Source organism: Tachypleus tridentatus, chromosome 1 (genome assembly GCF_004210375.1).
Source record: "Tachypleus tridentatus isolate NWPU-2018 chromosome 1, ASM421037v1, whole genome shotgun sequence".
NCBI lineage: Eukaryota > Metazoa > Arthropoda > Merostomata > Xiphosura > Limulidae > Tachypleus > Tachypleus tridentatus.
In genome coordinates this window covers 32,173,280-32,245,368 of record NC_134825.1, presented here as the reverse complement: position 1 = coordinate 32,245,368, position 72,089 = coordinate 32,173,280, and the positions used below count along the sequence as shown (strand labels likewise).

At 32.7% G+C, this 72,089-nt stretch overlaps 1 protein-coding gene across 3 annotated transcripts; it reads right to left on the bottom strand.

Moving 5' to 3' along the window:
* Positions 1–25,376: 25,376 nt before the first annotated feature.
* LOC143245301 (techylectin-5A-like) lies at positions 25,377–45,823 on the bottom strand. Of its 3 annotated transcripts, none has more exons than XM_076491494.1 (6): positions 30,988–31,121; positions 30,010–30,198; positions 29,579–29,751; positions 27,372–27,477; positions 27,045–27,209; positions 25,377–25,832 (listed from the first exon to the last, which is right to left on the bottom strand). In XM_076491494.1, the coding sequence occupies exons 2-6, from the start codon at positions 30,173–30,175 to the stop codon at positions 25,555–25,557; spliced, it is 888 nt and encodes a 295-aa protein (XP_076347609.1). In that variant the 5' UTR covers positions 30,176–30,198; positions 30,988–31,121; the 3' UTR covers positions 25,377–25,554. The 3 variants fall into 3 exon arrangements, with proteins under 3 accessions (XP_076347609.1, XP_076347616.1, XP_076347623.1); XM_076491501.1 differs by having other exon boundaries at positions 30,010–30,215; positions 30,988–31,071; XM_076491508.1 differs by lacking the exons at positions 30,010–30,198; positions 30,988–31,121 and adding an exon at positions 45,643–45,823.
* Positions 45,824–72,089: the final 26,266 nt, after the last annotated feature.

Genomic DNA, 72,089 nt, shown 5'->3' with positions numbered 1-72,089 from the left:
AAATCTAGTATCATGAATGAGTATGAAACAGCTACAAGTACATTAAAAGATAAACATCCAACATCCATCGTCAATAAACATCTTAATTTATTTATAAGAGAAAATATTACAAAACGTGTCCTGTCTGGTTTGAGTTTGTAATAGAACTAAATAGTTAATAACATAACTTATGTTACTGGAGTATGAAGCCTAGTTAGATTTTGTGCTCTCCAGAATTACCACATTAAAACACAGCAACTGTCTCATAAGTTTGTATAACTAATATAAAAATGTATACAAATTATGAAACAAAAAAAAAACGTGCCAAAGATTTGTGCTATGTATATTCTAGTTTAACACGAGAAGGCTGAAATTAGAAACTTACCTTCTTTTATCAGATAAGAAGGCCCGGCATGGCCAGGTGAGTTAAGGCGTTCGACTAGTAATCTGAGGGTCACTGTTTCGATTCCCGGTAGCGCCAAACGTGCTCGCTCTATCAGCCGTGAGGGCGTTATAATGTGACGAACAATCCCACTATTCGTTGGTAAAAGAGTAGCCCAAGATTTTTCTGTGACTGGTGATGACTAGGTGCCTTCCTTTTAGTCTTATACTGCTAAATTAGGGACGGCTAGCGCAAATAGCCCTTGTGTAGCTTCGCGCGAAATTTAAAAACAAACAATCAGAATAGAAATAAGTAGTAATATAAGTTACATGTTGAAATAAGTTCAGATATTCTTCTAGTAATGAAGATGTTAATGAAATAATTTACTGGAGAGAAACTTCCAATTAACTAAAAACCTAGACAACTATATAACTGATATATTCAGTTAATCGTTGCAGGTAATTTAGATTCTTAAAAAGTAAACTTCGAAAAACATTATCTGTATTTGTCATAAACATAATGTCAAAACAATTTTCTGAACATCTAAGAACTTAGATGATCAAATAGAAGTTAAAGAGTTTCTCTCAGTGCAACTACGATATTATAAACACTTCGAATATCTTGAAAAACAATGTAACTATTTATAGTTATATAATTATCAATTTGTCTAAACATTTGTTTGCCTTGGAATTTCCGCTACACAATTTAATCCCGAGCTGCTTTCCCTATCTTTTGCTGAACTATGAATAAATAGAATAGACGGACAGCAGCCATTAAATAGTACCTGCCGTCAAATTATGGTCTACCCTTGTCTGATTAATCAGTGGGACTTGAGAGCTACTCTTCCGGCTGACTAAGAGCTACTGCATGAGGTGCGTACTGCATTTTGGGGACTCCGAGTCACGATCCACGAATCCTCAGATTCGTAGTCCAGGCATATCAGCCACCAGTCACACCGGATCCCATGTCTATACTGTCAGTGATGTTTCAATTAGCTACACAATCAGGTTCTTCAAAATCTGAATAAAAGTTTGCCGTAAAATCGACAACCTGTCTGAATTATTTTTAAACGTTTGTTCATTTTATTTTTCAAAACGATATAATTATTAAAATTTTAAAAATTAAAAGCTGTATAGGATTTTTTTCTGATATTTGAAACTTATTTTTTTAAATAATTTTTCTTCACACGTGTTTAAATTAGTCTGGCTCCAGAATAAGTTAAATAATAATAATATGTATAGTAAGTGAATTAAAATAATGCAGTAAAAAGTGTGTATTGTAGTAACAAATTGAGCCTGTTAAATAGTAATAATCTATATTATATAGTGAGTGAATTAAAATAATACAGTAAAAAGTGTGTATAGTAGTAACAAACTGAATCTGTTAAATAGTAATAATGTATATTATATAGTAAGTGAATTAAAATAATACAGTAAAAAGTGTGTATAGTAGTAACAAACTGAATCTGTTAAATAGTAATAATGTATATTATATAGTAAGTGAATTAAAATAATAAGTAAAAAGTGTGTATAGTAGCAACAAACTGAAGCCTTTAAATAGTAATAATGTATATTATATAGTAAGTGAATTAAAATAATACAGTAAAAAGTGTGTATAGTAGCAACAAACTGAAGCTGTTAAATAATAACAAGACGTATGACATACGCGTAAAGTTTACTCTTAAAGGTGATAAAAATGTAAATTTATTTGGTAATTTGAGAAGAATTCCACCACAAAACAAACGTTTCTACTATTATAGTACAAATACTTGTTATTCTACAAATCGATAAACTATATTAAATTAAAACCTACCTTATATGTGCAATTGTTTAAGGAACGGGTGATCTTAGAAAGCAGAACATTTGCTTGTAACGAATGTCTGTAAGACTTTTATAAACAGACAATGCGAGCGTGATATGTTCACACTACCTTTGTAACGTAGATTCTGCGCCCTCTAGTAAACGAGAACCGCGAGAGCTTGGATACTAGATTACAACTTTTTCCTTTGTGTTTCTAGAAGGGTTAGGTTCTCAGGGAGGTTCTTGGTAAAGTAGTAGCAATCAGACTTTGAATAAGCGCTACTGAGGATCAGACTTGTTTGATGCTTGACGAACATTTAAAGCCTTGTTCTATCTAATCTGTAAAATAATGTTGATCTTATGATTCAGCAATCATAACTTCTTGTTAAAAAGCTAAATGTTTTCTTTCAACAAATTTACTAAGACATAATAAAGAATTCTTTTATTTAAATGCCGGCCGGCATGACCATGTAGTTTGGGTGCGTGATTCGCAATCTTAGGTTCGTGGGTTTGAATCCCAGTTCCACCAAATATGCTCGCTCTATCAGCCGTAGGGACATTATTACATGACGGTCGATCTCACTATTCGTTCGTAGAAAAAGTAGCCCAAAAGTTGACGATGGGTAATGATGACTAGCTCCCTTCCCACTAGACTTTCACTGTTAAATTAGGATCGGACAGCGCAGATAGCTCTCGTGTAGCTTTGCGCAAAATTCAAACCAGACCATCTAAATACTAGAATTGAGTCGTACTTTATGATGCACAACACTTACATTCGCTGTTGGTTGACTTATGTGCTGTTCTGTGATTCTACATGTTTAATATATACACAAAATATATCCATTGATTTGTAAATACCTCAGAAGAATGTACTTGCTTCTTAACATTAAAGTTTCTTATCACAGACTTTTTGCTTTTCTCTTCAGATTAAAGAGTCAAAAATGTTAAAAATAGTTTTGTTTATTTATTTCTCCAAGTATAGTAACCGCTTTTCACGACCAGTGGTAATACGTAATAACGAAAACATCTGTCAAAAGTATCAAAAACGTCCTCGTTTTTCTCACTTTTAAACTAAAAGTTTTTAAACATGTATTGATGTCGTCATTTGGTGTCACAAAACAGGTTACTTTCTAAGAACATAACCACCTGGCCATGCTGGGCCTGTTCAGACATGAGAAAACCAAGAAGAAACTAAATAAAGAAACCAACTCTTTCTAAGCCTATATGTTATGATTACCATTACTGAACAGAAATTGGTATGGCTACATGGATGCGAGTTATTTTCTAATAGGAAAAGTTACAATCATAAATAAAGTCGATGTACAGAAGATAAACGAAACACAAAGTGTGAATACAGTTCATGGAAAAAACGAAACACAAAGTGTGAATACAGTTCAAGTTGTGTCTTCTGAGTAATTCGTTAATTCACTAAGGAATCAAAACCAAGTAAAGAAAGGAAGTAAGAAACTCTAATCAGAAACAGAAGTGAAGAAAAGTCAACATTAAGAAGCAAAACAGACAGGTTTTACTCTTATCTTGATTGTTGTCGTTTTAGTTAATTCTTTCAAGTTACACGTTGTGTGATTCATTGTTTAAGAGAAGAGAATTAAAGTTAACACGACTGAAAATTGGAAGTCACTGAACAAAGTAAGTTGTTATATATATGTGACTAAATAACTATAACATATAGTAACGAATCTAGAAAAAGAATAACGTGTGTGAAGATCTAATTGAGGCGGACGTCACAACACGTGACTTTCTCAACCAGAACTTATTGATATGCAAGTTGCGTTTCACAAGATTATTATGGTAATAGTTTAGAACTTACTAAAACACTGTTAGCAATAAATCAATAGGAAGTAGAATCTGAGTAAAAACGTTCAAAACCAGGATAAAAAGAAAAACATAAGCAGAGAGAATTCGAGCTAGTAATGAGTGAAAGGCAGGACAATTCTGAAAATAGGGTTAGCGTGCATCAAATACGCACATGTTCAGTTACCTAAATTTTGTGAAAACGATAAAGATGTATTTTAAGATAAAATAACGAGGTCAGGTAAATGAAGGCCACCATGTAGTGAGGAAAGTACTTCCTGCATTATGTAGAAAGACGTTAGTACCATTTAATGACACTGGGAACGCAGACGAAATACGGAATGATGTGGTGAGACCAGCTAACTTAAGACGCAAGTGTTAACTCAAGAGACTTATCGCAAAAAGGTTATAGATAAAATAACATAAAATGAGACGTTTAAAGGGTATGGAATAAGGCTGCGTGAGTTGTTAGTTAAATGGATTGAAAAATCTAACAGTACTGGAGATGCAGGCAACATTGTAGACTTAATTTTACAAAAGAAAATATTAATAAAATTGTTTTTATTACGGTGTAATTGCAGGAAGTCAGCAGCGACGTTTGTTGACGAATGTGTAGTGACGACAACACAGCGGGTTGAAAGTAGTAGAAAAATGAGGAAGGTAGAACTACTTACAGCGAATAAATATAAAAAAAAATTAGTGATTTTCGAGAATTTTAAAGAAAATATTTCCGCAAAGTGATCGTGCAAAGACTTTCTGTCAAAATTTGCTGACGTATTTAATCAGTTTGAGACAAAGGTTCGTGAATGGGCACAAGGTAGCAGCTAGCCCGGTATGGCCAGGTGGTTAAGGCGCTCGACTCGTAATCCGAGGGTCAAGAGTTCGAATCCCGGTCAAACCAAACATACTCGCCATTTCTGCAGTGAGGGCGCTACATGTTAGTTCAACTTCGCTCTTCGTTGGTAAAAGAGTAGCCCAAGAGTTAGCTGTGGGTTGTGATGGCTAGCTGCTTTCCTTTTCGTCTTACACTGTTAAATTACGGACTGCTAGCTCAGATATCCTTCGTGTAACTTTACGCGAAATTTAAAACCAAACCATGATAGCGGCTAAAACTATTCAGAAGGGAAGTACAAGTTAAAATGCTAGAGAAGGAAAAGTATTTATTTTTGGTACTGAAATTTGTAACCGAAACATAGTTAAGCGACAAGGTGAAAATAAACGTGTCGCTAACTTTACGTATGATATATGTGTAGGATATCTAGAAACAGTGGGACAAATGTATCGTGTACATCCTGGTATGCTACAACCGTGCATAAGACCCGTGTAATGATATGTTTAGAAACTAGTAGTAGCAGTTATAGCATAAATTAAGAGTGAAAATTAAACTTTTATGAAAGATAAAACCACAAGAAACAGGTGAAAGTGTATGAAGTTGCGAGATATTATGAGAATTTGTTTGATGGAAAGCTATGGTAAATCTTACTAGTCAAGTATGCGATAAACGTAAGTTATTTTTTTATAGGGAAACCCTAAATGATCTTACGACTGAAAGGATAAGCATGTATGTTTGATAGGACAGAAAAGTGAATGAAAATTATAAACGTACAACTGATGAAAATGTAAGAATGAAGCGTTAAAGATGAATAAAACCAAAACCAGAAATGTCTCAATAGAAGTAACACTGAACTAAGTGATTTGTTGCATTTTACTTTTAGGAAAATAAATAAACATATCATATACTGTTAGGAAAAGATGTAAAGGCGAATATCATTTATACAAGAATCAATATTAATATCATATGAATTGGTTGCATTCAAGAGAATAGCCTGATAGATTTTATAAAATCTCTATATACACAGATTTGAACCATAGGCTATGTAAATATTAAACCCAGTTTCAAAGCCTAAGAAGACCATGTTTATGACAGGACATCCAGTTTGGTCAAAATGCTAGGCAACTAGAAGTTATTGTTTATGTGAATAGAAGATTGACTGAAAGATACGTCAATATATTTAATATATTAATAGTAACATCTGTACGAGTAAATAAACTCATGTGTTTAGTAAGTAAATTGATTATTTTTGTGTTGTTATTAGTAGTGTTTATCATATAGATTAGACAATATTTCTAGTTCTCATGAACTCACAAGTGTTGTGGCTTACATAATTACAAGAATGTCTACGTGTGGTGGGCAGAACAAAGATAGCCCATTATGTAGTTTTGTGCTTAACTTCAGACAAACAAATACAAGGATGTCAATCAATGTGTAATGGAATTCATTAATATCAGCATGAACAAGAGTATTGTTACTGTTCAGTACTAAATAAATAATCAAACTAGCTTTTTCCACCTAGGAATTATCATCCTAAAGTTATCTTGGCAATTCTAAAAAATAAAACACAAAAAGTATTGTATCCTAATTCATCGATTATTTAATTTTCACTTCTAATTTATGCGTTTTCGAAAGTATTGAAATCATAGCTTTAAGGAATGGAAACATTTAAATATTATTTTAATCATATCATTTTGAAGAAGAATAGTGAACTATTCGAAAGCCCTCGAGGTTTGGGTCTCTTTGAAAACCAGTACAACTTTTGTACATTATCTTGTGTGCTAACCTTTTAATCAGAATCTAGTAGTTCAATAGCCAATTAAATAAGCTGACCAAAGGAACTTAACATAAGCACATAGTTAACATCAATAGTAGAACCAATAATCTATTTTTAAGGTGTTAAACCTTCTGGACAAATATGGAACACGATTAAAATAATCATTTGGATTTAAATAAATGCTTATTAGCTTCAGTTTATTTTATTTTTCTTATTTTGTCATATGTTAAATTTAATGTTAAATGAAATGCGAGTCGGTAGAATTTTAAAAATAAATTTCCAAGTTTGGGTTTCTTCATTTTGTTGTTAATTAATATCATGTTCATGTTTGCGTTTCTTTTTCTCTATTGTTCAGTTGTGTTTTATAAAGATTTGTGTTCATGTCATTATACATCAATTATTATATTTACTATATAATTTTAATAAGAAATTTTAAATAACGTACACTGTGCACTTTACTTACAATATCACCTTTAATATGCAAGTAAAGTCTTGTGAAGTGTCACACAAAACTTGGAGAAAGGCCCAATGGATTACACTACATTTTATAATAATAAACTAATTAATATTCACTTTACACAATTCATCAAAATTTTCGTTCTTTTAAAAATTATACAAAATATTTCAAACTTCTCGAACTCGCATATTTAACATTAAAATATGGCACACTAGGTAACATACATAGTCTTAACTTCTTGAAAGTGTAATAATTTAAAATACATAAAGAAATATCGGTATCTTACAACTTGCTGTTTTTATCTGACAGCGTAATATCCTTAAATATGTTTGTATTAAACGAACTGAATACAAGTTACCGTGTTTCTCCGATAATAAGACCTACCCATAAAATAAGACCTAATGTGATTTTTGGGGATGGTTTTAATATAAGCCCTACCCTTAAAATAAGCCCTAGTTATCATTTATGCCAACAAATTATCTACACCAAATTAGCAATTTACCATCTATAAGAGATAGAATAACAGAACTTTCTCTCAAATATTATCTAAAAGCAGAAAATAGAAACAAACTAACGGTATCACTACACAAATTATCAAGTGCACCAACAAAATACATATCACCTTACAACATATTTCAAGAATCACAATCCACTCAACAAAGAATCTAAATAAATAAAATCAATGTCATTAACATGAATTCCTTTTTTTTCAGACACAGGGCACACGACAGGCAAAACTTTCGGCGCCTGTCCTGTGAAAGTGGGTTTTCTCGGGGCACTCCCGTTTCCCCTCACATCAAAATCTTTAGGCATTGGATTTCTAGATCCCAGCCCAGGCAACTCTTTTGCCAGACCCTGAATCATGCCGTTTGATATGATCTGGATTTGAATTATATTCATGTTCACATCTGCTCAACTTCTTCCTTTCGGGACAGGTCCCGGCCTTTCTTTCCGCTGCTGCCTTTGCCTCCACCCAAGACAACATTTAGAGAGACATCCTACACCAAAAAGTCAAGAATAATAATAATAATTAATTTATTAAAAAAAACACCACTTAATCTTAATAACAATCCACGAAAGGGGACGAAGAGGAACTACAACGTTCCTGAACACCCCAGTTGGGGAGAGAACTCTTCTGATTTCTCTCTCTCTAAACTGAACCCCTGCCACGTTAGTTTAGTTTAGTTAAGCCCTAGTTAAGAGTGGCAGGAAGAGGAAAGAAATAAAAAAAATAATTTATTAATTAGTTTGTTTAAGTATTAATCAGTTAGTTTAATAGTTTAATAATAGTTTATTTTAAATGGTTAGTTTAATAGTTTTACTTTTTTGTCGTTTAGTTGTTGTTTAAAATTAAGCACAAAGCTACACAATGGGCTATCTGTGCGCTGCCCACCACGGGTATCGAAACCAGGATTTTAGCGTGCAAGTCCGCAGACATACCGCTGAGCCACTGGAGGGCTAGTTTTACTTTGTAGCTTCATTTTTTTAATATATCAAAATAAGACATCCCCCAAAAATAAGCCCTAGTGTCATATTTTGGAGTGAAAATTAATATAAGCCCTGTCTTATTTTCGGAGAAACACGGTAGTATTCCATCCTTGTTATACTTCTGTTGTTATTCAGTAAAGTCGGTCTGCTTAGAATAAAAGTTGTATCCTATTTCAACATGTAATATTTAAAATATATTTATGGAGAACAATTATCCATTATAATACTGTGGCATTCGACTTCAATATGTTAGATTTTATTATTATTTTACTTATCTCATGCTTAGAAACATTATTGTTATACTTATTAGAAGGAGATATCAAATCATCGGCAATTGCCCGATTTATCTAAAACAGCAATAATTTTATTTTACAACACTTTTTAAACCAAAGTCTTGACGAATGTTTTGTTTATATAAACAGTTTTCATCAAGCGTTATTAAAATTACACACTGAACATACTGTCTAAAATAACTTGCGGAAGACCAATCACCATGTTAATTTTATAAAAACAATTTATATATGTTACCAAACTTTGCAATTGTTTTTTTTTAATTAAAAATACAGGAATAATACGACCAAATTTAATTGTATTACATCTTTATCATTTATTTTGCTACAACTAAATATTAAATGAATAACTTACTGTTTCTAGTAAAAGTTCACAAGACATGGAAACTAACTCATAAACGTGATCTCGAAAATGTGTCAAAGATAATCACATGGTCACTTATGCTGTGACTTTTGTATACAAATCATTATTTGTAATAATAATAATATGTAATAACCATTATTATAAATTGTATTATTGTTTGTATACTAAGACATTTGTATTAAGAAAGAAAATTATGAATTTCAGTCTTGTTAGCACATGTCATACGTTTGAAACATATCAACATCTATTTAACTTCTTAATAATCTGCATATAATACAGACTTTAAATAATTAAATGTGTTTTAACCCTAGAACATAATTAAAGGTTTGTCATCATTATAATCATTCTAGACTTTTACAAGAAACAAACCGTGTTAATTGAACCAAACTTCCCCAGTTAATAAGCATAAGTTAATGAAAAAAATGTTATGTCTAATTATTCGATCTCAACTTATACTGTCTCAAATCCATTATTCTTATATTTTAGTACAGTATCGAAGTGTCGCTAATAATTATATTTGTGCGCTTTTCTTGCAGTAAAAGCGCATCAGGCTGTCTGCTGTGTCCACCGAAGGGAATTAAACCCCTAATTTTAGCGTTGGAAGTCCGTAGACTTACCACTGTACCAGCATGGGAACGAATTATATTCATGATTAACAAAATGATTTTACTGAACCATGTTATCACCGTCATATGAAGATACTGACACGAGTAGCGTATATAATATATTTCCACTTTCTATATTCTTCACTCCGTTTTATTACTGCCGATACTTTATATTCTCATAGATAAAACACTTCTTTATCTGATATAATTATAGCCTGTAATCATTAATTACAACATAAGTGTATAACTTGGATTGTTTGTTTTTCACTTGGGAAGACAAAAACAAATCAAAAGTGTTATAAAATACAAATTTGTTAATAACCGAATATTTAAAATCAGATTTCCAGAAATCTGCTAATGATTCAAACTATTTAGCTTAGGGGAAAATAAAGGGAGTAATGAAATAAGCCTTTCTCAATATTTTTATCAGAAATATTTAAACAAATCTTTAATAGGTTTTTCAGATATTGATACGTAATTAATAAATATATCGCCCCCCGCTAGTACAGCGGCAAGTCTCCGGATTTACAACGCTAAAATTAGGGGTTCGATTCCCCTCGGTGGGCTGAGCAGATAGCCCTATGTGGCTTTGCTATAAGAAAAACACACAATAAATATATTAAATTTTTCGAGCTATTTTCAATGTATCAAATCTTGTGGTAATCGTAGCACATTTTTAAAGACTGAATATAAGCGTTAATTAAATACAAAGGGAACTTCATTTTCTAAGACACCAGAATTTCTACCTTTGGTACAATGCTCCAATACTTTATAACTGATACCTGACCCAACTTCATGTGGAGATACGTTATATATATACACATTATTCACTAAATATCTTTAACGCATTCGCTGTTGTATAATAAATTAAACATTAAAGAGGTGCCAACGAGCAGTCACAGTGTATCAAACTCGTATGCCATAAAGAGAAATTTGGCTTTCAAACAATTGTCTGACCCTAGGGTGGGCCACATGGCAGCGAACGTATTAATTTACTTTCACTTTCATAAAATCATATTATTCTGGTTTTCAACCTTTATGAAATTTAAATGATCCACAAAAACAAATTATAATGTTGTAAAACCTATTATGTCATTGTTGAGACAAGTGTTATTTATGTTTGGGAATCATATAATTAATGAAACAAATTGTTGTTCTGGGATATTTCAGCATTAAGTGGACGAGGGATTGCCAGATGGTTAGGGCGCTTGACTCGTAATCTGAGTTGCGGTTTCGGATCTCTGTCACAGCAAACATGCTTGTCTTTTCACGATGGGGCGTTAAATGTTATAGTTAGTCCCACTATTCGTTGTCAAAAGAATAACCTAAGAGTTGGTGGTAGGTGGTGATGACTAGTTGCTTTCTCTCTAGTCTTACAATGCTAAATTATGGACGACCAGCGCAGATAGCTCTCGTGTAATTTTGCACGATATTAAAAAAAAAAAAACAGTATTAACTGTAAAATCTGACTGTTAGCCAATGCGACATAATTTACAGTTTTAGATAACAAACGCAGCAGTTCCTCAGTAATACAGCAAGAGTATATTTTAAAGTTTAAGATTTATAACTGTTAAGATTTTTTCAGAGAGTTAGTTACACAAGAGGTATTCCACTTAACGTAAGAAAAAAATTAAAATCTTTTAGCGCAAAGCTATATAATAGGTTTTCTGCACTCTGTCCGCCAGGAGAAATCAAACCTCGGATCTTTTCATTGCAAATCCGTTAACGTGCTGCTTACTCGCTCGAAAAGCGAGTATATATTTGAATCTATGACAAAAAATGTTCGATTTCAACATATTTTTCCATTAATAAAATTAAAGTAAGCCTTCCATCCGTAACTTCAACATCGTCAATGTAAATCTGGTAAATTGATGTCGTGCAAAATAAACAGAAATTTTATAAATTTGTAAATATTACCACTGTTTCAGATTAAACTAGTTCTTACTAGAGAATTATTATTTTTTCACCAAACAATACATTTATGCAATTTGCTCAGCGTATGTTCCAACAAGTAGAATAAATACTTATATAGCTTTACCTCAGTCCACAAGTTATAGATTTATATTTATTTCCAATGGAATTTTCATGGATCAAAAATCAGGCAAGAAAGATTATAGTAATGCGTTACGTATTAATAAGATAATATATATTTATATATATATTTTATTAATACATATATATATGTATTAATGATACCATTACTACCAAGTTTCAAAGTTTTCTAGTCATAGCTTAAAATATTTATCCACCAGAACTCGCTCTGGAGAAAACTCTTTCACTGAAAGCAATGGAGTATCTAAATTTAGATATCAGCGTCACTAAGCAAATATCGAAGTTCAATGTTTTCAGTCAAACAGTTTCAGTTCTGAGGTATATTATTATAAAACAATAGTAAAAGAAACGTCAGAGACCTTTCAGGTTATGAAAAAGTTTTCATACAAAACGTTTCATGTTAGAAAAAAATATTAAAATCACATTCATCAACATTTGAATACACAGAAAAACACCACAAGAAATAGTTCGCATATCAAGTGAAGATCTTGTGGTAAACTATGGTTCCTTTGTTTGTTAGTTTGCCATATTTTCAATGTCAGACTCATATTTAACGCTAAATACGTAACTAACAGTAGCGTGTGGCCAGTACAACAGTTACAAGTGAAATGCCGAAGTTAAAGCTACTATAAGCAGGAATATGTATAACAGTACACAGACACGTTTACTAAATAAAATAAACAAAAAAACACAAAAATGTTATGTAAACTATATTGCTTAACACGCATAATTTATTAAAGGAATTTCATTAAAAACATATGAATAGAACCTGGATGATTGTCTCGGTTACGTCATTCTCGTGCTTGTTACTGCCAAAAGCTATGTATTCGGCTAAAATTCTTCGAAATAGTTAGACACGTGCACAAGGGTTTCTTTATCCAGCTATGTATCGAATAACGCGCCCAGAGAGATAAATGTGGACGGAGTTCGGTGACACCGCGGCACGAACCATCAATCTACTTAAGAGCTAGACTGAAATCCACGAATACACAGGAATTAATGACGTCATCTATTACAGCATTACTTGTTTTTATTAACTATTAAAATGTTCACTGTGAATGTATTATGTTCTTACATATTTTCACTTAGAGAATAAGGTTTCTAATCCTTATATAGTATAATACGATGAATGTTTTACAAGTGAGGTATATATATTTACTTACAGAATGTAAATAGGAATTATTAGAAAATTTCTTTTAGTTTTACACAACTTGTGGGAAAAACAGGGAAGCTTCTACACGAAATGTAATTCAGACTCCTTACTTCACACGATCATATTAATAGTTTATTTAGTACGCTATATGAAAGACCATCGTGTATATAAAAAATACATATTTTGTGTGTGTACGTATTTATATCTTGTACATCATTGTGATGAATAACTCACTATACCTTTATTATTCTTCATACACAGTTAGTGAGCACTTTATTAGAGTTCTTACCTATTATCATTTCCAGCACTTTGTGTCATCATACTGAGTCAAATTTGGTGTAATAACAAATGAACAGAGTGTCTAATTATAGTTCGTTTCTGACGTATATTGTTTGCAGTTGGTTTACACATGTCAGAAGATATTTATGGTAGTTAACACGGATTTTAAGGTTATATCAAGATATACTCAGTCGTACTGAGATATAATGTAGTAAAAATGAAAATGAACTCAATAGACAAATTTTGTAACTGTCTTTTGTTTAACAGAAAGTTGTATCTCTCCATCTGATGGGAGAATATCCGTATTTAGCCATTAATGTCCTGTTGTAAGAATAAAAAAACTAACTTTCAACGTTTCAAAACGAGTAACATTTACAGGTAAGATTCAGTTTTAACTTCTATAAATATTTAAAGAAGATAAACAAGAAAATTCAGAGAATTAAGAAGTTGCTCATTTTGACTCAAAGGAAAAAAGTTCGCATAATAATTATTATTATTAATTATTTTGTGAACTGAAAGTTCACATTTGAATTAAATCTTACCTGTATCTTTACAGTTGTTATTCACATGCTGTCTGTATACATGGGTTTTTTTGTCTACCTAAAAAAATGTGACACATGGAAGAAAGGGTATTCTTTTTCCCTTTGTCCTTTATATATCAGTGATATAAACTGATATCACTTTATATCAGTCCAGTGAATCTTGCTTTCTAGTTTATTTGTTCGTGTTGATTTAAAAGTCGTAAGATGTATTCGGGTTGTGTGATGATAAGGCTGAACACAGCGCGTTTTTACATTTTACTCGGGAAAGATGACTAGACATTTCCCACTACAAATAAAATATACTGTCTTCAGCCTTATCATCACACAACCCGAATACATCTTACGACTTTGAAATCAACACGAACAAATAAACTAGAAAGCTAGATTCACTGGACTGGAAAGTTGAGATATTAGTGGCCATATATTGTCATTTATTTATATAGAATTGCACTTTATGATAACACTTCGTTGTAAAGAAACAAGTAGCGAAAAATTTTCAAGACTACTATTTAAAATTTTAATGAAAGTACAACAGAATATGAAGGAATCACAGGTACGATAGTACTTGTAGCTGGAACTGGCCAAGTGTGCAGTACAAATTAAAATCTTAAACACAATGCAAACGACATGTTAACAAAACTGTATAAGCATTTTACACACACTGTTGACTGGTAAACAAATCAAATGCAAAGTAACAAGTCACCAAAGTACTTAAGAAAGTTTGTATGGTAAAAATAAAATTTCACAAAACCACAAATTTGTCAAGTTGACTGACTGTTGGTAGCTCTCTCCTGCCTTCACCATATACAAATCTAAATGCACATGATTGAATCACGCTACATTGGCTGAAATCATTCTTAATTTTAATTGTAGCGTTTATAATAACAAAACCATTTTCAACACTATTATGAGCCAACAATACACCACTGTCCCTGTTCTACGATTATGAGCACAGTCTGCGACTTCCCAAGTAATAGCCCACTATTATAACGTGAGGAACATCATTATTTATACGTACACGCTACGTGATCACCTTTCAGCTGTATCATTTAGATAAAAATAAGCATGGACTACATAGATTGTCTACATAGAGGTTCTAGCTATTATCTAACCTTTGAAACTGAAGTTTTATGTTCTATACTTTCAAGTCAAGGGTTCTTTGTAGAACAAACTAATTATATCATAGCAATCGGTGCATAAGACGTGAGTCTTCTAAGTGAGGCTGAGTGCTACCACTCTTAAAGTCTAGCACGACTTTGCTCAAAAACTCTCGACTGAAAACAAGAACAATAAGTTACATAATTTACTTTTGCATTGCTTTCAAACAAATTATGACCTATGACATCTAAGGTCGTACTTGAAACAATGCGACTCTTAAAATTTTCCTTTCAAGGAAACAAACCTAGAAAAAAGAAAATTTAATGTCGATAACCTTGAAAAATATGTCTGTTAAAAGAGCGCGAATAGAGATAACGGTAGAAACTAATTTGGAATATGCGAAATAAGCTTAACATTAATCCAACCAAAGAGGAGGTTACCACCCTGGTTATATAGCAGAAAAAATACAGTAGAGTTATCAACAAAAGCCAGAAAATGTTGCGAAAGCTCTAAAAAGTATAGGTCTCAAACCAAGTTATTCTCAAGACTTGGTATCCCCCCCAAGAAACACTACGAGACAACTGTAAAATTTTGATAAAAAAATAGGAAAAGGGCAAGGTCACATTAAAATAGTGGATAGTTTTTAAATATCAAAGTGACCATCGTTCTACCGATCCCGACTTCCTATTTTACTTTGAAGTTTGATCAAATTATAGACTTGAATTGACCTTTACCGGGCCCGGCACGGCCTAGCGCGTTAAGGCGTGCGCTTCGTAATCTGAGTGTCGCGGGTTCGCGCCAAACATGCTCGCCCTCCCAGCCGTGGGGGCGTTATAATGTGACGGTCAATCCCACTATTCGTTGGTAAAAGAGTAGCCCAAGAGTTGGCGGTGGGTGGTGATGATTAGCTGCCTTCCCTCTAGTCTTACACTGCTAAATTAGGGACGGCTAGCACAGATAGCCCTCGAGTAGCTTTGTGCGAAATTCAAAAAACAAACAAACAAAACCTTTACCAGTGAAACTAGTTTCTAAATATTCTAAACATTCCAAAAATCAGCACTTTTTGATACTATTATTTTGTACCCTTATCAGTCGGATAGATATAATGTCTTCCATAAGCAAAATACGACTAAATGAGCTTTACGTTTCACTTTCAACAACAAACCCTCCCTTATGATGTCATGCATTTTTTAGGGTCACGTAATTTGATTATATACATGTATCTGTACTTTGTTACAGAAACAAGTTTGCAACAGAAGAACTTAGCCATGTACACTTTTCATTTAATTTGGAGCAATTATCAAGTTACAAGAAGCATATGAAGTAGGAATGAATGGAACTATTATCATACCCACTTTAATGTTGCACAATGCCTAAAACAATCAAGTGTGTAATGTTAACCCATCCATTCCGACCTTGTTTCCTTAAATTTTAATGCTCCCATCCCTACTTCCTTATTTTAAGATTTTTTTAAATTTGTAAAATCGTAACTATCGTTAATGTGATTGAGAAAGACCATTATAGTTCAGATTGTAAAAACTACAGATAAATATCAACAAAAGTATAAAAAAAAATCTTAATACATTAACAAATTCGAATGACAAAATTAAAACGTTTTTTTTTTTTTCTGATGAATAAGCGATACAGATATTATAGGTTAAGGTTTAAACATTAACTGATTGAGCCACGTCAAACAGAGTGCAATAGTGACTGATCGAGTGAAGTTACGTTAAACACAACTGTAACAGTTAGTAAGTAAGCCACATCAAGCACAGTTGATCTGAAACTGATAAAGTCGCTGCTGTTTAAGTAGGACGAATATAAACTCTTCAAAAAAAAAGAAACTCAAAAGGCAAAATTTGAGACAAATTGTTAACAACTTTATTCCGGGTAATTCTGTATGGCATGTGTGAAACTTTGCACATTCATTGCTGAACATCCAAAGTCTGCAAAGGCGAAGTCCACGCTCACCAGTTGAACTTTAACGTCACTCAACGTCAATAACGAGTATGCCCCCCCCCGTGAGCAACAATAACTGCTTGGCATCTCCTGCCCGTGGAAGCGATGAGATGACGACTCACATCCTGTGGAATGGCTGTCCACTCAGTCTGCAAAGCTGCTGCAAGCTGAGGTAGAGTCTGCGGTTGAGGTTGTCGCCGTCGCAGACGTCGGTCCAACTCGTCCGAAAGATGTTCGATGGGTTTAAATCTGGTGATCTGGAGGGCCGGGGAAGAACGTTGATGTGGTGGTGTCTCAAGAAAACAGTGGTGAGTAGGACTGTGTGAGGACGGGCGTTGTCATGTTTAAAAACGTCGTTGACGTTCACCATGATGGGTTGCACATGGGGCCTAAGAATCTCGTCGGCGTATGGTTGAGCCGTAAGATTCCCTCGAATGTGCAAAAGGTCTGTTCTGGCATTGTAGGCAATGGCAGCCCACATCATGACGCTGCCACCACCAAATTTGTCAACTTCCTGCACACAGTTTGCTGCAAAACTTTCACCTCGGCGACGGTAAACACGGGTCCTTCCATTCTGCCTACGAAGCATAAAACGTGATTCATCGCTGAACCAAACATACCTCCATCGTCGATAAGACCATACCCGATGTGCCCGAGTCCACTGTAGCCGTGCTTAACGATGTTGCTGGGTGAGGATGACGCCTCTGACTGGACGTCCAGGTCGGATTCCTGCATCTCGTAGACGTTTGCGTACGGTCTGATCGGAAATCCTTCGCAGCCCTGGTATGGTTGAGGCAGTAGACGTCGCAGTGGTAGTCATATCCCGATGGTGACGTAACCGGATGTAGCGATCGTGTGCGGGCGTGGTCACACGAGATCTGCCAGATCGTGAACGGTCACGAGTTGATCCATGTCGTTGGTGACGATTCCATAGCCTTGTGATGGTGCTTGGGTGGACATTCACAGCTCTGGCAACATCTGATCGAGATTCGCCTGCTTCCAAGCGACCAATGACGTTGTTGCGTTGTGCTTCAGTCAGTCTTGGCGTAACTCTTTTGCGTTACGGTGGCTTAACACTAAGCTATGGAAACCGAGAGCCTGTCACTTTTATAGGGATTTTGCACATGTTGCACTTGCAGAACATGCAGATCGCTTAAACAAATTTATTGGACACGAATGCGTTTTGGCGAAAAATCCGATGTTTTCCTCCGTTTTCAAAGTGCAGAACTTTTGTCCTTTTGGTCTGACAATCAGTGCCTTAACACGTGTAACATCACATACTCTGAGTTTGTAACGTTATTAAATACATTTCTCTTTAAAATAACAAAAAATATCCCTTTTGCGTTTCTTGTTTTGAAGAGTATATTTAATATTTTTAAAGTACTAATAAACTTTTACAGGAGAACTCCTGCATATTAATAATTGAGAATATCATTTCAATTGCAAGAGACTCTCACATGCAAGATTAATTACGTGGAAGCTGAAATATACATGTAAAGCATGTTCATTTCTAACTAGTTATTGCTTATAAAAATTACGAAAGTGTAATGATATCAAACTTGATAAAGAAAATTACGACGTTCTTATCAATAAATTACTTTCTTCATAACATTGAGTGAGCACGTTAAATCTGGAAACCTTTCGAGTTTTAACCTCTATTAAATAATTAAGATTTAAAATAGATTTTTTCTTCACTGGAAAAAGAGAACGTGTTTTTCGATTTAGCTTGCAATAAACATTTATTTGTTATAATCTTTGCATCTAATAAAGTTTGCTTTAAATATAGAGTGGCTCTTACAGTTTCTAACGAAGAAACATTTAATTACAAATTAAATACATTTTAGAACACTCAAACCTTACGTTGCTTCTGGAGATAATGACTTGGATATTTTTATGTGTATTTTGGTAGCCTGGCATGATGATGAACCTTTATTTAACATCATTCTTCTTGTTACCTGAAAGTATTGATCCAACTACTAGTTTTATTTCTCAAAAATAATAATATGTGCATTATGTGTGTATAATACGCCAAAGTTTCTAAGTTAATCGAAATAGATGAGTAATCCATAGACGTTAAATATCGTTATTTTATAACTACGTATACCGATATAGTTATGTACGACACAATATCATATTGTATAAGCATGTCCAAATTTACTATGGTATATAGAATTTAAAGTGTACTAACAGAAGAAACAAACCAACTAAGCATACAGTATTGTTCAAAAGTCGTATGACAAACTCAAAGATTAGATTTCTAACTACTTTCAAAAGAAAAATAGAAAATAAATCGCATGTGAATAATAAAAATTTTATTAATATTTTTATTTCGTACAACTGAAACTCACTGAAAATGCTCGAGTTCAAACACTTAAATATTGTATGTCCCTTTTTTCTTTAAATAATGCAGACATTGTTCCAACATATGTAAACAAAGTGTTTTGTTATTTCAGTTAAGTCTTTCATGCACTACCGTAAAGTTTATTTGGAAGTTACTTTTTGCTTTGTCAAGTTTTTTAATGATTTATCAAGTCAGTTAGGTTGTGATCGGAACTCTGTAGGGGCCATCCATTCCATCATTTAAATAACTAGAAGCTTCTTTCTTAGCTAAGAAATTTCCGCATAGGCTGGATCAGTGCTTGGGGTCATTTTCTTGTTAGCAAAATCCTTTATCAATAATATATAAAACTCTGGATGTGCTGTTCCATTTATTTTGCAAATATCTCCTGCTGCCTCAGCAGAAAAACACGCCCCCACGATTATACTGCCTATCTTTCACATTTCTCTGTCGGAGGTACAACCTACACTTTGAATTGAATATTTCAGACTTGGTCTCATCCTTCTATAATACCATTTTCCAATCATCAACAATAAAGACTAATAACATTCCTTCCTCTTGACAATATCAGGAGATGAAAGTAAATCTTTTTAAACTAATACAGAACAAAATATTCCATTCTAGTTCAGACTTCTCTTGATACTGTAGATCTGGACACTATCATTTGGCATACGGTTGTTTAGCTTATGCTTTCGGTCAGTGGGAGTATTATTTCTGTCCAAAGAATGCATAAACGAAGATACTTAACATCAGTATCATCGAGATTAGGTGTTCTTTCGCTTTCTTTGCCATTTCCAAATTTATCCATCTCAGTCTCACAATTTAATTTATGTTTAACAGCCTTTGGAGAACATTTCAAGTCGGAATCCAACCAGCATTACAAAGCTTTTATGCAAATTATTTTCTCTACTGACAATTCTCTACTGTTCCTAACAGTATTTATATAGTATTAAATACTGTTTGTTTGTTTTTTTATTAAGGTCTGTTTGTGGAGTACTATTAACTTGATTTCTTCTAGCATATATTAGTACAATATGATAGCAAATTACTAGCTTCTCTCTGTATGGTTAAGACACTACATGCGGTACCATGACAGTTATTTCACACCCTAAATTTGATCAGTGTGTTCATTCAAGCAGAATCCTTATGAAATGCATTTGGTGTAAGTGTGTGGGAATTCTAAGTAATGGTTAGTATTCTCACGCTGGCTCATTTAACTGTAAATAGGGATCAGTGAAGTATTACCATAATGTTGAAATCTACTTCTATAATAACATGGAGGAACCAGCCCAATAAAATCAAAGAATGACAAAATATTTTCTTGTTCTAACACTTTTGCACAGTACTGTAGTTTATAACTTACGTTGTATATTGAATAGAGAAACTAATTCAGAAAATCCATGAATTTTTTTTAATTGCTTCTAAAATTTATATCTTCCTCTAGTAAATCAGAAATTTCAGAGCAGAACCTGTATTCGTCATAAATACTTTATGTTGAGTTTTAAGGGTAAAAAATCCAGTTTTTGTGGGGCTAAAAAATGTACAATTTTAATGTTTCTGAAACAAAAAAAAGCTGTTTTCATATTTCCCTCAAATACATTAAACTAAAAACTCTGAAGCTGAAGAATCAGTGGACAACTCATTGAATGCTCTTACTTTTATGAGTGGGAAATGATTTAAAAGGAGAAAGCAGAGAATTGAAAAAAAACAATAAGTGACATTTAAAAAATTGAAATATTGCTCACAACAGAAGAGAGTATAAAAATACTCAATTACAAGTACAATAAAGAAGGTGCAAGTTACAAAACTGAGGTATTCACAGAAGATGACAAAAAGTTATTCACAAAAAAACCTTGAGGGATTTAGTTGCTCGGACAATTATAGACTTACTGTGTTAAGTCAAATTAACTGTTCCATGGTGGAGTGCTTTATACAAAAGTCACAGTTTAAGTGAGAGGAAGTCGTTTGTTTCCAAGAATTAAAGAAAATGAGCATTGACCATTTCTTCAGAACCTTAAAACATTAGCTGACCAAACCAATTGGCCTACAGTTACAATCATGCGAACCTTAGGAAAATGAATGGCATTAGTCTTGTGTCAAACATGTGTAGAAACTTACTCTTGCAAATCTGGTTAAAAACAATCAGAAAAAAATACAATAAAAGCATGAAAATAATGGTACATTTCATAATGACTTATCTAATCCAACTTATGTATTACCCGACTAATAAATAGTAATCTTTAAACCCACCAATGTTAACGATTTATTATAATCATAAACATTATAGAATCGAAAGGATGATGGCGATTTTTTTGGATCGTTACTTGATAACCACGAAGGGCAGGGGAAGAGATGAAAGTGCTAGTATGATGAAAACACTCCCTAAGGTGTTAGCAATAATCCATAAATCAGCATCCTCATAGCCATTCAAATGAAAGATTAAAAGAAGATGGGGGAGAACTTCCCACTGATCTTTTGAAATGTTTTTACCAAACAACTTTGGGAGCAATACTGGGAGTGAATTTACCCCTGCGTTTCTTTTGGCTTAGACGTCAGACCTGCCAGGTATAGGCACGAGCTGTGACGAGTGGGATGTTTGTACACAAAAATCCTATGTCTCTTTCTAAGCCTACCACACTTGTTAGCAATTAGGAATCAACCATGGACGAGTGTGACATGCAAATGTATGGATGTTTTGGTTGTACATATAATCATATTTTTGGATGGTACGAGTGTTTACAGTCTTCACACACTTAGCAATAGTTAGTGGATTAAAGAGAGTAGGAATGTGTTAAGAGTAGTGAAAGAGTGTCGTTTAGCTTACTCCAACTTATACCTTGATAAACAAGTTGAATAACAGTGTGGATTAATTATCTCAAAATGATGAGAGCGATCTTTGTAATGTAGGTCACGGTCTAATTTGAAAAAAAAAAAAAAAAGGATTAGCTGAGGGTATAGTAATATGTACACAGACCACTAACAAGCAGAGAAAGGTTATGATCCAAGTTCAAACTCCAGAACAACTTCTCTCATCAGTATAAGCATAACCCCAAAATGAATCATTTCCATGAAAGTCTCCAGTTTGAAGAAAGGGAAAAATCAATTTCTCAGTATCACAAGTCTCCTTGTTTGTAATTCTTCCATAGCGACAGATATTAGAAAAAGTTGTACTGCTACATCTAACAGATACAGATATGGTAAAATCCTCCAGTGGCACAGACAAGTTAGGTATATGCTGGTCATTCAGCAATCCCACACCTACATGAAACCCGTATATAAAACATCTACATTCCCTGTAAAATGAAAACTGCTGAAAGGCGCCAGCACTGGTATGCCACAGGAAAATCTCCTTAAGAGATACATAGGATGAGAATTAGTCTTGATCTTAAGGTCATCCAAATTAGGAAATAAATTTGGTAATGTCTACGGTATCACAATTGTCATTATCGCTTTCTATTACGACATCGTTGTTTTTGTTCATTAAAAACAGATCGACTGACTTCTATAGATCACGCCCTGGATCGATGAGCAGATTCCTTTGAGGCGATTCCAGTGATTGGGTGTGCGAATGAATGGAACTTCTTTGCTTTCAAACTAATGATGAAAGTCCTGAGGATTAACTAGAAGTTGCAATAGGGAGTAACTTTGTAATAGATGTTAACTTGCTAGTTCGTGTATCTAATGCGTGCGAAATGCCTTCAGATGGTGCGAAATATACTCTGAAGAGAAAAGAACATGAAGATATCTCTGCAACTTCATTATTACGGTGGAACAGAGTATCACAGATTATGTTCAACTTGTAAGACGAGACATCAACTTCCAAAACGTTGTTTACAATCTTAAAGCTACTCTAACTCTTTCTTCTCCCCTATTTAGAACAAAAAAGTAGGAGAGGTGAGAACCTTTGCATTAATGCAATGTAGATTCATTTGATACTCATAGCTATTATACCTTTACCACCCCCAGGAATACATGTCAAAGAACCAAGATAAGATGCCTTTAATTCATCCAAACCTCTGGCAATGGAAATATTCGATATAAAGGATATAAGACAGCACTTACCAGTTCAAATAATTAACACTAACACTGTCATGTGAATGTAATGATGCAAACATTGATAGGATACAATATCCCATATTTCTCGAAACATCCTGGCTAGAGAAACTAAAGAGAAGCTCTGGCTGAGATATGTTAAGCACACCCCTCCTCTTCAGCTATAGGAAGTACTAATATCTCCAATAGACTGATTAAGAGTTCACTTTCTTATTGTTTTGACTAAGATTTCCCAGATCATAAATTTTCCGTTTCTTTAATCCCTTCTGAATAAAAAAAAAAGGGAAATATTTGCATTAGAGATCCATGTGTCAATCAATAAACGAGAAACAAAAATTTGGGGTAGAATAAGGTATGGATGACGAGAGTTTGGAGTAGAGTTTTCCCATTTAGTTTTTTACGATTTTTTTTGGATTATTTGTTAGAAAAAAGAATATTCAGTACTCATTGAAAGTTGTCCACCATGAAGTTCTAAAAGTAGATGCACTATACTGGCAAACAAAAACATCACATTTAGGCCAGAATATGGAGAGAAATACATCCAAACATCAGCATTGGACATAAAGGACGTCCAGTATGTAGCAATCTGTTTATTCTAAAAAACATAGGACCAACCGATTTACCCTGAAAGCGCCACCCAAGGACTACCTGTCTACAGGAATTGAAAGTTGTTATCTCCGACCCTATTAAACCATAGATATCTCATCTTCCCCTTCACAAATCGTCCATGCACCACAAATATGTGGGTGAATGTTTGAATCCCAGCAGAAAGTAACTGTACAGGTAGAACTTCCCTCAGATCCTCTTACAACTGACAAGAAGAGGTTAAAATTAATATAAACATCTTGTGACACCATCAGTGTGCGTGATTAAATACATCGAATCATTTTTAAGACCACTTCGAATATGATTTCTGATTTACTGCACTATCATGTTTTGAAATCATTCTTTAAAGCACACGTTCCAATCGAATGAGTTTATGTTTTTACTTATAATAATTAAATGGATGTATTTAAATCCATTCTGATCCATTTTGTAACCCCAGTAGAAATATATGGAAAACTTTGTGCTGTATGTAATTACGTTAAAAACTATGCAAGTCAATAGATGACCATACACGTAAGTATTAATGTTCTGTTTGGAAATATTGATACAATATTGTACTCTTGCAGTTCAATGATCTTTCGTTCTAAGCATTATCACGTATACTTTTGTTTTAAAAGCACTTTTATTATTACCTCATATAGAAATGAATTTGATAACCTTGAAACTCCCCTAAGACAGTTTGACCATCCTATTTGTCTTAGAAAAACGAAAGGAAAAAAACGCCTATTTATTTTTTAATCATCTATGAGGAAAAAAAAAGAGCTTCACATTAATGAAAACTAACCATTTAATAGAATAGATTAAAGTTCATTATTAATTTAATGGATCTAGCATTACGCATACAAAATAATAGAAAGAACAAATGTATCATGTTTTGTCAAATAAGCGCTTTCCAACGAGTTTCTAGCAGTCACATGAACGATGGTGAAATGATTTAAAAGAAAATTAGGTCTACTAGTCCAATTGATATATGTTAAGAGTAATCAGAAAGAAGTTAAAAAAATTAAAATTAGTGTTGTACGAAAACGAGATGTTATTTTCACTCCAAAAATGCATTATTGAATACAATGGACAAATCGACCAAAGGATTTAGCATTCTTATCTTAACAATACATAGCAGTTCCAGCTATTCATACTTAAGTACCAGAAACGAATGGCACTTAAACTATACCCACATATGAAGGTTAGAAGGGTAATCACCGGCATATTGTGGCCTTGAACCCTAGTTGTTGAACTGCTTTGGTCGACGCAAATCTTTCAGCCACATCTGACTATTAGTATGCAAAAGATGTTTTGAAAAATATAGTTAAGAGGATGAAGTAGTCTTACAACTAAGTGTTGCTTCCGAACTTCTAGTCTTGGACATGTTGGCCTTGAGTTTCTATGACTTCTGAGTAACACTGCTTATTCATTATATAATTTCAGGTTCTCTAGGGTATAGTATATGCATGTTGCAACATGCACAGTTTAATAATCTATAATATCATAGAGAGAAATAGCAGACACACAAGTGTTACTTAAATTCACGTGTAATAAATTGTAAATTACACATCCATAACTAATATTCACATGAAAGTTTATCACGTTGCTTTTAAAAAAAGATTTTTATCCAATTCAGAATTATAGTTCTATAAAAACGAGTTAAAATAGTATATGCTAAAGAAACAATTGTGATTTGACATACAAACTCTAAACGCTTTCCCTTTCAAAAGGGTTAAAGTTAAGAGGTCGTATCTTCATTTCGACTTCTGTAAGAGAGTAGTGATAACCTTTCCATTCTTTCCAATTTATTCCATCAGCATAGCTTTCATGCTCTCCATTGAGGTACAGTCCGTTCAGGTTTGATCCATGACAGTTAAGGTACCACCAACCTCCTTTGAACTTTTGTGCACAGCTGGTGTCATAAGTATCATGATCCCTGTCTTTGGTTGAGAAGTTATATCCGTTGTGAGGCCCAAAACTGTCACCTGTAAAATAGCAAAAATATCATGTCCACAAAAACAAAATGTTTCGCCCTGCGTTTTATAAGTTTAGTTAATAAATTATGATGTAATAATGTAATATAGTATGCTACAAACCTTTTGATTGTAGGGTATTTTAAACATTGTCCAAACCTAATATTTAGGTTATATAAACCGTTTCACGCTCATGTTTTAATGGCAAAGAATACATTCAACATGTAGTCCCACAAGTAATATGTAACCATAGTAGTACATTATAAATGTTGACATTAGGAAGCTTAAACTATGTGTACGAAAGTTACTATAAAAACTTGATTGAACGGACTATTTTTACCTACTGATATAGTGAAGTCGTTCAGTTTTTATTAGATTACAATATCAAAATTAAAACATCACGTTGTATATTTATATTATAATAACAATATTCTTAATGTAGATTTCAAAAGCAGAGAGAAAATCAATGATTCTTTTCATGAAGTAGATTCTTAACCCTACTTGATACACAAATTCAAATGGACGTGGTAAGGTGCGTTATCTTAAAAGTTGAACTTCGTTTCTGTATTAAAGTTCTTATTAAAACTATAATACTTAGTTTCAGGTGAATAAAAGGTACTCAACTTGTAATCCGAGAGTCGCGGGTTCGAATTCCCGCCACACCAAACATACTCGCCCTTGCAGCCGTAGGGGCGTTATTATGTGGCATTCAATCCCATTATTCGTTGGAGAAAGTGTAGCCTAAGAATTGGTAGTAGGTGGCAACGACTAGCTGCCTTCCCTCTAGTCTTACACTGCTAAATTAGGTACGGCTAGAGCAGATAGCCCTTGTGTAGCTTTGCGCGAAATTCAAAACGAACAAACAATACTTAGTTTGAAACTTCATGGCTTATAACGAGAAAAAACTAAATTTCCATATCCGTGGTTCGCACAACACAGATCTCGTTATGTCGCTTTGAACTAACGACAAACATGACTGAGAATAAAAAATTAAATCATGAAAAATACTTGTTAGTTATCAAATAAGAGGCTCACTTAAGTTGAAAACATTTTTGAAATTATTCCAAAACTTACTCCATTAGACTCAAAAAAAAAAAAAAAAAAAATAATAATAATAATTACCGACAGCCTTTATGAGTAAAGACTTCACTTCAAAAATAAATGATGTTCACACTAGTCAGAGTATCCACAGTTAAACATCTTCACATATCCATGGAATCTTACCTGCGTCGCCACTGTAGCCATTCACATGCAAGCGGTATAGATGACTTTCATTGTCGATCCAAAAATTTTCATAGATGGCGTAACGCGTGTTATTTTCTTTGTCTTTCAAGTCAAACCGAAGGGAATAGTTTCCTTGGTTCGTTATGGCAAATATCCAGTCATTTCCTTGATAAAATAAAAAAATTGAATAAAGCTAAGTAAAAAGGTTCCCACTTTAAGCGATTATCCTGCTAATTGTATACTACCCGTTTTGTTTTATTTTTTTAAACTAGATTTTGTTAAAATGTTTTAAAAGAAGAATGATCATTACCATTCCAAGGAGCATACCTAACCAAAAATCCTTTACAATGTTCCCAAATCCCTGCTTATAATCCTGCCAAGGCTTGTAAAAGTAGTCTGTGGGATTTCCATAATCTCCTCTTCTTTGGATAACCTTTAATTAAATAGAGTGATCAACCACATGTTAGCCAACACAACATTATATACTTGAAATATGTTTAGTAAGGATGCAAGTCATGCAAGAGAACTTAGTTTTTAACGACACATCGGAAACGTCAACACACAGTATTAAAAATAAGCTCATTCAAACTTACTAAATGTTTTGACACAGTTTACGATCTTCAGTCACTACTCTGAATCATTGAAAGCATTTGGTCGTTTCTTAAATTTTGCGCAAAGCTACAAGAGGGCTATCTGCGCTAGCCATCTCAAATTTAACAGTGACCGGAATTCGAATCCTTGACTCAGATTACGATTCGAGCGCCCCTAACCACAGTAAGTGACTGCAGCGAAACTTATTTTAAAATTTTAACGATTGAATTTAATGACGTGTTATCTAGTACTTTAAAATTTACTAACAGATATGAATCCTATATATATTATAAACATATTATACATCAGCAATTATTCGTAATTGGTTAATTATTTCGTTGATAATTCCTTAGTTCAGAGTTTCGTACATTTCAATACTTTTATTTAGTGTTCCTAGTCACCCTAAGAATTTCAATGGTCCTCCCTGTAACACCTAAACGAAGATATAGAATAACATTTAATTTACCTATACTTTTCTCATGAAGATATGACAACCTAGCGTCATCCTTAATTGCTACTGTGAATCATTGGAAGTTTTCACAAAATTGAAACTGTCGTCTCTCATTTAACAGTGAAAGGCCAGAGAGAAGGCAGATAATCATCTCCACCCACTACAAACTCTTATACTACTCTTTTACCAACAAGTAGTGGAATAGACCGTCACATTATAACGCCGCCGAGCATATTTGCCGGGATTTAATTGCTCGACTCTCAAGTCGACCTGCACCAAACATATAATTATACAATGTCCAGATTTTTGCTACTTTAAATTATACCTTAGCGATATAATTCCTAGACTGATTCTAAACAGCTTTATAATAAGTGTCCATTTGTCGAGTATCGTAAACAAGTCCTGTGTCAGTAACTATTGTTAGTTGTTTAATCATTTTGATACTACATTTCGGTTTCATTGTTTTGCACATTTTGGGACTATTTTTATTTGATATTTTTGATCACCTAAAAGCTTGTTTGTTTTAACTCACTATCCTTCCTATGTCAACGAAATGAAAAAGGTTTGTTTTGAATTTCGCGCAAAGCTGCTTAAGGGCTATCTGCGCTAGCCGTCCCTAATTTATCAGTGCAAGACTAGAGGAAAGACAGCTAGTCATCATCACCAACCGCCAACTCTTGGGCTACTCTTTTACCATCGAATAGTGCGAATGATGGTCACATTATAATGCCCCCACGGCTGAAAGGGCGAGCATGTTTGGTGCGACCGGGATTCAAACCCACGACCATCGGATTACGAGTCGAACGCCTTAACACGCTTGTCCATGCCGGGCCCATTAAAATATGTAATTTGTCGTTTGGTTTTACGTGCGTTTCCTTCAGGGAAATATGAAAGAGAAATGACGCCTAAATACAATGACATAATTATCACTATTATTCACAGCTTCTTCCATACTGCTGGCAAGTCCAAGTTATATTACCACTACAGTGTTTCTCCGATAATAATACCTACCCATAAAATAAGACCTAGTTAAGAGTGGCAGGAAGAGGAAAGAAATAAAAAAAAAAAAATATATTAATTAGTTTAATAGTTAGTTAATTAGTTTGTTTAAGTATTAATCAGTTAGTTTACTAGTTTAATAATAGTTTATTTTAAATGGTTAGTTTAATAGTTTTACTTTGTAACTTCATTTTTTTAATATATCAAAATAAGACATCCCCCGAAAATAAGCCCTAGTGTCATATTTTGGAGTGAAAATTAATATAAGCCCTGTCTTATTTTCGGAGAAACAGTATTTACACCTTTACTCAAGAACAATACTGTAATTTCAGACTTATAATTATCTTAAAAACGCAAAATTAAGAAATTAAGATACGTGAATGAAATATTAAAATGTTAAACGTTTTGTTTGAAGACGAAAACTTGTTTACGTCAGTAGAAATATAGAGACAAGCCTCAATCAATCATTTTTCAGTAACGTCCATCTACTCACAGTCCAACCTCCTCCTTCAGTATTCATATCACAATAAACGTTTAAACTTCCTACGGTCTCCCATGGTGTGGGCCAAATACGGTACACGCCACTTGTTTGGTGTCCGTTTAGAAACACTTGAGCGCAGTCTCTTGGACCAGGAGATATAGGACGACAGGTCCTTTCCTTAGTAACTGTATAAAAGTAAAATTATGCAATGTAGTTTTATTTTATTAGTTATAAAAAAAATAAGCATCTGATGCAAGAAAATAAGATACTGATACAAGGAAATGAATTTCAACGATTCCTACGGCAATGGGAATATTATGTTAATTAAACAATTATATGTATCCATGTCTCAAATTAAACTTTTACATAATATGAACACTTTGACAAATGTTAAATAAAATATCACATCACTTCACAACAACGTCTTGTATTATTTATCAAACCTTTGTTTTGTAATTGTTCTTTCACGTTGGAAACCAAAAACGTGACAGAATCCAGCATGCCTGTCAAAGATGCTACTTCACAATGTTCCGGGTTCCGACTGCTTGTTATTCCATAATTCTGACCAATCAAAGCAATCATAAGTAGAAGTTTTAGTGTTCTAAACATTTCCAGCAGCTCCTTAGCAAGACCTTAATACAGAATAGAACTGAAATGAAGTTTTTATTTCTACGTTTTGTGATGGTTATAATGTTACAAATAAATCAATAATTTATCCTAATTCTGTTAATCAAGATTTCCAATTTACCCATGCGAATTGATAAAAATGAAAACAGAAACATCTGACAACTTTTCATATTTCTTACACTTAACCTCTAACTGTCATTTTAAGGTTACGATACGTGTAAAAAACAAATACGACTAAATAACATCGCTCTAGAACGATATAAATATTTCGGTATCCTAAGAACTAAGGTTTTGTCTTACTGATATTACAAGTTATAGATATAAAACACATAATTTTAAACAGGTTTTGAAATTTCTCATTTATAGAAATTAAATATAAACAACTGAAGAAGTTACGAACTTTTACTGGGTTTATGTATTTAACTTGAACTGTCCATCCTTGTGCCAGAAAGTTGTTAAAATTTCCAAACATTGATTATAGTATAGTATCATCCACAATTAATTTAAAGTAAATTATTAAACAACCATCTATGAAACATTGGGTCTTACTAACCTTTTCACAAAGTATAAAACGTAAGTAATAAAATACTTTAAAATATTTACACACGTTACAAATGAAGTAAGCAAACTAGGTTTGAATTTAAGGACAGTATTTATTAAACCTTTTATTTAAGTAGATTACCACAAAACAATGTTCCATAAAAATCACTTTGAAAATGTTTAACATTCATTTTAATAGTATTTAATAATAATTTATTATAGAATGCAATCATAGGTCTTTCTTTGATCTTTACCTGACACGTAAAAGTCTCCACCGCTTAAATAAAACTTGAATAGCTTTCCAACAACTACCGTCTGACGAAAGTTTATATAATGATACAAGATTCACGTGTTCTTCCCTTATATGGGCATGTTTACATTATTTATTGAACGCCTTTAGGCTAAGACTTTTTTTCAGGGGACTTTCACTTTGATAAGGTCAAATCGTATCAGTTTTTTAACCTTGACGAAGTTCACACTATCAAGAGAAGTTCACGTTAATGTTGCAAAACCAATTGAAAACATACTTCAATGAAAACACACTTATTTCTGAGAATATCAGTTCATAAACTAAATATTTAATGGTTATGCATAAAATGTGGAAATAAATCAGACATGACATAATAAACAGTGTTGAAAAACAATGAAAAATTTTAGGTTTCTTGGTAAAACAATTTTCCATCTATTTCTAAATTTATATTTTAAAGCTTTCAGAGCATTTTATAGTTTTGTCATTAATGTAATCTTTGATTCTGGGTCAATAGACTCAAATATAATATTGTTTGCATACATAACAACAACAGTTCTTTATGAGCTGATCTTTTCAAAATTTCTGAGTGTGGTATACTACCATGTTCTATATATGGAACTGAACAAATTATTAGGTTTCTTCGTTTTGCGAAGTGTTTGAGTTGGTGTGTTTGTTAAGTTTCTGTTTTTTTTGTGTTTTTTAATTTGTTAATAGTGTCTGTAACTATTTCAGTAGGGAACCGATTAATGTTAGTAATGCATTGAGTTAAATAAAGTTTTTTATCCATGTTTTCTGCGGTGCAATAGTGTATACTAAATTAAGTAAACGTTTCAGAGTTTCTAGCTTATAGTGAACTACATGATCAGAAAATCAATTTCTCTAATTTCCGCTGTATGTAAGTTTTTCTATGACTTTTAGTGGTGAAGCCTTGGGAGCGTTTGTTTCATGTTAACGTCTATGTCTTCATGTAGGTTGTTTATGTGTTGGAAATATTGTGTTTACTCATCTTGACAAAAAGAAAACAACGTCGTCTCGTATCTAAGATAAACTGCAGGTATATGTATATGGAAATGCCTATGACATGCTCTTAGTGATGTAAGAAATGAAAATGATACAACGTGTATTATTCCTGTTCTTTCTCTTCTTTAAGTCAAGCCTTAAAAATCAGTTATCTTGATTCGTTGTGCAAAATACTAAGTCACCGCTTGCATAAAATGCATAAGGTTCTGTACAATGTTATTAATGCAAAATGTAAATACATTTTAACTTATCAAAATCGGAAAATAAAATAGAAAAGTTTTAACAGTGAATGATCTCAAATTAAGCACAAAGATACACATTGAGCTATCTGTGTTCTGCCCTCCCTCCCCAAGGGTAGCTGATTGGCAGCACTAGCCGTCCCTAATTTTGCAGTGTAAGACTGGAGAGAAGGCAGGTAGTCATTAAAACTCACCGCCAACTCGTGGGCTACTATTTTACCAACGAATAGTGGGATTGACCGTCACATTATAACGCCCCCACAGCTGGAAGGGCGAGCATGTTTGGTGCGATGAGCCACGTGAAGCAGAATTATAATCACTAACTGGTTACCCATGGCGCAAGTGCTCACTTAGGGTGCCAGCAGTTTGTAGGGATGACATTAAATGGTAGCTAGGAGCGATTTGTAGACATTGTATAGTAATTTCTGTTGAATGTTTTCTTCTTGTCCAAAGATAAAAGACATTTACTTAGCTATTGATGAGCAAGGTCCATAAACAACGTGCTAATTAAAAGTAATACTTACCTAGAGTTTCAATAGCTCAAACCTTACCTCATCATACACCACTCATTTGGTGGTGTTTACTTTGTTCGTTTGTATTTTAATCCTCAAAAATACATTTTTTTCCGGAATATGATTTTTCTCAAGGAAAGATATAAGTTGGAAGAGTATAATAAATTACGTAAAATGGAGACAATATAAACACGATAAATAAAGTAAAATTTTTTTAAATACTAATTCTTTTACATTGTTTGTTTTACCTTTCACTTTATGTTACTTAACAACTATTTGAATGGCAGGCAGGGAGTTGCTCATCCTTCATGTCAATATACTGATGTTATTATCATGGTTTGCAACCGGCTATGTCAAATTTCCCTCCCACCCTACCACACATATAGGTAAATTAGCCTTTGTGTTTCACCAAGAATGACACTGATTCATCTATTTTGTAATCACCAATTATAAGGTTTCACCAACAATGACACTGATCATCTATTTTGTAATCACCAATTATAAGGTTTCACCAACAATGATACTGGTCATGTACTTTGTAATCGCCAACAATGACATTGATACCTCATCACACATTTAGGTAAATTAGCCTTTATGTTTCACCAACAATGACATTGATCATGTATTTTGTAATATACAGTTTCTTTAACTCTCTTTCTTTATTATCTCTAAGATATCACCAAATAGATTTTTAACCATAAATTATAACACAGATTTAGACCTTACATTACTTGTGTAACATTTATTTTTGTTTCACCATGATCAATAAGTAGTTTCAAAGATGATTCTTTACTTATCCTTGTCTGTGCTATATACAGTTGCCCATAAGATAAGAATGGACTATCTAAGTTTTGTCAAATAACAGTTTTTCATTTAAGAAATGGGTAGTTACTTGAGAAACGGATAATACAAAACTATTTCTGACACTATACATCGCTTTGTAAATCTGCAATTCGTGAAAAACAATTAGTTTTGCGTGTGACGTATTCATGACGTAATATCTGCACTTTGTGTATTTGTAAACAAATAGCACCACCTCGAAAACATTTTACCAAATGTTTCTCAATTTCTGGACGCAAATGACAGTTTCCGCTTGAATACTTGGTAGATACTTGATAAACTGGTAATACATAACTGTTTCCGAAGCTATTTATCACTTTATAATTCTGTAAACGTCGAATCTGCGTGTGACCTCTTCACCTTCGTATTGCAAATTCAGGTGTTCAATTTTTATCTGTACATTCGAATTCAAAAAAATAAAGTTCTCCGTAACGGGAAACGGAACCAAAATGAAAAAAATCGTGACTCTTATAACAAGTCTAAATGCACACAGGACAAAAATGTCTGAAGGTTGGGGGTTGCATATCGCGTAATAAAAATGCTTTTCTGGTATCATACATATAAGCAAGAGTTTCGTTATTGTATGATGATAACTGATACATAATTAAATTTTAAAATACTTCCTTGAAACAAAAAGATTGCTCTTTCCAATTTAGTTTGAAATAACATTAGATCTCCAGGTTATAATCCTGGCATTTTATAAAAAATTACCCAAAATTCGTATAACAAATATTCATTATATAATTTTTAATTAACTGGAGAACAATCAACTACAAATAAAATTTATTTTAAAAGGATTTACTTCTCCTAATTAAACTATTAGCAGTAGCTTTACATTTTATCATTGTACGTCTCTTTGTAGGGCTCCATGTCAGAGGACATTGAATGTTTCTCTATTTTTATAGATCCTGCACCCACTGGCCCACCCTTCAAAAAAATAGTCACTTTGTTAGAAAAGTAACCACGTTTACTAGTCACTGATCAGCAGTCACCACATCAGTCTGTTCCTCTACCTAATATTCTTTCATTGTTTGTTTAACAAATCCTTAACGAAAATGTCTTCCTTTTTATTCAGAAAGAACTAAAGTTTTGCTGGCTCTCTAAAGTCAATTAATAAGCTAATTCTGGACATACACTTCAGATTTTATGCCATTTTATTTGTCGCTCTGTAGTATTTACACCTACTCTCGCTCTTTCCGATTTGGTTTGCAGTAAATTAGATCTACAGGTTATAATCCTGTTATTTTATAAAAAAAAATACCCAAATTTCATGCAACAAATACTCATTGTATTATCACTTTTAATTAACTGGAAAACAATTAATTACAAATAAAATTTATTTTCAAAAGACTCACTTCTCCATACTGACCCTAGAATTGCTTAATGGAAGTTTATAACCATGTTCTCTTGAACAATCAGAAGCGATTGGGTCATTTCTCTCTGTATCTATTGCTCTCCAATTTTTCTGGATACATGACCATTTTGATATTCTAGGGAACGAGCATGTTTACACTGCAACTAAGCCTCTCTGCTGTGGTACTGTCACAGCCATGTCTGTCCCATACACTGACTATGGTCCTGTAATCAAAGCCTAATGTAATGCCAGTTGATGATTGGTTTGATATAGACAAGCTATTTCAATTCAAACCTATAGTAGTTGCTTGACTGTTTAGTTTCGATAGGAAATGGAAAGAGGAAGTTACGTCGTGAAAACTATACACTGGTCACAATTTGTAAACTTGTCATTTTATTCTATATGGGATTGATCCTTTTTTTTTGCCTTTGTGACATCCAAGTCACAATTTTCCTTGTCTTGTTTTCATACTGTCATTACAACTGGTAAAGGTAGCACCATTTTAGACACGTTTATTTTCTTCCAGTAATCCTGATGCTGTACAACGTCAATGGTAATGTTAACTCTGTCCAGCTTGACTGTACTCCTAGATTTTTGAAAGCCATAGTTATTTTTAACTTAGTTTAGTTTGACTGTTTTTGGCACTGCTAGCTTTTATCTTATTCTGTTTTTACATTTTACACTATTTCCCTTCTAGCATATTTACCAGTTGTTTGGTATAAATAGCCTCACTACTTTGCACCATTAAACATCTAGCAACTAAACCCTTTTTAAATCTATCAAATTTATATAGGCTGTATTTATTCTTATAGAAAACTGACTTATACCAAAGTAAACATAACGTACAATTAAAAATAGTTCTTGTTCAAGAAAGAAGAGGGAAGACCATGAGATGTAATAATATGCTTCCTCTAATAAATAAGAACTATTTCAATTCTATGTTATATTTACTTTGGTATAAGTCAATTTTCTATTTTATATTCTCTTCCCGAAACCATGCTGATTGAGTACCTTTCTTTTTGACCTTACACACCTGTAATCTGCATATTATATTATAATGTTTCATAATATTATGGGTATTTTAATCTCCATATTAGTTGAACAAAAAGGTGGTTGCTCATTCCCATAGGATTTCCATAATTTAAGGTACAGTAATATCCTATTCCGAAGAGACTGAACAAAAACTAACAACTTTCTTTACCTCTCTCAACTTCAACTAAGAATCTCTACATCTAACTTCAAATACTCTCTCCCCACATTTTCCCGGATACATACAACAAAGTTGATTCGATTTAATCTCTTCTTTGTTTCTATCTAATCTGAATATTATTACAAACTTCTAAATTTAGATGTATAACTAAGCTCTTTAAATAACTCATTGGCCACTTTTTCTAAATATTTGTACATTCTGTCCTCATATTTAACACATAACTCTCTAAAATAGCCGATTTGTCTGCAGCATACCTCGTGTTCTTAATCTTACTGTATGCTGCTAGTAGAATAAGCAAGTAACATTTAACATGGATTTGGAATACTCTTCAGAATACAGAAAACTGTATGGAAATGGTTAATTGCAGACCTAATAAAGAACATCAAAAGAAACATGAATGGGCTACTTGTGGAAGGTAACAAGAATTTACTACAGAAGAGTATTCGATTAACTTGACTCTTTAGACAGTGATAAAAATAAACTGGTTGCAGATAAAAAATTCTCTTTACAAATTTTTTAAATGTGTTCAGAATATGTAATGTTTTGATGAACTTACAGCAGAGTATTACAATTCGTAATGACGAGAAACCCACTTAAAGTAAAAATGTATTCTCAAGACAGTTGGTATGGTTATTAGAACTTTAATTAAAATAAAGCACAGAACAACGTTTCAACCTTCTTAGATCATCTTCAGATTAACAAAAAGAGAGAGTTTGCAACTGACCTTTGCCAGGCGCATGTTTTAGGGACGAGAGTTTAAACGAGTACGGGATTGTAGGGGGCGTTGCAGTTAGGTGTTGGGTTATTAATTAATACAGCGATAAAGGGTGTTCCTTTATAGTGGCTTAATTTTGATTTTATTTATTGTATTAGTAGGGCTTCTTTGATTTTGCGTTTGCTTATATTAGTTCCCCACTTAGTAGCTGGGTGTTTTCTATTGTTATGTTGTGTTTATTTGATTTGCAGTTTTCAAGACTGTGTGAAGGTGTTTTTTGTGTTCTTTGAATTTGGTTTCAATTTTTCTGCTTGTTTCTCCAATGACGAAGTCGTGGCAGTTGCTGCATTGTATTTTATAAATAATGTTGGTGTGGTGTTTGTCAGTGTAGTTTGTACCTGGTTTTTTAATAAATTTGGTGTGTATTGGAATGTTTTTATAATTTTTTTTCCAAATACTGATTATTTTTCGCTGATGTCGGGAACATATGTTATGCAACAGTGTGAGGTTTTATAGTTTGTTGTATCTTGGGATTTATTATTGTGTCTTTATTGTTAACTATGTTGCTGATCTAGGTGTGTTTGTGTGTATATATATAATTTATTCAACGGTTTTTTATGATATTTGTTGATGTTGATGAAGTGTTGTTTTATTTTGTTGATTTCATCATTAATTTTATCAGGTGAACATCGTTTTGTGGCTGTGTTTATTTAGTTTATTAATATGTTGAGTTTTTGTTTTGTTTCGTGTGCTGAGTCCCAGAGAATGTAAAGTCCAGTATGGGTGATTTTTCTGTTGATTTCTGTTTTGAAACGCGTATCGGTTCTTATGATCTTCAGATTAAGAACTGCTGTTTCGTTGTTGTTGTTTTTTTCCTGTTCAAAGATAAACTAAATGTTGAGGTGTACAGAGTTAACGTGATTGAAAAAACTAAGTGTATGTTCTGTAGATGTGAATCCAGCAATTGTATCGACAATATATCTGTACCAGTATAGTGGTGGGCATAAGGCTAAATTGATCGCTTTAGATTCAATGTGTCATAAAATGTTGGCTAGGACTAGTGACACGAAATTGCCCATATTTAGACCATTTATTTGTAGGTAGTTTTGGTCATTGAACATAAAATTGGTTTTGGTGGTAGTGAATTCTTATAATGGTTGATAATTTGTTGCTGGGGATGTGTATCAATGGGTTAGAATCTTGGATATAAAGTTCTAAAGCTATCTTGCAGACTTCAGTGGTTGGAACTTTTGTGAAGAGGAAGATTACATCAAACTGGCCATTCAGGCTTTATTACTTAGTTGATTAAGAATTTAAAGTTAAAAGAGTCTTTGATTGTGGATCAAATAAACTTAATGGTCTCGATATAGTGTCATATTTATGGTTCGCGACTTGTTGCCGCAAAAATTTCCTTAATATATAATGGTACTGGTTGTGCCAGAAAAGAAATGGTCAAATTCTACTATTCACTTAGACAATAGTGTCCCAGTAGTCGACGGTAGGTGGTGTTGACTAGTTGGCTTTCCTATAGTATATCATTTCCCAACTGATACACCAATAAGTAATCAGTCATTTAAATTTATTTGTGCAAAATGCCTAAAAACTATGAATCATTTTTATAATAATATGTATCATAAAGTTTCTTCAAAGGTTATATGTTACAATGGTATAACTCGTGATACCATCTAATAGTTTTCTATCCAATTTACTCAGCTATTTTACTAAGAACTTTGAAAGTGTCTTTTTTATTTCTATTGAGTTTTAACAAGTGTGTTTATCCATGATTTTCAGGTAGGGGTATGCGAATGGATTCGAGGCTTTTTATACAAACCAATAGAGCTATCTCCTTCATATAATATAATAAAATAGGGAAAAAATACAAGAAAAGGAATGTAAAACATAACAGAATCTATAATATTAAAATAGACTAAAACATGTGAGATTTGCTTTCTTTCTGAGATAAATTAATTACTAAAAGTAATTAAAAATAGGAATGACCTCTAAAAGAATGAAAACAAGATCAATCTGGACAGTCACTCTATGATCAATTGTTTATGACAATACAATATTGGCAGTTGTAGTGACATAATGAAAGCAAATCTTGGCAGTTGTAGCTTGTGGGTCATTTCTCTGGTGAGACAGCGGTAAGTCTTCTGAATTGCATTGCTAAAATCAGGGGCTCAATTCTCTCAGTGGACACAGCAGATAGCCCAATCTGTCTTTGTAGAAAAAAACATACATAAAAGCCACGCACGCCCCGCTGAATCAGCACCGTGTGATAGAAATTATGAGAAAAGAAATTATAGCCAATGTGTATGATAACGACAACAAGTACTCCCATCCTAACAGAAACTACATGGTCAAACAACATCAGACATTACCTGTAAAAGTGTGTTATTATTTTTCTCATTCCAAATGACAGCTAATTGGCGTGAAGCCTTGCCTTTAATATAAAATCTGAAGTCAACATAAGGAAGAGGAAGAACGTAAAATATTAGAGCAGTAGGTTGAGGTGCGATGTCAGCAAACTCGATCCTAAGAATACCAATATAAGTAGTTTAAACCGAATACCAATATAAGTAGTTTAAACCGAATACCAATATAAGTAGTTTAAACCGAATACCAATATAAGTAGTTTAAACCGAATACCAATATAAGTAGTTTAAACCGAATACCAATATAAGTAGTTTAAACCGAATACCAATATAAGTAGTTTAAACCAACCACAAGAAGAGCGAGAAAACGAAATATAGATGGTGCAGCATCTCATAATGAATATTATCTAGCCCAAGTGATATATTGCCTCGTTTATGGAAAGTGACCCGTTGGTTCTTAATTTAATGTCCACATTTCTGTGAGATTAACGATATTCGTGCACCTTGGGGCCGATGGAAAAACATTCAAGTTTTTACCTGAATATTTTAGGGAAAATGGTTGGAGTAGTTGAAGACTCATCAAACTCATAATTGCATGAACAAAAACGTTGGTTGATGGTGGTTAATATTACACTTAATGCAATGTGAATACATTTGAATCACGACAAGACGTCTTAAAGTGTCTGAATCTCTGACATTAAAAACATTTGAAAGTTAAAGGAATTCAGGGCCACATCTTAAAGTATGGGTGATCAACTTTAAAAGTGGCAGGCGGACGTGACGAGATAAATGTCAAAACAATAATGTCTGTAAGTTGTAATGCCCTATTTTGCCATGTGTGGATAAAATGATAACCAAAAGACTTTAGTTGGAGTAACTTACTGGGACCTCCGAGTCAGGAACCTAAAATAAATATCCTCAATGATTACTTCTATTTAAAAGTTCGAGGTGGCATAGGGAGTAACCTCAATAAACATATACTTAATGGATTTTGATTTTTGTGGTTGAGATGTTTTGACCAAGACGTTATCAGATCTTAATTCTTAATTGACTTATGGGACTCAGTAAGTCTCCCTAGTCCCTTCTTTGCTAAAACAGAAAGATCTGCTATAAAGATTTGTCAGTCAAGGAATGAAAAATTACAAAACAGGTGTGACTGTTTTTTCAGTTATTGTATTTTATATTTTAACCTTTTTTTATTACTTATGAGAAAAAAAGAAGAAAATATTCTGTACCTGATAACCTCACCCAGTGAGGACAACAAAGATATTCCATGATTTTGTGGGTACTATATCCAAACGCCAGCAAAGGGCATAATACTCACAAAACCCAATGAAGTCATCCAATTCTGGCCCTTGTTTGACGAGATTACCCTAGAGGAGTCAAGCCAAAAGAAACTGAGGCTAAAGCGATCTATTTTATCTTAACACCAGGATCCTTCACGGGTTGGTACACACCGCAAACACGTGGATGGACATTTGAATCCCAAAATAGGAATATTGTATAGACAGTATCCTCCCTTGGCGATCCTCTCATCTCTTACTGGAATCCATATCGATGGGTTTAGTTTGCAGCGAGAGATTCAAATTAATTGGTTTTTCGTCTTGAGACACTTCTAGTGTGCATAATTAAATACATTTAATCCTATTTTTGAAATATTTCAAACTTTACTAACAAGCTTTGGTTATTTGATATTATTATTGAAGTAGGTATTCTGAATGAATTTTTGTCTCATTCTGAACAATGACGCCATTACAGCAGAAACATCCCTTTCGTTGAGAATTCATTTTATAGTAAAACAGTGGTCACATGTATACAATAAACAAAAGTGTTAAAATCATATAACGACGGTAAGAAGCACACTAATAATCATTGAGTGGTCTGCACAAAGATCTGAATCGAACGTTTTTAGGGCTCTATGATATTATCTAAAAATCTGAAAAGTCAAAAGATAACAACTCATGAACATATTAATGTTTTATTTTAAAACATTATAAATACAATAATATTGTACTTTAGTGTTTTCATGACCTTTCATTCAAAACATTTTTATCTCTGCTTTGTATTCCTCATTCAGGAAGATAGTTAAAATTTTCACTAGTTAAAGTGCTTATATTTATAATGTTATCTTCAAAATAAATTTTATTTTTTTCGATGATCTTGAAACTTCCCTCTTACAGGTTAACCACATTGTTTGTCTTTGGCCTTCCTCCTTGAGTTTTAGTATTTTTTCTCCAACAACATAAGAAAAAGAAGTTCATATAACGGAAAATTAACCAACTGAAAAAGATATTAAAGATTATTACTAATTTAAAATTATGACACACAAAAGTAAGAGAAATAACGAATGTTGCATTTTTCTCAAATAAAGCGCTTTTAATTGAGTTTCTAAAAGACACTGAACAATGGCATGGGTCAAATGGGTCAAAGTTGAAATGTTGTATCTTCATGTCGACTTCAATAAGAGAGTAATGATGCCATTCTGTTCAGATTTGACCCATGACAGTTAAGATACCATCAATCTCCTTTGAACCTTTCTGCACAATTGATGCCGTCAGTATCGTGATCCTTGTCTTTGGTAGAGAGGTTATACCCGCTGTGACGCCCAAAGTTGTCACCTGTAAAACAGTAAAAATATCTTAGGTTCACAAAAACAAGTGTACTGTCCTGCTTTTTATGAGTTTGGTTAATAAATTATGATGTGATAATGTAACATAGTGTAAGCATATTATTATGTTTGAACTTTACATTGTAGGGCATTTTAAACACTTCAAATATAATATTTATGTTATATAAAGTGTTTCACGCTCATGTTTTTAATGACAAAGAGAATACATTCAACATATGGTCCAACAAGTAATATGTATCAACATTATTAAATTGTAAGTCATGACATTACAACGCTTAAGATATCTGTGCCAAAGTTACTTACCCTCCAGTGGTACAGTGATAAATCTGAGAATTTTTGCCGCCAAAAACTGGTTTTTTGATACCAGTGATGAGCAGAGCACAGATAGCTCTTTATGTATCTTTGTGAAGATTGAGGCTGAGATTATACTATGAATAACGTAGACTTTTAAAGCAGAGACAGACTTGTCAATGAGGTTCTTTCTTGAGTTTTGAAAGCATTCCAAAGTTATTCCATTAAGCTCAAAGGGAAATACACAAACAGTATTTACGATTAACAACTTCAATTAATAAATAAGTGAAAATGTTCACACCAGTCAGTGTATCCATAGTTAAATGTAAACAAGCAAGCTCATGTATCCAACAAATCTTACCTGCATCCCTAATGTTGCTAGCTATTCATATTCAAGTTGTATAGATAACTTCGTTGTCGATCAAAAAAATTCATAGATGGCGTAGTGAGTGTTATTTTCTTTGTCTTTTAAGTCAAACAGGAGATAACAGTTTCTTTGGTTCATTATTGCAAATATTCAGTCATTTCCTTGACAAAATACAAATAGATTTAATTAAAAATAAATGTAATTTGATCATTTTGAAAGTTATTTAAAATGTTGCCATTGTAGGATTAGGTTGATGCATTGTAAGACATCTAGAATATTATCTGTCTCTGAAAACAACACAACAAACAAATTAATTGAAATCAGAACACCATCAGAGATAGTAAAGCTTACGAAATTCTTTTTATTTTCTCATTCATATGGGAATATTGTAACTTCATAAAGTGGAATAAATAAAGTCTACCTTATTGTATATACATAATTTGGAAAGATTCTGCCATCCATTAGTGTTCTAAATACACAACATGAAAAACAGGTAAGTGGCATTGATGTGATTGAGAGAAATTTATATATTAGATTTCAAGTAATTGTACAGTTTTGTTTGAACAATTATAATAAAAAACAGCTTCCTAATCGGAAATCATCTAGTTTAAAACTATAAAAACAGCTTCTCTTCGATGACACGATGACATTACAACTTACCTTCATCGGGGTGAAGGTTAATGAATAAAGTAAGAAACTACAAATGTAAACCTAAAATTTCCAAATTGAAATCAGTAAAATTATCTTTTTTTTACAAGTTACAACATAAAAATAGCAAATATAATATAATTAACCTTGATAGTGATTCACATTTCGATTACATATTATGATACTTTTCTTTCTGTAATTACAGTCCAGTACATTATTACTCACAAAAAAATCTCATTTCTTTTATCTACATTTGAAACAATTCTGAAGTTAATAAATGAGAAATGTAAAGAAGTAAGTTAAAATGTTAAATCAATATTTTTAATTACAAAACTAAACATTTAATTCAAACGTTGATTGTATTAATTATATCTTGCCAGACTTAATGAAACAGATAGCGATATGTAATAAGGATTATAATTTTTTACTTATATGAGTTTAACATCATCTACTGAAAACACGAAGCAAAGAAATTAACGAGTTTTATACTAATTCGAATTTAAAACAATTATCTTGTAAGTTGTATACTACCTTCAGTTTTTTAACCAGATTTCTTTAAATTTCTTAAAGGTGAGTGATTATCAACATTCCAAGAAAAATATCTTGTCAAAAATCCTTTACATTGTTTCCAAACACCTGCTCATAATTCTGCTAAGTATTGTAAAAATAGTCTCTGAGGCTTACACAATATCCTCTTCTTTAAATGACCTTCAATTAAATGCAGTGGTCAACCATGTGTTAGCCAACACATAATGTGCTTGACTTATGTTTAATAGAGACGTGAGACATGTATAAAGTAATTACGTTTTACTGAAATATGAGGAACGTCTGCAACACAGAATATTAAAATAAGTTAAATCAAGCCAAAAGTTGACGTTTTGACACAGTCTAATGCCTTCTTCAGTCGCTGCTGTGAATCATTGTAAATGACTTTGTCTAAACATATTGGAAGTTAACAAAATTAAAACTATCGTCTCTCATTTAACAGTGGAAGACTAGAGAGAAGGCAGATAATCATCTCCACCCACTACATACTCTTATACTACTCTCTTATCAACAAATAGTGGAATAGACTGCACATTATAACGCCGCCGAGCATATTTGCCGAGACCGGGATTTGATCGCTCGACTCTCGAGTCGACCTGCACCAACCATATAATTATACCAGGTCCAGATTTTTGCTACTTTAAATTATACCTTAGCGATATGATTCCTAGACTGATTTTAAACAGCTTTCTAATAAGCGTCCATTTGTCGAGTATCATAAACAAATCCTGTGTCGGTAGCTATTGTTCGTTGTTTAATCATTTTGATACAACATTTCGGTTTCATTGTTTTGCACGTTGAGACTATTTTTTATTTGATATTCCTAATTACCTTAAAGCTTATTTATTTTAACTCACTATTCCTCCTACGTCAACGAAATGAAAATATGTAATTTGTCGTTTGGTTTACGTGCGTTTCCTTCAGGGAAATATGAAAGAGAAATGACGCCTAAATACTACGACATAATTATCACTATTATTCATAGCTTCTTCCATACTGCTGGCAAGTCCAAGTTATATTACCACTATTTACACCTTCACTCAAGAACAACACTGTAATTTCAGACTTAATTATCTTTCAAACGCAAAATTAAGAAATTAAGATACGTGCATGAAATATCGTTAAATGTCAGAGTTTTTGTTTGAAGACGAAAACTTGTTTATGTCAGTAAATATATTACTTCAAGCCTCAACCAACCATTCTTCAGATTTATACACCAGTATTAATATCACAATAAACAGTTGAACTTCCCACGGTTTGGTTTGCTTTGAATTTCGAGCGAAACTACATGAGGGCTATATGTGCTAGCCATTCCTATTTTAGCAGTGTAAGACTAGAGGTATGATTACTAGTCATCACCTCCCATCGCCAACTCTTGGGCTACTCTTTTATCATAGAATAGTGGGATTAACCGTCACCCTATAACGCCCCCATAGCTCAAAGGACAACCATGTTTGGTGAGAAGGGGATTCGATCCTCCGACTTTCAGATTACGAATAGAGTGCCTTAACCACCTGACCATGCCGGGCCTACTTCCCACAGTCTCCCATGGTATGATCCAAATACGGTACACTCCACTTGAACGGAGCCCGTTTAGAAACAGTTGAGCGCAGTCTCTTGGACCAGGAGATTAGGACGACAGGTCCTTTCCTTAGTAACTGCATTAAATTAAAATTATGCAATGTAGTTTTATTTTATAGTTATAAAAAATAAGCATCTGATGTAAGAAAATAAGATATTGATACAAGGAAATGAATTTCAACGATTCCTACGGCAACAGGAATATTATGTTAATTAAACAATTATATGTATCCATGTCTCAAATTAAACTTTTACATAATATGAACACTCTGACAAATGTTAAATAAAATATCACGTCACTTCACAGCAACGTCTTATATTATTTATCAAACCTTTGTTTTGTAACTGTTCTTTCACGTTGGAAACCAAAAACGTGACAGAATCCAACATGCCTGTCAAAGATGCTATTCCACAATATTCCGGGTTCTGACTGCTTGTTATTCCATAATTCTGACCAATCAGAACAATCATAAGTAGAAGTTTTAGTGCTCTAAACATTTCCAGCGCTCCTTAGCAAAATCTTAATACAGAATAGAACTGAAATAAAGTTTATATTTCTACGTTTTGTGATGGTTATAAAGCTACAAAATTTAATAATTTATCCTTATCCTGTTAATTCTAGGTTTTTATTGAAAGCATGTGAGATAAATCAATTGATTTAAACTTTCCAGATTACTTGTGTGAACTGGTAAAAAAGGGAAAGAAATAACTAACTACTTTTTATATCCCTTACACTTGACCTCTAACAGTGTCATTTCAAGGTTGCAACTAAATAATATCGCTCTAGTACTATACAAGTTTTTCAGTATCTTTAGAACTAAGACTTTGCTTTACTAATAATTACAATATGAAATTACGATTTTTAACAGGTTTCTAAACTTGACCTGTTTATGTAAACTAAATGTTACTATGAGAGTTATAAAATCTACTATTTTTGTAGGTTCACTGGGATACCAGTTCAGTATGAATTACCCATCCTTAAGCTAGCGCGTTATGGGAAGATTTAAAAATACATTGTTTCTTTGTGTGTTTGTTTGTGTTTTCTTATTGCAAAGCCACATCAGGCTACCTGATGAGCCCACCGAGAGGCATCGCACCCCTGATTTTAGCGTTGTAAATCCGTATATACATCGCTGTACTAGCGGGGGGGGGGCAAATACATTGTTTATAATATCTTATCGCCCACATTGATTAACAATATATATATTATAGTTATTTGTAAAACTACACAATGATTATGTATGTTCCAAATATGCCATATATTTTATTAACATAAGTGATGCTAATAATTAATCTCATTGAGCATTTAGTGGATTTCACAGCGCTTTACTCGGTCATAGGATTGATGAAAAATATCCAGACAACAAGTAGGACAATGTCCCATAAATGCATTATCAATCACGATTCATCAAAGGTAAGTCCTGATGAACAACTAACCAGGTCAACCAGTCAAGAATGTTGACTAACTTTATTGGGTTCATTCAAGATAAAGAATTACCTTCTTACCTTAGAATTGGCTACATAGATATTACGTGCCAAGAATGTTCCAGAACTGTCCTATCATATACAATGCTGGAGCATGTGCACTCTGAAGAAAGACATTGATACTCTGAAAGTAAAGGCAGAACGAAGTGAATCACCTATACCTGAAGGAAGCAGTCGTCTAATGAAACATCAGAACAAATCAAAGTTGGAATTCAGATTCTAAAATCGTCTGGTTTCTTAAAGATCACGCACAAGTGAAGCTTTGATAAAATCGATGGATTTAAGAGTGGAAGTAACACCTTGTATGATTATAATGTTATGAGAATATGCAGGTATTATCTAATTAGCTAGTAGAGAGATTGTGGCAGCTGACGCTCATTACCAACAGAGCAGCTATAGAGATTACATAATAAACCTAGAATGCCAACTACATCTTCACTTACAAACCAGTCAAGGAATGAATGGAACAGAAAATGCGAACGATCTTCAATATCTATGAATAGAGTATATATTGTATGTTAATATTTTCTAATGCATACGAAATGAATTAATACTTGCACTTGTTGTAGTAACATTACACAAGTTGACAACTAAGCTTGTAAATATAATACAGTCCAAAGGAGTAACACCTATAAATGTATAATAAAAAAACACATTAAACAGTAGACATAAGCAAAATTTCCTCAGTAATTAGATCTGAAACATACAAGGCTCTTATTAGGGTTTCTACCTTCACTGGATGTGATAACGCGCATGCCTTTGCTGGGAAAGGAAACTACATGCACGCGTTAGAGATCGTGAAGTCCAACAAGGGTGCAAGGGAAGCATTCATAAAACGCGGAGAATGGTCACACTGGATGGTCACACCAGAACTCTAAAACAAGATGGAGACCTTTATATGTATATTGTATGCAACAAACCCTGTAACAACTATTATTGATAGTTAATGGTACGACTTGTTTTGTTTCAGTATGGGGGAGATCTAATCCCATCAGTTAACACTGTGTCGAAATTGCTTCACGAAACATTTACTATGAACCAACTGTCAAGCAGCAATTTGGAGAAGAAGTCTACAAGCTGACTAGCAAAGTCCTAGTCTAAGAGGAAGGGGACGGATGTTTGAAGTGTTGGACAGAAAACAATATCTTACTTTTGACTTTATGTGAGGACCACTAGTCCCTGAAGCTTCTTAGATCTTCTTTCATGCTATTTTTCAAGTGTTGTAAATTGCCTTCATGTGTTTACTTGTTGAATGAACCAAAGTACACAAACGGGTGTTGCCTGAGAGATTGTCACAACCAACCTTCAGACAACAAAGTAGAACATGATGGGTGTTATGACAAAGACAATGGTTAATGAAGAATTACTAAATGCCTACATGTGTGTACTCGTACTGATAGACGACCAGACATATTGAAAGTATGGTAATGCTTTAAACGTTATAATGATGAAACATCAATTATTATTGATGTGAAGTTTAGCAGTTTGAATAATGATTTTTAATGTCATTGACATGATATATGTGTAAATATATATATATTAGTGAAAATAATTAAATTTCAATGAAGTTAAATTGTAAAATAAGAAAATCATAAAAAAGACTGCGTAAAAAACAGCAAATTCAAACCTCTGACTAATTATATAACTTGTTATTTTAACTCAAAAACAAATTAAACAAAAAACAATGCATCAACTGAAAAGATCCTAAAGTACAAATTACAATGTGGGATTATAAAATGTACCGTAGGTTTTGGAGATACATTTTATAATCCCACATTGTAGCTTGTACCCTGGGATCTTTTCAGTTGGTGTAGCGTTTTTTGTTTAATATGTTTTTGTTTTGGCTTAATTTTGAGTTTAAATAACAAATTACATATATACATTTTATCATTTCAAGTGCAGTGGATGCATTTTAATGATACATTGTCATTGTATCATATAAATTATATATATCCGCCATTTTTATTCTCTTCCTAGTAGGGTAAATTACGTTTTCAAATTCTAATTATTCCACCACAATATATTTTATCTTGTACACGTTTTTGTTTTTCTGATGATAGAGCAAAGATTGGTTGATTTTGACATTTTGTAGCTACACTTAATATATGTGCTCTAATGCTTTAAATGAGTTGACAGATTCAGTTGGTTTTTTTTTCCAATAAAAATTATAACTCAAAATAAGCTTATTTTATATTACTTGTTAAGTGCATTAGATTAGTAAATTTATGGCGGAAATCTTGGATTTTGGCAGCTAATTTGGGTATAAGTCTGAAATTCAGGTTTTATTTTACCCAAGTTCTAGTGCTGTAGTAATCTCAGTAATTTCAGGGAGCTAGTAATTTTTTCTCGATGTTAGTGGATGTATTTGATAATAGACTTATTTTTTTTAGCATTGCAAAAGTTTCATAGGGGGTCACTATATGATACCCTAAAATCTGAAATTTTATAGATCCAGACTTTTATCACTCAGGAATGTTATCTAAAGATGTATATTTTTCAGATAATACAAAACTGCCCCCTCGAACCCCCAGGTGGTACCGATAGCCTTTTCTGGCTCACACACTGTATTAAGTACACATACGTCTCCACCGTTCTTACAACACTGTCTAATGCCTATGGTGATATCTTTTCTTACACGCACTAGTGAAGTGACTATATACATTATATGACTTCACTTGTGTTATATTAAGCGAAAGTTTCATTTGAACAAAATTACATAACTATTTCAAGCCTTTATATATTTACAATCAAAAACAGCGCACTTGAAGGCTGTAAAACCAGTTCTACCATTTTCAAGGTTAAACTTTCTTTTTCTGAGAATATTGGTATGCATATCAATACCATTACAAAAATAGGTCACCCTATTTTTGCAGTGAAGTTGTTGATAAATATACGCTTGTTAAGTCTGACGCTTAGTCAATTAGACCTTAAATTTTATTGTTTAGATTTGGAAGCTTATCAAGAACTCCTGACATTACAGGAAATGAGTGCTACCACGTTAACGATTCTTGAAGTAATATTTTAAGATGTTTTAATCTGATATTTCGTAATACTTAAAAACGCATAAGAAAATGAACACCTTGTTCTATAACATAATTAAGACAAATATTTGATAGTGTGCACGAGCACATTTGTAAAGACTTTATTACTGACCATATCTCAAGGGGTAGAGGCACATTCACAATCCACACAACTCTGTTGGATAACAGCGAAAACTTCGCTTCTTCTTTGTGGGTATTTGGGTATGTTTAATTTTTCAATACCCAGAAGGGTCAGATGCACAAGACTTCTTCTTCCATCCCTAGCTTTCATGTCGGCTACTGTTAAATATTTGTTGTAGTGCTTTTAGGCCAGAGTATCCCACAGTACTCCGGCCCTTTTCAGGGCAATGTCCATGTATTGTCTTGACTAAGCGAAAACTAGATTTGTTTTTGTTTGTTTTCGAATTTCGCGCAAGCTACACAACGGCTATCTGCGTTAGCCGTCCCTAATTTTGCAGTGGTTTAAATTCTTTCGAGTTTCGTGCAAAGCTACACGAGAGCTATTTGCGCTAATCGTCCCTAATTTAGCAGTGTAAGATCAGATGGAATGCAGCTAGTCATCACCATCCACCGCCAACTCTGGGGCTACTCTTTTATCAACGAAGAGTGCGACTGACTGCCACATTTTAACGCTCCCACGGCTGAACGAGCGAGCATGTTTGGTGTGATTGGGGATTCAAACCAGCAACCCTCAGATTACGAGTCGAGCGCCTTAACCATCTGGTCATGCCGGACCCACGAAAATTAGAGGATACGTGAATGATGTTAGGCGAAAAAGTAAACTCTATGACGAACGGTTTGGCCGCTAGGGATCGTTCAGAAATAAGTTTGATGAATGGATCTATTTCTTCAATACTTATAGCATAAGTTTGCTTGTTGAAACTTATACTCACAAAGTACAATGACCTAATTTGTTGTATAGGAACCATTGATAAAATAGAGCTGCAACAACTAACAAGCACCATGAGAAGGGCACAATTAGAAGAACTGTTCTTTCAGATCAAAAATGTAGGTGTAAACATAATCGAATAACCTTCTGGCAGCCAGATGTTGCGTCAAAGGGTGTGTCCGTCATAGAAGCTTTTTATTTGCATAACACTTTCCACTTATACTTCAGTTTTCGTGATGGTCTGAAAATGATGGGTAAATTGTAAATAAACAACATTCATTTACATAAAGATACAGTGTAAAACGTTATTTTAGAAATTCAACACAATTAATGTTTAATTATGCAATACAAATAAATCGTGTAATTCTGTGCTTAACTTCAAAACCAACAAACAAAGTAATTACACATAAACACAAAAAGTTTCACACCAATATTCCTCAAACATATCAATCCATAATGCTGTTTTGAATATACTTATTGATTATAAGTTTTAATTTATTATGAATTATATTTGTTAGAGTAAAGAATAAAACAAGTACGACATTTAAATCAGTAGTGTGACCATTTTCAATTGAACTTATATAACTTTATGTCACTGTGATAAATGATCTGTCATAGATTTTATTAATTCTGATATATATTTACCAGCCATTTCGTTAGAGTTCTCTTCCAATATGAAACTTCACACTATTTCACTGGAACAATATACCAGAAATGTTGTACTATTGCTTACAAAATGTCAAAAGAGTTCTTGTTAGATTTTTTTTGCTTGTCCAGTAGTACAGAATATTATATTAATAAACAAATAGTTTTGATCCATCCTAAAGGTGCCGAATCAGTTATAAATCAGCCAATCGATCGTCTGACGAAAGACCAATAAGTCACTGTCATTCATTATGAAAGTAATATTAACTCGGCATATTGTTGTATTCATAGCACTTCCATATATTAAGTTATAAAGCATTATTGAGGACGACATAATTACGTTCAATTATGAATGTCACTTACCTTTGTAAAATAACTTAACTGTGTAATAAACAAAATTTAGGCCCGGTATGGCCAGGTGCTTAAGGTATTCGATTGGTAATCTGAGGGCCGCTCCTTCAAATCACAGTCGCACCAAATATACTCGCTCTTTCAGCTGTGAGGGCGTTAAAATGTGGCAGTTAGTCGCACTATTCGTTGGTAAAAGAGTAGACCAAGATGGGTGGTGAAGACTAGTTGCATTTCCTCTAGTTTTACACTGCTAAATTAAGAATGCCTAGCACAGATAGCCCTAGCGTAGCTTTGCGTGAAATTTAAACCAAACAAATAAAATTTACTCACAAAATGGAGGACGATATATTTTGGAAAGAAAAGATAAAATGCTGTAGTTAAGGTTAATATATGCTCTGAATATTTTTGGCTCAAAACTTCAGATTTCATTTGAAGATTTCTAATTTAAGAAAAATATATGAAAAAAAATCTAGCAATAATTTCTCCCGCTGGTACAGCAGTAAATATTTGGTTTTGCAACGCTGGGCTCATCGGATAGCCCATTGTGACTTTGCTATGAGAAAACACACACAATCACACTCTGACAGTAAAATCGTCTGTCTTTAACAGATATCGTTGAAAATACCATTATGGAAAACGATAAGATATCTAAAATGCTAAACAATTTTTCATTAGATTTTTTCTTATTTTAACGAAAAGATGAGAAAGAGATTTCCCAGTTAACGAATCACTTCAATCTTAAACGGCAGCCATCATCAATTGATGTTCCACCTATAACATACCCGCTGTTTAAGGGTTAAACACGTAATTCTAAGAAAGAACTAAACTTATCTTGAAGTCTTAGAAAAGCTTATTAAAAAGATGGTGAAAGTATTAATCGTTTTCAGCACTTCAAAATTCTAACGCTTGTTTAAAATACTTATGTGGTTTGAAGAAAAAATCTAAATAACACCCAGAAAACTATAGGTCTACAGACTATATTGCTCTTATATATATGAGATAGTTTGTCTCATACGAATGTGAATGACTACATCTAAGTTTGTTTAAAATATTAAATTGAAGTAGTTACCAATGTTTTGACAGCACTAGGACACAAAGTTTAACAGCTGACATTGCTGGAGTAAAAGTCATTGATGATGATTCTCTTTAAACTAGAAAACTGAATACGAGAACTTATTATCATCTTGTATTTAAAAGTTGAAAATGTCCTTGAATACGAGAACTATTTCTTGTCTTGAAAACTAACCATTATGTAACTATATATAAAAAATCACTTGAAATATGAGATTATAAACTAATTTTCTTATCCATGGAATGTTCTACAAGTGTACAAGGTTGAATCTTAAAAATGTAATAAGTCAGTGTGTGCATGTGTATGTGTGCAGTTTTACTTTAGAAGTGAAACTAAGTTTAAAAATAAGGTAAAAGTTCTTTATCATAATTCACTTTTAACTCAATTTTCAATGCTTGATCAATCTTATAGTATGAATTACAAAGCACTGCTCTACTATTAATCATTAAATCTAGCAATTATATTTACAAGGTGCAAAAGTAAAATTGTTCTTGAATTTCCCATAAATACTGAAAACATTTTTAGTAGATAATAATATTCCATAGAGCAAATATTGAAACAAAATATTTGAAGAGGTGGCGTTTTTAAGGTGGTCGAAACAGTAAAATACTGAATTTTTGATAAAAAAGTTTGTTTATTTTACTTAAAACCATTGACATGGTTGCAAGATAAAATATTTTAGATGAAGAACAGACAAATTACCATAATGTACTCATGTCACTAAAAATGTTGTTCATATGCATTGATTACCATAATGTACTCATGTCACTAAAAATGTTGTTCATATGCATTGATTACCATAATGTACTCATGTCACTAAAATGTTGTTCATATGCATTGATTACCATAATGTACTCATGTCACTAAAATGTTGTTCATATGCATTGATTACCATAATGTACTCATGTCACTAAAAATGTTGTTCATATGCATTGATTACCATAATGTACTCATGTCACTAAAAATGTTGTTCATATGCATTGATTACCATAATGTACTCATGTCACTAAAAAATGTTGTTCATATGCATTGATTACCATAATGTACTCATGTCACTAAAATGTTCTTCATATGCATTGATTACCATAATGTACTCATGTCACTAAAAATGTTGTTCATATGCATTGATTACCATAATGTACTCATGTCACTAAAAATGTTGTTCATATGCATTGATTACCATAATGTACTCATGTCACTAAAATGTTCTTCATATGCATTGATTACCATAATGTACTCATGTCACTAAAAATGTTGTTCATATGCATTGATTACCATAATGTACTCATGTCACTAAAAATGTTGTTCATATGCATTGATTACCATAATGTACTCATGTCACTAAAAATGTTGTTCATATGCATTGATTACCATAATGTACTCATGTCACTAAAATGTTGTTCATATGCATTGATTACCATAATGTACTCATGTCACTAAAATGTTGTTCATATGCATTGATTACCATAATGTACTCATGTCACTAAAAATGTTGTTCATATGCATTGATTACCATAATGTACTCATGTCACTAAAATGTTGTTCATATGCATTGATTACCATAATGTACTCATGTCACTAAAAATGTTGTTCATATGCATTGATTACCATAATGTACTCATGTCACTAAAAATGTTGTTCATATGCATTGATTACCATAATGTACTCATGTCACTAAAAATGTTCTTCATATGCATTGATTACCATAATGTACTCATGTCACTAAAAATGTTCATATGCATTGATTACCATAATGTACTCATGTCACTAAAAATGTTGTTCATATGCATTGATTACCATAATGTACTCATGTCACTAAAAATGTTGTTCATATGCATTGATTACCATAATGTACTCATGTCACTAAAAATGTTGTTCATATGCATTGATTACCATAATGTACTCATGTCACTAAAAATGTTGTTCATATGCATTGATTACCATAATGTACTCATGTCACTAAAATGTTGTTCATATGCATTGATTACCATAATGTACTCATGTCACTAAAAATGTTGTTCATATGCATTGATTACCATAATGTACTCATGTCACTAAAATGTTGTTCATATGCATTGATTACCATAATGTACTCATGTCACTAAAAAATGTTGTTCATATGCATTGATTACCATAATGTACTCATGTCACTAAAAATGTTGTTCATATGCATTGATTACCATAATGTACTCATGTCACTAAAAATGTTCATATGCATTGATTACCATAATGTACTCATGTCACTAAAAATGTTGTTCATATGCATTGATTACCATAATGTACTCATGTCACTAAAAATGTTGTTCATATGCATTGATTACCATAATGTACTCATGTCACTAAAAATGTTGTTCATATGCATTGATTACCATAATGTACTCATGTCACTAAAATGTTGTTCATATGCATTGATTACCATAATGTACTCATGTCACTGAAAATGTTGTTCATATGCATTGATTACCATAATGTACTCATGTCACTAAAATGTTGTTCATATGCATTGATTACCATAATGTACTCATGTCACTAAAAATGTTCTTCATATGCATTGATTACCATAATGTACTCATGTCACTAAAAATGTTCTTCATATGCATTGATTACCATAATGTACTCATGTCACTAAAAATGTTGTTCATATGCATTGATTACCATAATGTACTCATGTCACTAAAAATGTTGTTCATATGCATTGATTACCATAATGTACTCATGTCACTAAAAATGTTCTTCATATGCATTGATCGTCATATACAACCTCAGAAAAATTAAACAGATGAAGACAAAGGTGAAGATAACTAATAAATATTTTTATTTGTTGTTACGTATAAAGCTACACAATGAAATATCTGTCCTATGCCCACCAGAGGTATCCAAACCTGTATTTTTTTAGGAATGCCGCTGAGCCACTGGAAGGACAGGTCGGTTTTGATAGGGGTGAAAGGTTAAGGTTGTAGAAAAATAAATAGTGACGAAAGAAGTGTGAGGAACAAATGTTTAAAAATAAAACTAATAAATGAATGACAATAAGTGAATTCACCATAAAATACAATTAATACAAAATTGTTTTTCTATTTATAATATTATTGCATTTAATTTATTCAGTATTTTTCATTTTATATTTCACTCTTCTAGTTTCTATACCGTTCATTGTTATTGTTAATAAGTCTTTCTATTATTTTGGACATCAATAAACACATAATCTTGTAAATCTTTCTTATTTCAATACTTCTCTTTGTTTCCTCTAACACAGAGACACATATATACAAAGATATTTCAAAATTTAGGGTGCATTCTTAGAAGCACGTAACTTCTAACTTCCGATCAGCGTGTTTGAATGATGATTTCAGTCATTTTAGTTCACAGTCTTTAAATAAATATTTATAAGCTTCACGCAACATCAGTACATTTGAAAAGTTTAGGCTTATATAAATAATTAATGTCTCCTTCATTTTACCTGTACCCCGCTAGTACAGCGGTATGTCTCCGGATTTACAACGCTAAAATCAGGGGTTCGATTTCCCTCGGTGGGCTGAGCAGATATCCCTTTATGGCTTCACTATGTATCTGGCTCTATCGCAGCTATTTTTTCTTTACATTTTTCACACTATGCAACAAGATTGAAGGGCGATGACAGATTTCCTGACAAATATGGCAAACTTTGTTTTAATTTTGACAAGCCCACACCCTATTACCAAATATTCTTTTTTCATTTGTGGCCAAATCTTTCTCATGTGCTATTAACTTTCACTTTAATATGCCGTTGAATGTTTTGTGCCATCCTTACCTATTTGACTCAGCTCTACCACTATTCCCAGGTATCAGTTTCTACAATAGTGGCTAATTCTTCTTATAGCTATGTGAAACTTGTTTGTTTTTTACTCAGTGCCTTTTTAAATTCTTTAATGTCCTCTAACCGAGCACGTTTTGATTGTGATTTACAAGTTAATGTTGGGAGTGAGGCTGCTATTTCCAAAACCCGAAAATAAACTGTCTGTAATGTAATACCACACTATTCCAAGCAAATATTTAACTGCTTTCTTTGTCTTAGGTTATCCAATTTCTAATATGTGTGTTTATAAGTATGTGTTTTCTTATTGCAAAACCACATCGGGCTATCTGGTATATCCATCGAAAGAACAGAACCCCTGATTTTGCACTGTAAGTCTCTAGCTCGAATAGCTTTTATTTTTGCCTCTACCATTTATCCATGTGTCATATGAAATGTCATTCAGGTTCAAAATAATAAATGCCTTAAACATACGAGTTATAGAAGAAATTATGACAAATTTTCAAAAATACAGAAAGGTGAGGAGTATACCATTCAAAGTAAGCTTCATAGTTTACCCACAGATCATCAGAAATAGACAAATCAAATAAATTTCATTATTAAGAAAAGAAAATGAAATTTTCGAAAAGTAGGTAGATAAAATATATTGTTGTCCTTTTTATTTTTGAGGAGAAAATGGTCAATTATTGTTAACTATGAAGGCGGTTCTGTTTATGAAGACAACACTCAGTAAATTCATATCTTAATCATTCTGAAATGTAAACGAGTGCAGTTGTTGACATTAAAATGTCATGATATTTATTATTTAGTTTTAATCTTAATACTATGCTCATTGTCCATTTATTTGGACTAGGATCTGACCTAATCTGCAGATCACATATGTTATGGGGTTCTGTAGTACAATACAATACTATGGCAAGCAGATCTGTAGTCAGTGTAACAGGTATAGGAAAGCGTAAAAATACTGCAACATTCATCTTTTGAATACTAGGTAAGGTATAACAGGTACTAAGATGGTCAAGATAGCTTCATTGGTAGGCTGCTTCAAGATATTGCTATTCGAGTTTATCAGCAAATGAGAAAAGTTGAATAAACTGTCTGATGCTGGGAGAATTATGTCCATAAACACGTAATTGTAGAAAAAAGGTGATTAGATAAGATGCAAAATTAAACATTCATGTCCCAGGGTACAGTGGAATGTCTGCAGACCTACAGTGGTAGAAACTTGTTCTTGATATTCGTGGTGAAAAAACATCACCATGATGATCAATTGTGTGGTTTTGTTTAATTCCAAACAAACAAATAAACCTTCAGAAAAACATACCAAACAATATGCATTCACTGAAAGACAATCCACATTCATCTCCATCTGTTATTTGCAAAGAACATTGTGGGTGGACTGCAAAAATAGACAATTCCATAAACACAGTTACTAAAAAGATTAAAAATGCCTTAAGTGGTGTAAAGAGCAAAGCCATTGTACTTGGGCCCAGCATGGCCAGGTGGGTTAAGGTGTGGGACTCGTAATCTGAGGGTCGCGGATTCGCATCCCCGTCGCGCCAAAGATGCTCGCCTTTTCAGCCGTGGGTACGTTATAATGTGACAATCAATTCCACTGTTCGTTGGTAAAAGAGCAGCACAAGAGTTGGCGGTGGGTGGTGATGACTAGCTGCTTTCCCTCTAGTCTTACACTGCTAAATTAGAGACGGCGAGCACAGATAGCCCTCGAGTATCTTTGTGGCTAAAATGTGAAGCATGTTTGGTGCGACCGGGATTTGAACTCGCGACGCTAGGATTACGAGTCGAAAGCCTTAACACACTTGGCCATATCGGACCCAGTCAATCCACCATAGTTTACACTATTTTCAGCCACAACACCTTGTATGTAGTAGTTGCTTTCTATTTATAGACAGGTAAAAGTGCCAATATTGAAATAGAAAGCTGTGAATATAGAATAAAAATCTGGCCAGTTTCCTTAAAAAAAGTGACTTGACAAAACTCATACAAGTGTGATGTAATACAAATGGAGTGCTGTCTTACACTTTATTAAATGTGAAAAATTAACTAGCTAATAAGATATTTCTTGACAAACATGTACACATTTAACATGTTTCTAATAAACAATTACGTGAGAAGTCGCTAAACGGAAGAATTTGTTTAGAATATCCGCCCCCTGCTGTCAGATTATTCAAACATCTCTAAGGTAGAAACGAAGGAGAGTGATTTATTTATACTTTGACAGGTCTGCGAGTCTTTTAATATTTCAAGAGAAAAAGGCAAAGAAAAAAATCAAGTTTCATTTTGAATTAAAAGCAACAACGCATTTCTAGTTATATTTGTTTCAACAGTAAAAATCACGTTTCTAGTGACATTAATGTTTCAACAGTAACAATACGTAACTATTTAACCACTGTATAGCGTAGTTAGTAACTTACCAATAAATGTGATAGTTTTATCAGAGCAAAAGAATTAATACCACCATATACTGAAGCCATGAGTTTTTGACATAATGAATTACGAAGTTAAAAATTAGATATTTTCTACATCCTAAGGAATTATAATCTCTCAAATAAATGAAAAAGAACAGTAGTATGCATTTCAAATAAGAGAGTCAGTTTCTTCTATTGTTTTGTTGTTTTAATGACAAATAATTTGCCAGCGGTTGAATACTATGTTTTGTTTCGTTTATTTGTAGTTAGTTTCGAATTTCGCGCAAAGTTACACGAGGTCTATATACACTAGCTGTCCCTAATTTAGTAGTGTGAGACTAGAGTGAAAGAAGCTAGTGATCACCACCCACCGCCAATTCTTGGGGTGCTCTTTTACCAACGAATAGTGGGATTCACTGCCGCACATAATAACGCTCCAACGCAAAAAGGGGCGAACATGTTTTGTGTGACAGCAATTCGAACCCGCAACCCTTATTTAGAGATAAGCACGAAGTTACTCAATAGGTTCCCTGTGCTATGTTCAGTACGGGTATCGAAATCCGTTTTAACGTTATAAACCTTAAGACTTACTGCTGTGCTACTGGGAGTGAATCTGTCTACGATGATATTCTAAAAAAATTGGTTTTGTTTGTTGTTAAGTACAAGCTTTCACTCTATAGTAACTGTGTTCTACCGATCAATAGTCTTAAAAATCGATTTAAAATAACAATTTAGTAAAACTGAACGACAAATTAATTAAATGTCATATTCAATGTCAAATGTAAAGATATTAAAGTTCAGAGACAGTAATAATTGAAACGTTTCAGGCATTTTCTCGATGTTTAAGATTAAAACAAGAGATTGGAGCTTGTTTGTGTTTTAATTTAGCGCAAAGCTACACGAGAACCATCTTCGCTAGCCGTCTCCAATTTAGTAGTGTAGGACTAGAGGGAAGGAAGCCAGTCATCACCACCATTCGTCAACTCTTTGGCTACTCTTTTACTAACGAATAGTGAGATTGACCATCACATTATAACGCTCACACGGCTGAAAGGGCAAGCATGTTTGGTGCGCCCGAAATTCGAACCCGCAACCCTCAGATTACGAATCGAACGCCTTAGCCCACCTGGCCATGTCGAGCCGAGATTAAAGCATGTCCATCATAAATGCTGCATCAAATTATTGTTTATATCTTTTTAACATAGCTTTTGTATGCTTTTGTAACTTGGTAGAAAATATTTGAGGTACCAACTATGCAAACACGTTGCATATATGTGTAATATTTTTTACATTCTAGAAGTTGCAGTAACTTGTAAACTGCAATGATAACTAGAAATTATGCATTAGAAGATACAATTACATAAGTTGCGAAACTGACACTGAAAAATATACATTTAGGCAATGCTTCTATAAAATCATTCCCATGAGTAACAAATGGTATGAAATTAATTTTAGGTTACCAGAAATCTGGAAAAAAATGAAAAATTATTCTTAACACATACGCTTTTCTTACTTTATATTGTAATATATTCTAGAAAAAATTAATCTTCCTTCTTCTATTCTGCACTCAGTTTAAAAAAAAAATACATCCATATATGAAATTCATATAACATCAGTTTTGCAGTCTGATAATGAGTTTGATATTTTCTAGCATTTTAAAGCGAGCGAATTAATTCTATAAATTCAATGAATAAATACGTGTATCTGATAATTACAAAAAATAGTCTTTGTATGTTATTTTTTCCTTTATTTAATTTTTATTTTGAGTTTGACCTCATAACATAAACTCCTTATCTCTCTACGTAAGAGTTGAAAGTCAGAATCCCACTTGTAACTGAGCCAGTAAATTCTGAAAAGTTGTGCTGAAGCACTTTCATCTCATAAAGAAACATATATCCAAACATGTGAAGCATATTACGTTATCAAAACGTCTCTTATAAGATCAAAAATTCTAGTATTGAAATGCACACGTTAATTATATAATTGTGGTCAAAATATTTTTGTTCTTTAAACATGTCACTTTTATTTTAATTGTTCGTAATTTAGTTTTCTGTCGTACAAAGAACTTGTCGTGCAAATTCTCAAAATATATCACAAAACATGTTTGACACGATACTGAAGATGATTCATATTAAAATGAGCCTAATTACTTTTACATAATAGCAACTTACGACTGTTTTTAGTATTACGTCAAAATCTTATTTATTTCTAATAGTTCATCAACAGCTTATAAAAACTATTTTGCTAGAGTTATAAAATTCCTTTTAAAAATGTACTAAGTTTGCTTTATCATTTACTTACGGTATATATAATAATAAAAGGTCATGACTATTACATGGACACACAACTTTCTACAGCTAAAAACATTAAAGTCTGAAAATGGTTCTTTAGTCTAAGTTTCAGTGTTATGGCATAAACAACATAAGCTTTCATTAAACAAAATGCTACGTAATGAAACTCTCTAAACTCGACTAATCACGCAACCAAGTGGTAATCCTTATTGCCATTTAATACAACACTGAGAAAAATGGAGGAGTTATTTTTTGTTAAATTTTTCTTTCAAAGCACCTAATTGTACCATCTTTACAAAGAAGAATTTTATAAATAAATGATTTCATTATCTAAAAATAACAAAGCATTTTGTTGTTTTCTTTCACAAAATCTGTTTTTATTTTTAGATTTCAGAGAGAAAATTCCAATACAATTTGTGACTTATGTTTTAATAAGTAATTACTATTCTATACCAAACTCTTGAAAACATGGATGTTGATAGATAGCTGTGAAAAATGCTTAAATACTAAACAAACTTTACATTTTCCTCCCACATCACATATTATTCTACTAAACGGCCTTCAAGTAGTCTCCAAACAATAATCCAGTTCACGTTTCACATTTGTAACCAACGATAATAATTACCCATATCAGTGTATTTTAGCTGAAACTCAGATATCTTCAACTGCTTTAAATGTCAACATCCGAATTCCTTCTTCTGTCTTATTTTCCATTTTTATTTTATCAACTTCATTCTGCTTAGTCGTTTTCCAGCTACTATAGAAAACAGTCGATATTATCAAAACTCCAATTATTAAGGATGCACTTCCAGAAGCCAGTGAAGCTATTTTCACGTGAGCAGGACACACGCGTAGTCCCAGACACAAAATTCCAATCAACAGAACAGAAAAGGCGAGGCAAAAACAGGATATTGCAACACATTTTCGATGGCAGAACATAGTTTCCCACTGCTCCGACTTCACTTAACGCTAGTAATGGCGATAAATTTAGTAGAGAGCGAAAAACAAGAAACATGTGTTAAGTTTGAACCATCTCCTTGAAGACGGTACTTCAAATATATATACATGGCGTAATGTGCTGACATCAGCTTTTTTCCACATAAATAAAAATTATCTTTATAAAAATATGTAATACTTACACCGCCAACAAACACAGCAGACAGTTTGCTTTTTCAAGTACAATTCGAGTTGGGAATAAATTTATATTTTGAAATAAATTACCAATTTATAATTATAGTTTCCTATAGTTCTACAGTTTCATGTAGTTCTATAGTTTAATTTCTCCAGTATCACATAAGAGAACTTCAACACGATCGTAAGAAGTTCATGTAAAAGATAATTATTAAATTAGGCCAAAATAGAGATAAAGTCACAGTATTTAATAAAGCTGACTAACCATTGTAAAACCACATGTATACCGTCGTTTCTCACACAGTACTAAAGTATACGAGAGGCAGAGTCGAGGGAGAACATTTCTCACAACACAGTTTGTTACTTGTGTGTAACGTTGGGCTTGTAACATTTCACTGTGAGTTTCCGGGTTGGTAAATTACGTTTCTTCTCTCATTGGTTGATCATATAATTAGTATATTCAAATCAAACAGCCAGAAGCATTTTTTAAACTGCTTTACATAACCAGTGTTTTACAAAGTAGGTCAACATATTAGAGAATGTAGTAAGACTTTTACACAAATTCATATGTTCGCAAAAACCACAAGTGTACAGATTGTTTATTCAACATGATTTTATTCTAAACATCAAACTTCAGTTGTTCATACGATACAATACTCAAACATGAGGAAATATGTTTATATTATATTTTTAAAAATTGAAATATGGCCTTTATTTTAGTATAGAACTGCTTATGTTTCTGTGACAAAGTTCACTGAAAATAGCCCATAACGTAATGAATTATGTACACAAAATTAAAAAAATATTTTATACATACTTATTTCGATATTACAAAATTAACATAATTTATTGTGTAAAAAATTATTTTATAAATTTTAGTAGTATAATCTGTACAATATTAATACAAAACGAGTAATTATTATTACAGATAAAATGTCTTGGATATAAAAACGACTTCCTGTACTCATAATTAAGGGAAAAAATAAAATATAACTAATGTTAAAATATTCTATTATGTGACAGAAAGTAGAGAAACTCTTCACGTAATATAAGACAGACATAATAATACTAAATTACTCAGCATTAATCTTGATAATATATTTTATTTGTAGGTTTCTTCAGTAATATGTTTCCTTTACATGTCACGATATCGAAATAAATATTTCTATTATAAAAATGCATAGCAAGTTTTATATGTAATTTTTTTATAGTTATTAGCAAACAAATTACATAGCCTAGAAACCTAAGATACAGTAGGTGATTGCTTGACTTCAGCTAAGTGATGTTATGTGTTATTTTTAAGGGTTTAAAATGCAATATAAGAGTCAGTAATTTGAATTATATCACCAAACATGATTGCCCTTTCATTCTTAAGGATGTTATAAAGTAAAGGTCAGTCACAATATCGTTGATAAAAGAGTAGCCCAAGAATTGGTGTTGGGTGGTGTTGGTTAGCTGCCTTCTGTTTCGTCTATCACTGCTAAAGTACGGACAGCTAGCCAAGTATCCCTCGTGCAGCTTTGAAAGAAATTCAAATCAAACCCAGGACGAAAAACTGACTTCTCAAATAGACAAGGTGAATCATAGAAGCTTTATAAGAAAGCACTGCGGTACAAAATGATTTCTAAATTGTTAGAAATTATTATTTTACTTATCGTAGTTTAGAATATTCTACACTAAACGTTTAATTACAAGCTCAACAAGCAACTTAAAATGAAATATTTCTCAAAAAATTAAAATATTTGTTCAGTTTTTGCGATCTGAAGTTAATGTTGTCTTGTGCGTTCTTTTTCTAAATAGAACAGAGGTGTCCTTTTATTGTTAGGCAGAATGCTGATTTACTTCCATCCGTAGTATACAAAATGATTAAAATAGTCTAGTGGTAATGATAAATGACAAACTGACCAATGTTCTTTCCGGAAATATTATTCGTCTCCTTCTTAACCATTTCCTTCAGCTTCTCTCATAGGTTCATCAGCACGAGAGAGTTTTTTTTTTTACTAAAATTCGAATGTATATTTTTTTACAGCAAAGTTGCATCTGTCTATCTGCTATGTATACCGAGGGAAGTCAAACCTGTGATTTTAACGTTGCAAATTCAAACTTATCGTTCTCCCGCCAGGGGATCTAAGATTCAAGACACGATCCATACTCTTGACATAATCCCAGGCAGTCTATTGTGCAACATTCCGCAACAAACTCTTATCACCTACAGGCTGTGCAAGTTTCATTTCTTTAAATGTTCGAGTAATGAGTGGCAGTGTGTTTTATGTAGAGTGGGTCTGTTTGTTAACTCTTGTGCACAATGGTACACAATGGACTATCTGCGCAATGTCTACAACGAATATCGAAACCCAGTTTTTAACGTTATAAACCATCAGACGTACCGCTGAGCCACTGGGGTATCCATGAGACTATGACATTAGAAAGGTTGGCAAATAGAAGTAAATCGTTTGTAAAATAACCTCTATAATGTTAATCATAAAAACACAAACGATGAACATTTCGAAGCGCTCGGTTTATAAGGTATCGCATATTTGTATAAAATTAATTTCTTTACTTCTGTGTTTTCCTAATAACATTAATATTAATCATACAAATGTCTTGGTTTTAGGATTTAAAAATTTTCTCACTGCTTCTTTGTTCATCGTCATGTGCTACTTCTGTCAAACTGAAAACAATCGAACGAATGAGGAAAATATTTCTGTTTCGATTTTGTTGCCTAAGAGTTTTTAAAAAAATTAAATGGATGAAGTAATACACTAAATTGACTCAGTAATCACTTAGCACCGTTTAATCATTTCAAGATATTTCGAGAACCTACTGAAAGTAAAATATTCACCTCAACTAATGCTGCATACTCGTATTTAAATGTTACACAGTTTATTTTCCCTGTTTGAGAAGCAACATTTAATTTCGAAACTTCTGTTGTCGTGTGGCTCATGAAGAAAATCAATCTTGGCTGATCTCTAGGTAGTTATTTTACCAATACAAAACAAAGGGATACAGCATGGCCAGGTGGTTAAGACATCGACTCCCAATCTGACAGTCTCGGGTTCGAATCCCCATCACACCAAACATGCTCGCCCTTTCAGTCTTGGGGACGTTATAAAGTTACGGTCAATCATACTATTCATTGGTAAAAAGTAGCCTAAGAGTTGGCGGTGGGTGATGATGACAAGCTACTTTTCCTCTAATCTTACACTGCAAAATTAGGGACGGCTAGCGCAGATAGCCAAAGAAAAAGTAAATTCCTACTTTCATGATTCTTTTCGGCCTGTGCCCTGGAAACTTTGTATATTCATATAAACGAATAAAATCAATCACAAACAAAATTATTAAACTAAAGACGCTGCATAAGTTGAAAGGATCCCTAAAGTATATGCTATAAAATAGAATATAAAATGTTTCCATAGTTTTGTAGATGGTTGTGAAAGTAGGACCCACGTTGCAGTGGGGATACACCGTTTATCATTCTTAATCTCCATTCGCCAATTTCACTCGAAAAATGTAATGAAATAAACACAAGTTATAAAAAACGAGATGTATGTGCTTACGTCCAAATTATCCTACATCTATATCACCTTTTATTGCTTGCAGAAGTTGTGGGTAGATGACTGCTTTTTCTATTGATGATTGAATCTCCCATTTCTCGAACGTTGTATTTTAATGACGTTATAGATGACCTTTGTCCTAACGAAGCTCATAAGAGGACGATCTGATTTGTGGTATTATCTATCTTCTCAAAAAAAGTATTTTGCTACATATGTGAATTCGAATTTAATAATTCAGTGAGGGAAATGTAATACATGCCACGTTAGTAAGTAGTTTTTTTTATATTGCCCAGCCCTGAATCGGGTCGTTTTGCATTGATGTTTACAATGACATCTGCTTGTCGGGCTCTGGCCTGGCTCACTTCCTCGGAGCCGCCTGTGTTTCGCTCTTTCTCACCCGTCAATTTTATAATGTCCCATCGCACTTTATTTGAAAGTCTATATTCACTTCTAAAGTTAAAATTAATGTGCTTTGGCCAGATGGTTAGAGCGCTTGACTCGTAATGTGAGGGTCGCGGGTTCGAATCCCCGTCACACCAAACATACTCGCCTTTCCAGCTGTTGGAGCATTATAATGTTATGGTGAATCCCATTATTCGTTAGCTAAAGAGTTGGCGATGAGTGATGGTGACAAGTTGCTTTCCTTGTAGTCTTACACTGCTAAATTAGGGACGGCTAGCGAAGCTAACCCTCATGTATGTTTGCCCGAAAATTCAAACCGAACTTACAAAATCTGGACTTTTTTTTCATGCATACTCGTGGCCTCTCTTTCTTGATCTCCTTAGAATATTTAAAACAGTCTAGAGCCCCACTATTCCAGGTAACATCAAGGATATTACATGAGAAGAGAGTGAAAATTTTTTAATGGCACCAATAGAGTTTGATTATTATACAAACCGCGAAGAAAAACTTAGTGAGATTAAATTATTATTATGTTTACTACAACGAAAATATTTTATTGTTATGTGTATTTTCTGTTGATTCTAGAACGATCGATAAGACTTTTGGGGAAGTCCAAAAATGTAGAATCATTTCTTTTATCATGAATATTGATATCATAATAATTATTAATTATTTTATTGTATAAATCTAAACAATGTACTTCAGTATTTGATACTGAAGAGGAACTGTAATTGCTAATTGTGTTTTATTTAAACTTTCTAGACTTTTTAAGACGAGATCCTTAATTTTAATTATCCAGAAATCACGTTTATTACTTGCATTATGCTTTAATTTACCAAATAATTAATTGAGTTTAGTTACTTAATAAAACTGCTAGTTTCCCGTACATTATTTAAAGAACTACAAAAGAGATGAAATATAATTGGATATTTATCAAATTTAGGTACCGCATATACATATCATAGTTCTGAATGTGAATTTGTTTTATCACCAAATATTCATAACTTTCAACAAGTTATTAATAATATTTTCTTTAGATTTACTTTTGCAATTAAAAGGTTTGTGTTAGATTTATCTCAATAGTTATAATTTTGACGTAAAAACGCTTACAGACATAGTCAAAATTACAGTTGACTTTAACAAGAAGTACAATAATATTTTCCATTTGTATTTTACGAATTTTATCTTTAATTTTGTAAAATGTGAAATCTATAGGATATTTAGTTAAATTGATGAAAGAAAACTTTTTAATTCTATTAATAACATAATATCTCCATTCTAGAAACCAGTCTGGATCATAATGTGTAGAATAGTTAAGTTTCAAAACAATCTTCTCCGGTTTTTATATAATTTAGAAAATCTACATCTTCACATTCCGTAGCTATTGTCTGTTTAGAAATCTTATCCACAATTTTCTTAAAATAATTATCTTTAATTATATCAAAATCTCTCACATAGTAAATTCTTCACATTATTTATATTTAAATTAATTAAAAAGTATTTATTATTACATATAACAGGTCCTATTAGAATTTTATATTTAAGACTCTTAATAGCTGTTAGATATTTTAAAAGAAAAATATTTTATGTTACAAAATCATATAAAATTTTATAAATTCGTAAATTATTATGAATTTTATATTTATATTAATTATAATATGTAATAATTATCTTATTGATAAATCTTTAATTAAATCATTTGCTTTAAGTCTAAATTTTATGATTTTGAAATTACGTTCTCAGTATAGTTATTTCATTAATTAAATTTCACTACAGTTTTGATAACACTTTTTACTTTGAAGTGTTTAATTTATGTATATTATTATATAAAAAACTATGAGTTTGAGCAAGAATATAAAACCTATTATCTTAATCTCTACACAAATTAATACAATTAACCGATTTTATTTTATTTTTACCTTTTTCTATTAGTTTTTCTTCTACAGATTTATTGTTAGTGCTATATACACAAAGGAAATTACCACTGTGATGATATTTATACTTTACCAAAAGCTTATAATTATAAATGACCTAATGGGGCAATCTATAGTCAACAAGTGGCACCGTTTTTCAATAGTTTTCTTAACTGCATTTGAAAATAATAAGCATAATGTTAACAACAGTATTGACATCTCTATACAGCTGGTAGATTTGATGAACTAGTTTCCTATGCAAGTTTGGACAATGAATTCTTATATAAAAGTGTTCCTTCAAAAGAGACATTTCAATTACAATAAGCTTTCGTTTTCAACCATATGAATTTTTATTGAGCTCTTAAATTTTTCAATAAAAATCATCTTTCAAGTTCAATTACAATATTTATGATCAAATCAATTACATTGATATAGGTTAAAAATTGCCATTTAATCTGACAATTCTGATTTTATGCTATCGTAAAAGCAAAGGTTATCATATTTCACTCAATAGTACTTATTATATTGCCATTAATTATCGTTATTTTCATAAGAAATAAAACAATTATTTATTGTTTGTTTGTTTTTTAATTTCGTGCAAAGCTACTCGAGGGCTATCTCTGCTTCCCATCCATAATTTAGGAGTGTAAGACAAGAGGGAAGGCAGCTAGTCATCGCCACCCACCGCCAACATTTGGGCTACTCTTTTACCAACGAATAGTGGGATTGACCGTAACATTATAACGCCCCTACGGCTGAAAAGGCGAGCATGTTTGGTGCGACCGGGATGCGAAACCGCGATCCTCAGATTCCGAGTCGCACGCCTTAACCCATCTGGCCATGCCCGGCCCAACAATTATTTTAAGCTTTCATTATTTAATATTTCAAAAAATTTTCTAATTGCAGTATACGCCCCTCATATAAGTAGATTTTGATATGCTAAACTGCTGATTTATCTTAGTCTTTCATTTATGGATAAAGGCAGTTATTTCCTGAGAAATAAAATCTAAAATATATTTAAATTTAAATTTAGACCATCTGAATAGAAATTGAGAAAAGAAATACCTAAGCATACCTTTGTACAGGTATAGGCCAAGCTAGTTATGAAAGAGTAAATTATAAGTTATTTCAATGGTGAAGCCGCAAACAAGACGCGACTCGTATATCTTACTGCTTGTGTTCACTTATGTTACCAGCTGAATAAAACCTTTTCTTTTATGAATTAAAGATGCAAGACAATGTCGTTTAGAAGTAAAATGAGTATCAAAAGAAAAGAACCTTGTAATATTCCTGCAATTCTAAAACAGCTGTAACATTTGACGAAATGATTCTTAATGACGAGAAACCTACTTGAAATAAAAATGTATCTTAAGACGACTGGTATGGGTTTTAAAACTTTTATTACAATAAAGTAAAGAAGAATTTTCGATCTTCTTAGGTCATCTTCAGATCGAAACGTTGTTCTCTACTTTATTTTAATAAAAGTTTAAATATCCCTACCAGACGTTTCGAAATACATTTTAAGAAATGATAAAGATTAACAGGACTTTAATAATTGGTTGATGGACAACAGTTTGTTTCCCTCTTTACTAGGAGAACAAGTGTCATTTAGTACGAGTTATTTGCGAAACCGAGACATTAAACTATCATTACTCTAACTCATTTACGACATAAAAATCGCAATGTTTATAAACCATATAAAAATGGGAAAGAAGGAACATATATTACTGCGAAATATTGTTCGATATAAAACAGAAATGACATGGAATTCTGCAAATATATGTTTGTGTGTGTGTGTGTGTTTTCTTATAGCAAAGTCACATGTTAATATATAATGTGAAATTGGACTACGTGGTCTTTAGTCAGTTCTCAATACATATCAAAAGTCAAGTGATAATCTGACTATACAAGAGAGCTATTTGTTGTAAGATAAAGCTCAACTTTATTACATTTATGTTTTAATCTCTCATTGTTTATATTCTATGTTCTCTACAAATGTCCATCTTTTATATCTTTTGAATTACCTACATATCTCTTTAGTTGTCTATTAAGTAATTGATATAGCAGGTCGTCTACAAAGTGTATGCATTCAGTAAATAAAAATCGTTATATAAAACTATTAAAATCATTATCATAATAAACCAGTTACATTTATATGACAACAGTGCAACTTACTGAAGTTTTGATATACGAATCTGTAGTCTCTATTAATACTTCCGGGATGTATGAAATGTACTTAAACATTGTGCTTACTGAATGAAAACTCCGTAATGGAAGAAATGACGTTTAATTAAGTCACGTGACTAAACTCTATACTTTCATCTCAAGACAGACTATTTTGTAAATTTTTTTTACAAAATTGATTTTGAAAAATGTATAATTAATGCAACCATAAACGCACTAATGATGTTTCCTTTTCAAAATCGCAGAGTTTCATTTCAGTACCATGTATGTAATTGTTAGTTACTGTAAGTTTGGTTTTAAAAAAACTAATCTTTATTACGTATATGCTATGTGAAAACTGGAATTTAATTTTTATAGCTGCAATTTTACAAAATACCAAATACAGATACGAAACATTAAGTTCCATGATGGACTAGTCTACGGTCTTAAAACAGTAAAACTCGCTTTTAATCTTTATCTTTATATTGAAACCAAACAAATGAAACATTTAATGTCGAAAGTGTGAACAGCACACTAAGATAAGTAAAAGAGTCGATTAAAGGAAAAAATTATTCGTAGTTAAGCACACAAAGAGTTATCTGTATTCTGCCCACTACGGGTATCGAAACACGGTTTCTAATGTTGTAACTCCGCCGACATACCGCTGTACCACTGGAGGGCGAATAGCAAGTAAACAATAATTAAATTACGAAAGGAATAGCTTAGGTAACATAAACATGCTTTTCTTCTTGAAAATACTGTTATATTGTATCAAAGGTCAAAATTCATTAACAGCTGCATTTCGTAAGCCATAAATTATATGAACTTTATTATCTATTTCATAAACCGTTGATATATAAATAAAGATTATAGAATTACAAGCCCCTGCAACGGCAGAAGATTTGTACTTTATTTAGTTCTTATCTCGTACAAAAATGTTGAATATAAGCTATTTTAAAGACATACTAAACTGAGCACGTGCTCGTGTAGAGTTAGGTTTAGTTAAAAAATCGGATACTGCTGCAGAAATGCTATTCACACAGACATTAAAAAGTATAGTTTACTTATACTGTGCAGTACTTATTAATGTTTATGTGAAAAGAACTATATAAAATTGAACAAGATAGAAAACAAACTTTTAGTTACTCATCCGATGTGTTGATAACGTATCGAATCAATCCTGTTTATGATATGCATGTATATTGTAAAAAACGTTTGTTGTGTTTACAGCTATTACAAATTATTCATTTTTTACCTATGTATAAAAATTGTAAAATATTACTAAATGTTTTTAAAACGACATATTCTTCACTGACGTGTTGTTTTGTAATTAACTTACAAAGTATGATATTTATGGGATAACTTTCAGTGTTTAAAACTATTTAACATTGTTAAAGAATACTGTGTCCTTATCTTGATCAATATCACAAATTCAGCGTAATTAGTGTATCCTATTGAATAAATATGCTTAGAATGTTGCTGTTCCATACTGTTCAAATAAAAGTTTGGTGCAAAAGAAGTCATTACCCTTACTACAGTACCTTGGGTGTGTTACGAATGTGATGGTTATATCCAACAATTTGGTCTGACAAAATTAGAGTTGATAGTGGATGGCGTTGA

Bases quoted from the DNA above. Each gene is read 5' to 3' on its own strand.
- LOC143245301 (XM_076491508.1), bottom strand. From the start codon at position 45,808: ATGTTTAGAGCACTAAAACTTCTACTTATGATTGTTCTGATTGGTCAG. The intron at 29,752-45,642 runs GTTTGATAAATA...ACTTTTATACAG, and splicing joins AGAACAGTTACAAAACAAAG to TTACTAAGGAAAGGACCTGT. The intron at 25,833-27,044 runs GTAAGATTCCAT...GCTATTTTACAG, and splicing joins TGGCTACAGTGGCGACGCAG to GTGACAGTTTTGGGCCTCAC.